Source organism: Aegilops tauschii, chromosome 6, assembly GCF_002575655.3.
Source record: "Aegilops tauschii subsp. strangulata cultivar AL8/78 chromosome 6, Aet v6.0, whole genome shotgun sequence".
Classification (NCBI taxonomy): domain Eukaryota; kingdom Viridiplantae; phylum Streptophyta; class Magnoliopsida; order Poales; family Poaceae; genus Aegilops; species Aegilops tauschii.
Window position 1 is genome coordinate 111,607,837 of NC_053040.3, and position 72,089 is coordinate 111,679,925.

At 46.0% G+C, this 72,089-nt stretch overlaps 3 protein-coding genes and 1 non-coding gene across 4 annotated transcripts; all 4 read left to right on the forward strand.

Annotated features, from left to right (window-relative positions):
• Positions 1 to 3,766: 3,766 nt before the first annotated feature.
• On the forward strand, positions 3,767 to 9,644 carry LOC109784431 (L-type lectin-domain containing receptor kinase SIT2). The gene is made up of 2 exons (XM_020343027.4): positions 3,767 to 5,890; positions 7,836 to 9,644. Exons 1-2 carry the CDS (start codon positions 3,930 to 3,932, stop codon positions 9,559 to 9,561), a joined length of 3,687 nt encoding a protein of 1,228 aa, XP_020198616.2. The 5' UTR covers positions 3,767 to 3,929; the 3' UTR covers positions 9,562 to 9,644.
• Positions 9,645 to 11,650: 2,006 nt separating this feature from the next.
• Positions 11,651 to 17,436, forward strand: LOC109784433 (protein PECTIC ARABINOGALACTAN SYNTHESIS-RELATED). The gene is made up of 11 exons (XM_020343030.3): positions 11,651 to 12,065; positions 12,146 to 12,196; positions 12,288 to 12,378; positions 13,057 to 13,133; positions 13,558 to 13,646; positions 14,371 to 14,490; positions 15,462 to 15,578; positions 15,798 to 15,941; positions 16,038 to 16,161; positions 16,279 to 16,470; positions 16,764 to 17,436. Exons 1-11 carry the CDS (start codon positions 11,727 to 11,729, stop codon positions 17,124 to 17,126), a joined length of 1,707 nt encoding a protein of 568 aa, XP_020198619.1. The 5' UTR covers positions 11,651 to 11,726; the 3' UTR covers positions 17,127 to 17,436.
• A 404-nt stretch (positions 17,437 to 17,840) lies between these two features.
• On the forward strand, positions 17,841 to 17,964 carry LOC120967671 (U6atac minor spliceosomal RNA). The gene has a single exon (XR_005761397.1). It is a non-coding gene; the product is annotated as a U6atac minor spliceosomal RNA (small nuclear RNA).
• Positions 17,965 to 38,389: 20,425 nt separating this feature from the next.
• On the forward strand, positions 38,390 to 44,834 carry LOC109784434 (uncharacterized). Its single transcript, XM_020343031.4, has 10 exons — positions 38,390 to 38,624; positions 39,846 to 39,940; positions 41,106 to 41,173; positions 41,322 to 41,365; positions 41,601 to 41,678; positions 42,616 to 42,769; positions 43,164 to 43,334; positions 43,780 to 43,848; positions 43,919 to 44,028; positions 44,530 to 44,834. Exons 1-9 carry the CDS (start codon positions 38,482 to 38,484, stop codon positions 44,000 to 44,002), a joined length of 906 nt encoding a protein of 301 aa, XP_020198620.1. The 5' UTR covers positions 38,390 to 38,481; the 3' UTR covers positions 44,003 to 44,028; positions 44,530 to 44,834.
• Positions 44,835 to 72,089: the final 27,255 nt, after the last annotated feature.

Consider the following 72,089-nt stretch of genomic DNA (forward strand, 5'->3'; position numbering starts at 1 on the left):
TCAAGATTGTTGATAATTTTCAAGAAAATGTTTGGGAAAAAACAGAAAATTTACAAATCTGGATGTTGCGTTGTGTGGTTAAATAATTCCGCGCTTTTAGCTTATCAGTAGGAGCCATCTGTTGGAGTGGTTAGCAGAATTAGTTAAGCAACGCCAGGTCACAAGTATGATTTCCAGCCGTCTCTCTTTTTTTTGTATTTTTCTTGCGTGTCACATGGCTGGTGGGCCGGCCCAGTAGCGTCCAGCGCAACCAACTATCCCGGGTTTTTGTCTCAAAAAAAAACTATCCCGCGTTTACTAGCACATATGCCCGTGCGTTGCAACGGGAGAAAAATTGGACATGTCCTCAAATTAAGTGAAAATTGTATGTGCAAACACAGTTGTTCTTCACTACAAGGAAAGCGTTAATTGTTATGTCCATTATTTAAAAGTGTGCTATCCATTACAAAATGGTATTTGGTATATCTTTTTCAATAAGAACGTGTATTAATTGAATATGTAGTATAAGGTTAGATTACCTCGACCCATATTTACTCAGGCTTGTGCAATACTGAGAAAATTTAGTGTACTGTATGACAATCATGAAACCACACCGAACCAGGACCATGGTCCAAAATGTCACTATCATCTATAATCAATTGAACACCGACACTAAAAAGGATAGTGGTTCTAAAATTCTAAAGAAAATTTAGATCATCTACTAAATCTGTTAAGACTCCCTGAAAATAAACCTCCTCAAAGAAGAAGATGAGAAGGAGAGAAATACACAGTTACAAGCCAAAGCTTGATGACACAGCCAACATTAGATGCTTGCTCAAGGTTTCCAACAGATTTTCCCCAGGAAGAGGAGCTCCCAGAACAAACTCAACAAGCTCGTGTATTAATTGAATATGTAGTATAAGGTTAGATTACCTCGACCCATATTTACTCAGGCTTGTGCAATACTGAGAAAATTTAGTGTACTGTATGACAATCATGAAACCACACCGAACCAGGACCATGGTCCAAAATGTCACTATCATCTATAATCAATTGAACACCGACACTAAAAAGGATAGTGGTTCTAAAATTCTAAAGAAAATTTAGATCATCTACCAAATCTGTCAAGACTCCCTGAAAATAAACCTCCTCAAAGAAGAAGATGAGAAGGAGAGAAATACACAGTTACAAGCCAAAGCTTGATGACACAGCCAACATTAGATGCTTGCTCAAGGTTTCCAACAGATTTTCCCCAGGAAGAGGAGCTCCCAAAACAAACTCAACAAGCTCAAGCAACGACAACAGGTCCCTATCACAGCAAGAGGAAAAAAAGATGAATTGGACAATGAGAAGTAGCAAACAATGTTGTGACACAGTAAGCTTGCAAATAAACCACACTATTTGAAATAATATACCGCAAAGAATGAGAAAATGTGCATGTAGATTCACTAAAGAAAGACTTTTCAAAAGCACATTTACTCGTGGAGCTATGCAAAAAAGAAATTACCTTTCGAAATGCCACTTATGTTGCCAAAAGCTAAAAAAAGCAGCGAGCAACAGCACTATTGTTATCACAGCATCATATATTCTGCAAATATCTCAAAACATATACGTCCTAGAGTGAATAGAAGAAAAAACTACGACTGAATGGACCAATTGTTCCAGCACTCGACTCTATATCCCTTGCTGGGTGTTTGTCTCTTAATTGGGAGTTTATCTAAATGATTGAATTCTAATCAAGGATCAGGACTGGCTCTACTATCTGCAGGCAAGAATATGATGTTGGCTTGCTAATGTTCAGGGAAAGAGAGTAGCACCTAACGCTAGAACTATGATCGGTTAGCTCCCAAACTTGAGAATCATGTGTGCACTGGCAGCAGCAAGAGGATGTTTCAAAGGTATGTTTACTGGGCATGCCTATTGACCATAAGGCAAATAAAGTTCTGCTTCATCGCAGTTTGGACTACACAGTAAGTGCAGAATGCAGCTCTTTAGTGTTTCTACATGTCTTTAATGGCACTGATTATCTTTCTGGTCATTAGTTTACCAAGTAAAATTTATTATTGACTTACTTTGGCTGATATATTTGACACAACTATCTGGAACTTTTCTGTTGTTCTTGAGCCGGCAACATGACCGGCCTCGGCGACTTTGCTGAAGGCACCATTGAACCAGCTTGTTCCAGCAGACACATATCAACAAGTAGAGGAAATAAGGGCGAAGGATCAGCCATACTGATAAAGGACATCATGTGTTACTCCAAAGGTGCAAATATGTTACAAAGGTCTACATTTCATCAAGATACATTAAAACTTGATCACCAGATGATATAAAACACACACACATATTTGAGTAATTCAACTGTAGCAAAAGCTTGTAAAAGAAGAGACCCGTTGGTTTTCACAGCAGAGCCTGTATCATTTAGCTTGCGCTCTACGGCTAGCAAATCAGCCATTGTTTTGTGAGAAACATGGAACCTTTAGATTCAGATCGGATAAGTAACAACGACAGTCAACCAAATAACACTTGTAACTAAATTATGCGGACTAACCTGAAACTGCTTTTTAGATGAGCTAACCTGAAACTTTTAAGCGGACCTGAAACTAACCTGAAAGGCAAGAGATATGGGGTGGAGCTGGTGGCGTGGAGGTTGGGCCTGATCCTGCCTTGGAGGGACAAGACGACCGGACGAGCTCTCCTCACTCCGCCGCAGTCGGCGTCGTGCTTCTGCGACTCCGCTCCACGGGCGCGGCGTGGTGTGGCCGATGTAGGAGAGGAGACAGGATGGAGGTGGGGTGAGCTGATGCTTTTTCGATCCAGCGCTCGATGGGAGAGGACAAAGGAGGACAGAGCTCCGCCTGCCGCGCCCATCCTCGAATCCGCCGCCCTGTCCCTCCGCGGGAACGCCGTGCGTGATCCAGGGCTTCGCTCGACAAAGGCCTCCCGTGCAGGCGCTCTGGCCACCTTCAACCAGGAAAACGGCGGCGGCGCCCAATCCTATTTCGCGAGAGAGAGACGTGGGTCGGGAGAGGGCACAAATCCTCGCCGGCGTCGACCGGCGGCCGGTGCAGCACCGGATCGAGCGTCGCCGGGGTCGGTCGCCTCGTGGCGGCTGAGATCGGGAGGAGAGGGAGAGCCCGTGCTTTTCTACAACAAACACAGCTAGCTCTGGTGGTTGCGCCATTATTTGTTGGGCTGCAAACGGGCATGTGGGCCTGATTTACTGGGCCGAAGCACACGGGCGGGTATTGTTTGGATCGTTTGATGCACACGACGTGGTTCCCCGAATTAGTACCACCTCGCTTATATATTTTAAATTGGTGAAAGCGTAAATTTACAGAAAGAAAGCGTATTGTGACGGTGAACCCGACAAAGTCAATCCGTGCTTTATTATTATTAGGGAAAGAAAATAGACCGGGATCAGCGAATTCGGTGTGCTAATTTCAAGGATTCAAAGATCAGGGTTTGATTTAGCTTTTGTCTACAAGTTTAAGATTTATTTTAGACTTTTCCCTGTCCAAAACCGCGGAGTGAGCATGACACCTATGAAAACGTTTCTAGCTGATCGGGACTGCTATGGTTTCACACCCAAAGAAAACAGCATGCTACGGGTGGCAACTGTACCCATCGACGACTTTGGACATTGCCCGTCAAAGACGGCAGCGAAACTTCCTGCCTTCCCCCCATCAGATGTGTAATCTCTCTCACACATGTTGTTGTCGAGTAGACGACAGTAGTATTGATGAGCACCAAGGACATAAGGACATAGTAAAAGTTAGACTAAGCGACTCCCTTTGACTGATTAAGGTTAAGTTTTCTCTTCTGATGCTCGATGATTTGTGCAGCTCTCGTCTCGGCGAGAGCATCAAGCAGAAAAGCACCACTACTTTTGCTTGGCTCTGCGCAACTACTAGAGAAAAATAGCCTCGACCGTGAGTGAAGTGACAACCATGGCTGCCAAGAAGCTCGTGCTCCTACGCCTCCTACTCGTGGGGTTCATAATAAACCATGTAGCCCGCAGCGCCGGCGCCGGTGACGACGACCACCAGTTCGTCTACTCCGGCTTCGCCGGCAGCAGCAGCCTGCTCCTCGACGGCGCGGCGTCCGTGACGGGGAGCGGCCTCCTGGAGCTCACCAACGGCACGCTCCGCCAGAAAGGCCACGCCATCTACCCGACCCCGCTGCGCCTCCGCGGCCGCTCCTTCTCCTCCTCCTTCGTGTTCGGCATCCTGTCGGCCTACCCCGACGTGAGCGCCAACGGCATCGCGCTCTTCGTCGCCCCGACCGCAGACTTCTCGGGCGCCATGGCGGCGCAGTACCTCGGCCTACTCAACAGCAGCAACAACGGCAACGCGACCAACCGCGTCTTCGCGGTGGAGCTGGACACGATGCAGAACAACGAGTTCAGGGACCTCAGCGACAACCACGTGGGCATCGACATCAACAGCCTCGTGTCGGTCAACTCCACCGACGCCGGCTACTACGACGACGACGGCAGCGGCAGCGGCGAGTTCCGCAACCTGACGCTCATCAGCCACGAGGCGATGCAGGTGTGGGTGGACTACGAGGGCGGGACCGGCAGGATCAACGTCACCCTGGCCCCCCTCAAGACGCGCAGGCCGGCGAGGCCGCTGCTCTCGGTGGTGCAAGACCTCTCGGAGGTGATCCCAGACACGGCGTACATCGGCTTCTCGTCCTCGACGGGCCTGGTCAGCTCCCGGCACTACATCCTTGGGTGGAGCTTCGCCGTGGACGGGCCCGCGCCCGCCATCGACATCGCCAGGCTGCCGAAGCTGCCCCGCGAGTTCCCGAAGCCAAGGTCCAAGGCCATGGAGGTCATCCTGCCGATAGTCACCGCGGCGGTGGTCCTCTTGGTGGGGACGGCCCTCGTCCTGCTCAGGAGAACGCAGCTGAGGTACAGCGAGCTGAGGGAGGAGTGGGAGGTGGAGTTCGGGCCGCACCGCTTCTCCTACAAGGATCTGTTCCGCGCCACGGAAGGGTTCAAGAACAAGAACCTGCTGGGGGTAGGAGGATTCGGGAAAGTGTACCGAGGAGTTCTTCCGGCGTCCAAATGCGAGATCGCCGTGAAGAGGGTGTCGCACAGCTCGAAGCAGGGCATGAAGGAGTTCGTCGCCGAGATCGTCAGCATAGGGCGGATGCAGCACCCCAACCTCGTACAGTTGCTCGGCTACTGCCGCCGGCAAGGTGAGCTGCTTCTGGTGTACGAGTACATGCCAAACGGGAGCCTTGACAGGTACCTGTACTCTCAACCTCAGGAGGCCGACGACAAGCACAATGGTACTCTGAATTGGGTTCAGAGGCTTGGGATCATCAAAGGCATTGCATCGGGGTTAATCTACCTTCATGATGAGTGGGAGAAAGTTGTCGTCCATCGCGACATCAAGGCCAGCAACGTGTTGCTCGACAGTGGCATGAATGGCCGGCTCGGCGACTTCGGGCTCGCGATGCTGTATGACCACACTGCCGACCCGGAGACCTCGCATGTTGTTGGAACCATAGGGTACCTAGCCCCGGAGATCGGCCGCACCAGCAAGGCGACCATCCTGACCGACGTGTTTGCCTTCGGCATATTCGTGCTGGAGGTCACCTGTGGGCAGAAGCCCATCATGCAAGATTCGAAGGATGATCAGCTCATGCTGGCAGACTGGGTGGTGGAGCACTGGAACAGAGGGTCACTGGTTGAGACGGTGGATAGCAAGCTCCAAGGCGACTACGATGCCGATGAGGCGTGTGTGGTGCTGAAGGTGGGGTTGTTGTGCTCTCACCCGTTTCCTGAAGCAAGGCCTACTATGCGGCAAGTCTTGCAGTACCTGAATGGTGATATGCCGGTGCCGGAACTAGTTCCGGCGCACCTGAGCCTCCAGATGCTGGCGTTCATGCAGAATGAAGGGTTTGATTCGTACATCATGTCCTATCCTTCGTCGGTGGAGAGCGTTAACAGCCTCACTAGCCTTGTGCACGAGAGATAGGATAGGGTGTTAACATTGGTTTCTTTGTATGTATTCCTTGTATCTTGTATATGGGCAATTAAGCTCATACTTGTGTATGGTATATTTGCTCATCAATATATATGCCTTGCCTGAATGACCATGTGCACAGCACTGGTGCTAATGCCCGAGATTTTAAGCTCTTTTAGGGGGGAATTGTGCCCTACATATATTTATTTATTTCTTGGCATGATGAGTATAAGAGAAGAAGAGGGAGAATCAGTTTTTCTTCCTTGCGTAAGTTCATTCTTTTTTCTTTTGCGATAGACACAAATCCATTTATAGAGAGGCAATAGTTAATTTCCGATTTTCATGCTTAATCTCTTCTCGCTTGATGTGTTTTAGCAAAACTATAAAATAACAGGGTGCTTGGATACGTTTTAGTCCCATGACTAAAAGTAGTGGGACTAAAACTTTGCTAGCCTCATCCATGCTTGGATCCAAATACTAAAAAGACTAAAATCAAGTTAATGAGCATTTATTATCCTCCAAACCCTCCAATCCAGAACTCGTCTGTGTTAAAGGAGAGGAGTTAAATGAGGAGAGAGAAGACTAATCCACATTTTAGTAGGGGTACCCCTGACTAAAAAAATTTAGTCTCAAAACTAGTTTTAGCCCCTCTTTAGTCAGGGGTGCTTGGAACTTTAGCCTCTTAAAAAGACTATTTTTAGTCAGACTAAAATAAGTTCTTTGGATCCAAGCACCCTCTAAATCAGGCACATTGTATGTCAATGCATCCGAAATAAATCAACCTTTGACTTTTTTTTAAGTGCCGTTGCACATTGTTTTGCGTAGAACACGGCAAGTTGCCAACTGATGCGACACCCTTGTTTGGATCATCGACACTAAATTTTCCTCTGATCCAAAACATCAGTTGCCACTGTGAGCCTGACCTGAGGTGAGCATGCTGGTGTGGCATTAGGCAAACCTTATTCCAGCCAGACGGCATTGTTAATCAATCAATCAACAGCATGCCACTTGTACAAGGCTGGGACCAGCAAGTTTATATTGGAATGCAGTACCTGAGAAAATATGCTGTATATTGGAAATGATAAGATCAAGAAGAGTTGGCGGTACTCATCTTTCAGACCGATCCAAGGTGATCCTTAGACCAGACTTTTATTACACCCACACAGCGACGGGGCTCAGTACACTGTGCGCAGTTGGCGTCGTCATGGTAGCTGCGTCCTTGTTGACTTGGACTGATTGGCTGACTCCATCGGCCGTTTCCTGCATTTTTCTCCCGAGGACAGCAGGCCTGTGGCTCACCTTCATTCTGAGGATTCCTGATCCATGTTCCAAGATACACGTCGCCGTCTTCCTGCGGACTAGCCGCCGCCCGCCGGCCGGCGGTCGGTCATCGGTTCACACTGCTGCGTCCGAGTCAGATAATTAATACTACTGTCCAATGAAATCAGTCCGCCATTGATGATGTGACTTTCATACAACCTCGCTCGCGCAGACGCATTCTACAACTCTTCAGAAAGGCGCCTCGTCACTTCATCAGTTCAGTCCACGAATGGCGATGGTGCACATGTTCTTCCTCCTCCTGATCCCCTTCCTCTCCGCTGGCATCATCCTTCCACTTCCACCCGTCGCTGCCGCCGCCGACGGCGAGCAGTTCGTCTACGCCGGCTTCACCGGCTCGAGCCTCGCCCTCGACGGCGCCGCCACCATCACGGCGGACGGCCTCGTGGAGCTGACCAACGCCACCACCCACCAGAAGGGCCACGCCTTCCACCCGGCCCCGCTGCGCCTCCGCGGGTCCCCGGACGGCGGCGGCGGCACGGTGCGCTCCTTCTCGGTCGCCTTCGTCTGCGCCATCGTCTCCAGCTACACGGACTTCAGCACCCACGGCCTGGCCCTCGTCGTCGCGCCCGGCGTCAGGAGCCTGTCGGCCGGGCTCACGGACCAGTACCTGGGCGTCACCAACGCCCAGAACGACGGCCGCGCGGCCAACCACCTGTTCGCCGTCGAGCTGGACACTGTGCAGAACATCGAGTTCCGCGACATCAGCGCCAACCACGTCGGCATCGACATCAACGGCCTCGCCTCCGTGGCGTCCCACGAGGCTGGCTACTACGACGACGACCGTAACGGCGGCGGATTCCATAACGTAAGCCTTATCAGCCGTGCCGCGATCCAGGTGTGGGTGGACTACGACAGGGTGACCACCCAGATCGATGTCACCATGGCTCCCCTTGGGATGGCGAGACCCAGCAAGCCGCTGGTCAGCGCCACCCAGAACCTGTCGACCGTGCTGACGGAGCCGTCGTACATCGGCTTCTCGTCGTCGACGGGCCCGGTGAACTCCCGGCACTACGTTCTCGGCTGGAGCCTGGGCATAGACAGGCCTGCCCCGGCCATTGACGCCGCCAAGCTGCCAAAGCTGCCGCAGCTGGGGTCCAAGCCTCGCTCAAGAGTTCTGGAGATAACCCTGCCAATAGCAAGCGCGGTCGTCGTCCTCGCCATCGGCGCCGCCCTGGTTCTGCTCGTGAGAAGGCGCCTGAGGTACACCGAGGTGCGGGAAGATTGGGAGATGGAGTTCGGGCCGCACCGGTTCGCGTACAAAGATCTGTTCCATGCCACAGATGGGTTCAAGGACAAGCACCTGCTTGGCGCAGGAGGCTTCGGCATGGTGTACAAGGGGGTGCTTCCGGCGTCCGGGGTAGAGATCGCCGTGAAGAAGGTGTCCCATGGATCCAAGCAAGGGGTGAAGGAGTTCGTCGCGGAGATCGTAAGTATTGGCCGCATCAAACACCGTAATCTTGTGCAGTTACTTGGCTATTGCCGGCGAAAAGACGAGCTCATTTTGGTGTACGATTACATGCCAAACGGTAGCCTGGACAAGTATCTATACGGCCAAGGAGATGGAGATGACCTCACCTTGGACTGGGCTCAGAGGCTGCATGTTATCAAAGGGGTCGCTTGTGGCTTGCACTACCTGCACGAGAGGTGGGAGAAAGTCGTCGTCCACCGAGACGTCAAGACAAGCAACGTGCTCCTCGACAAGGAAATGAATGGACGGCTAGGCGATTTTGGGCTTGCAAAGCTGTATGAGCATGGCACCAACCCACAAACAACACGTGTGGTTGGAACCACGGGGTACCTAGCACCGGAGCTAGTGAGAACGGGGAAAGCCACCCCTCTGACGGACGCTTTCGCCTTCGGAACTTTCATGCTCGAGGTTGCTTGCGGGCGACGACCAATCAAGCAAGACGAGCAAGGCAACCAAATCTTGTTGGCGGACTGGGTACTCGAGCACTTGCATAGAGAGTCACTCGTCGAGGCAGCGGATCCAAGGCTGCAACACGAGTACAACTCCGATGAGGTGTGCCTAATTCTCAAGATTGGACTGCTCTGCTCACACCCGTCTCCCTCTGCAAGGCCCACGATGCAGCAAGTTTTGCACTATCTTGATGGAGAATTGCCACTCCCGGAGATGACACGCGCAACCTTGAACTTCAATTTGTTAGCTCTTAAGGAGAGAAAGGAGTTGCATTCCATGTCAAGCCCATTCTCATCGACCACGATGACCGTTGGCACCATATCTGACCTCTCTGGCGGAAGATGACACACATGATGTTTGATTTTAATACTGTATCATGTACTTGCTCGAATTCTTAACACCTTTAAATAATATTACGATACTTAAAATATTAGGTGACATATGACATGATAAGTGGATCTTGTTATACTTAAAATATTAGGTGACATATGACATGATAAGTGGATCTTGTTAACCGTATGTAGGGCACCTTAACAAACATATTCTGGTTTTGATATTATGTAAATTCATTTTCATTTTTACTATCACACCATAGTTCAGATTTCAATGATTGCTTGGAAATAAGAGGTGGGTAAATATTGGCAAATAGATTACGTGCATTCTTTCTTGCATAAGGTTTCGAGTTTACATGACAACTATTCTTGTCGGACATGGTTTAGAATGAAACCAATTGGATTTGTATGGAATGTATTTTAGACAAACAAGAAGTTGCTACAACTTAGACCACTACACTCTTGGTCTACTTTCAAGTTAATCAGCCACACGCACACTCAAAGCTCTTAGAGCATCTACACCCAGACTCGTCGAACGCTCCCTATATGTCTGGGCAGATGGCTCGGTTAGTGATCGGTCACAAAAACATGACCCAGTCGGGAGTCTCAAACCAGCCATATATGTTTGGGTTGACCGGCACCCCTCATATCTAGCCTAAATGTGTGTCGGATATGAGGAGATCGGGACGCTCCCGAGCAAGTCTGTCACGTAGGATCTGTTCCACGCCGCCCCACTCGACCCCAGATATATTCGTCACCATCCGCATCCCGGCCCAAACCCCAGCCACTCCACTCCACCCCACCCCCAAGCTCCATTTCAACGATCTCCGACATGTTAGGCAGCGGATCCGACTCCGAGATCTCCTGATTAGTCGACTGGGGCATCGTCCCATGTGGGGACGAGGAGGCGATGGTCGTTCGCATGGCCCTCCGCCACTCCCAGGAGGAGTGAGCCCGCTCACAATTAGAGATTGATCCCGCTGGAATCCATTGCACCGATGCAAAATGGCGCTCGAATCTGTCGGGGCTGGTGGCTCGAGATGTGTGCCCTCTGCCTCGCCAGATGTGGTGAGGTTCGTCTCTCGCCCCAACTCCGGTGTGGATGCACATGAGGGTTATAGGGAGGGGTGTGCCCATCATGCGAGGCAATGGGCGCGGGAGGCCGATGCCTGCCTTGCTGCCGACATGGCCTTGAACGAGGAAGTCATCTGTGTCCACGACTCCACATCCTCTAGAAGTGAAAAAGGAGGAGGATGCGGGCCCTCGCACGAGAGCAGAACCGGACGGTCCGTGGCATGGCCGGACTACCCTCCAAAGAGAAGGAGGAGGATAAGGACGGATAGACAACTCCGACGATGGGCTGGGCAGATCCGGCTCGATCGATTTTGCGTCTTCGAGCTCTACTTCCGCAACTAAGGGGGTGTTTGGTTCCAGGGACTTTTTTGTGTTGGGACTAAAAAAAGTCCCTAGCAAACCAAACAGGTAGGGACTATTTTGGGACTTTTTGCTAAAAGTCCTTAGAAGCACCTCCTTGAGAGTCTTTTTCAAAAAGTCCTAGGGACTAGAAAAAGTCCTAGGACTAGAGAACCAAACACCACCTAAGATGTCAAGGGCACTGCCAAGGGCAAGGACAACTGATGGTTCTATATTTTATGCATTTTTAGAGCTCTTTGTTATATGTTCTCTCCATGTAACATGTCCCATTGAACCAAACATATGTTTATTATGCATGATTACCTTTTTTTAACTCCTTTTCACTGTGAGCATTGCATAATTAGCTCTTGCAAATGATGTAAGGCTATTTGACGATTAATAAAATGCCACGAAAGCTCCTCCCATCTTAGTGACTGAAACTTAACAAAGTCTCGATCAAGTGACAGAACACAAAGAAAATTTACACAGATCTCCACGTTGATCTAACTAATATAGTATCATTCGACTGAGATTGAGCAATCGAGACCTCCATAGCCAAGTGGAAGGCACGGTTTCCACGATTTACTGTGCCCAAGTCAGGGATGACTTGTCCACTCACAACCGTCGGATCGAGAATCGAAGCACGAGATCGACTCAGGTGCGCTCCCACTACCGTCACGCACCGAAAGCGAAGTCCCGAGACTGCACGCTGAAACAGGCACTACACTCCCACTCCCGACGCGCACCGCGCCGCCGGCGGAAGCGATGGCGGAGCTTCGGCACTCGACGGCGGCGGCGGCCGCCCGCGCATCCAACTCTCCGGCAAAGCGCGACTCCGACGCGTCCTCCGCCTCCTCCCCATTCGCTTCCACCTCCGCCGCCCGCGGCCGCGACGACGACGGCAAGGACGCCCATCGCTCCTCACCTCTCCTCCCGCACCACCATCACCACAAGCAGCTCCTTCCGTCCCCCCTCCGCTCCCTCCTCGCCCTTGAGGACCCGAGGCCCCCGACCGCCTCCCTCTCCTACCGGATCTTGCTCGCCGTCCTCGCGCTCCTCCTGCTCGCGGCCCTCTTCTCCGCGCCCTCCCTCTGGTCCAGCTTCGTGAGTTCCCGTTCCTCCCTCTGCGCTCGGTTTCATCAGAATCCCAACCTAGCACTTACATTTTTGTTTGTTTATCCTAGAACGCGCCCTACTTGTGCCAGAAGGAGGGGATCACGCTGCATTGCCCTCAGGTGAAGTGCTCCTGATCTCGGCAACCATTCTGGCGATTCGTGTTCACGTGAGAAACTTCTGTTCTGATGAATTCAATTGTGTTGGGCGCAGACGAAGGAGCCTCTCTCACTGTGGGAGAACCCACGTGCTGCCACCGCGTCCTGGAAGCCCTGCGCAGAGCGTCGAAGCGATGAGCCCTCAGGCAAGTTCAGCATTGACATTACTTGAAAGACAAAAAATGTAGCATATGCTGCACCATTCACTTTTAGCCTTGCTGTACTCAGTCACTGTGAGGTCGCTTATTGCTTAACCACACAACCTAGACTTATGGCAATTCTTTTAACTCTTGGTATGTTTAGTGATTACTGTGATGTGTGAAATTTGTTAGGGTGGCTAAAACCTGAACTACGGTGTTCTTCGAGAGTCGAATTGTGACCCATAGTTCCATACTTCCATACTTCCATTTCCATGTAAGGTTGCAGATTTATGACGCAGCATATGGGAACTGAATCCATCTTATTGCTATGAAATACTGCCAACATTAATGTGGGGTTAAAATTGTAATGCACTTCTCATTCATAGACTTCTGTTAGCAATGCGAGTCAGAGCATAGAATACTTTCTATGTAAAGCACAATGCCAGTTCTGATGAAAACATTTTCTAGCCATGTTTTTGTGATATTTCCCCATAGAACCATAGTGTTTCCCTGCAAGAAAGGATACCTCAGTCAGTGGAGAGATGTGCACCCTCTTTTATATTTACCAACTTTTCGGTCCAAAAAAAAACAACATCAACTTCTGCCTTTTACATCAAACATTTGTTTCCTTTCATGATTGGGCCCTGATAAGTGATAATAATTATATCATTGTATATGACGCAGATGTCCCACCTGAGAACGAAACCTCTGGGTATATTTTTATTCATGCCGAGGGTGGACTGAACCAGCAAAGAATAGCTGTATGTATGCACTCCTGTTTTTCTCAGCCTTCCTCACCTTATTTTGTGTGATTGTTAAATATTTGTTTCAATGGTGCAATGCTTTTTCCTGCTTAAGCATAGTTCTGAGTCTCTGAATCTCGCTGTTACATGAGAATTGTTTTTCCTATGATGGTGGTTGTTGCTTAAGTGTCATCAGCTTACACCTTCAATATATTTATGCTAATTCCTTTTTATAGCATGTTTTTTCAATGATCTTCTGTTGCTTATTTAAGAAATAAAATTATATTCTCCTGTCGTTTAATACTTATTTATGTACCTGCCTAAGAAGATCATGCCAATTTCTTAAGCAGTGGGTAGTCGTAACGAGTTTCCTAAGCTGACATTGAGTTTCAGTTACAACATAGGCCCGCCTATTACTTTCTAACCTTTGGTGTTTCTGCAGATATGTAATGCTGTTGCAATTGCTAAGATAATGGAAGCAACACTTATTTTGCCAGTTCTGAAGCAGGACCAAATATGGAAAGACCAGACGTAAGTGCTATTTTCTCTTGTTACTTCTTCTACTTGTCTATTCCCCTGCTGGTATATTGTTCTTTAATTGATAGTCCTATTATACAAAATTCGCTTCACAGATATTCTAATGAAATTGTCAGTTAAACTGAGGATATTGTCCTACTAGATTTAAAAAAAATGAACTATGGTTATTCTAGCCGAATCAGTCAGTTTTTCTGCAGGCATGTGACACCAATATGCTTCTGGTCTGAGTATCGGGTTCATCTTAAGGATAATTTTCCCTTGTACTACTCCTGGAATGATCAAAATACCTGCTCGCGAAAGTCACTGTTCTTCTTCATGCTTTACTATGACTGTATTGTTGTTATAGGATATCCTAATCAGGGGCAAATCCTCCTTGATGCTACACTGGTGAATTAGTGACTACATTGTACATTGACATTGAAGTGGAGTTTCAATATGAATTTTATAAAGTGGAAAATTTACAACATCGCGTTTGCAGGTTTAAAGTTTTCTTACTCCCATACTGGGTTTTGAATAATGAACTAATTGATACTCCCTCCGTTTCTTTTTACTCCGCATATTAAGATTTATTTAAAGTCAAACTACGCAAAGTTTGACCAAAATTATATTAAAAAATATCAACATCTACAATAGTAATGTTATATAATATGAAAGTTAATTTCATGGTGCATCTAATGATATTGACTTCGTATTATGAATGTTGATGGTTTTTCTGCAGTAAATTTGAAGATATCTTTGATGTGGATCATTTTATAAACTATCTGAAGGACGACGTACGAATTGTCCGAGACATCCCTGACTGGTTCACAGAAAAAGATGAACTCTTCACCAGTATAAAGTAGGTTATGCATTTTCTTTTACTCCCTGCCTTAAGTCTTAGGGCATATTTGCTTCGAAGGATTTTTGTATGAATTTTGGAGGATTGCAATCTTTTAGATTCTTTCTATATGGGTTGTTTGATTTTAGGACTGTAATCCATATGAATTTTTTCCTTTAAACTCATCGCGGACTCTATTTCATAGGAATATTTCCTTGAGTAGTACTTCTTCCAAAAAAATATGGTTTCCTTTGGTGCAATCAATCCTAGAGGATTTGAGGTGTGACATTGCAATCCTACAGTTTTACTATCCGTGTGTGTTCTGGAATCTTGTGAATCGAAGTGGCCACTACCGCTACCTTTCTGAAATTGACATTCCAGCAACCCGCAAATACTAGTGGCACTGAACTTTTTCGTATTTTCTGTCATCAGTGGCTTTCTTTTTATAATTCAATTGAATTTATCTTATGGCGAAGTCCAAAATTACATCCATCTTGATGTACTGTAAATCTTGTGTGTTATCTATCATAGCTATACTTTTTTGTTAGAAAGTAGGCTGACTAGACTGAGGTCCACCATCGTAGGTATACTGCTGATCTGATGCAGTTTATTCTGAAGGTCATCCTTGTTTCTGTCTCAAAATTAATACAACTGGACTGAGAGATTAAATGCTCAAATTAACCACTATTCGCTTAAAATGGGAGTTTTGAAGCCTAGTAAATCAAATCAGGTGTACATACATTTCCATTTTTACTCGCTGAGAGATATTTGAAATACACTATTTTCTGGTTTCCTTCTTATGAAGTTGAATGTAGATTCAGGAATTGCTGGAACTGTTACTTCTTTTCACTACCATGGTAAACCTGTCTTTTTGTTTTCTTACTTGTCTCAATGTAATATCTGTTCTGCTTATAGCGGGTGTTAGGGATCAAATGACTACATTGTGTTGATATGTTCTGCATATAACAGTATTGCAATGTGGTCTATGACAGGCGTACTGTGAAGAACATCCCAAAGTATGCATCTGCACAGTTTTACATTGATAATGTACTTCCAAGGATCAAAGAGAAAACAATAATGTCTATTAAGCCATTTGTCGACAGGTTGGGGTAAGTCAACAGTTGAATGCTACTATATTGTGGTAATTATTCATACATTTGTTGTCTTAACCCAAAATGCCCAATCTGCTTCCATGCTACGGTAATGAGAACATTGTTGTTTCTTTATTTATTTATTTTGTTTATTTTGTGCTGTAAAAGTTGCATTGTACGAAATCTCTAATGTGATGTAGCAGTAGAAATAAATATGATGCAAATCTTCAATTTCAGGTATGACAATGTTCCGATGGAGATTAACCGACTAAGATGCAGAGTTAATTATCACGCCTTAAAGTTCCTACCTGATATTGAAGAAATGGCGGATAAGCTGGCAACAAAGATGAGGAACCGAACTAGTAGCGGGAATCCGTACATGTAAGCTACAGCAAATCTCTTCTGTTCAATCTCTTTGGAGTTCATTGCTTAGGGAATGCTTAATGGATGATCAAGTAATTGTCGCTTCTTCTAAAGGGCCCTTCATCTGAGATATGAGAAAGGAATGGTGGGCCTGTCCTTTTGTGATTTTGCTGGAACACGTGAGGAGAAAGTGATGATGGCAGCCTATAGACAGAAAGAATGGCCACGGCGCTTTAAGGTCATCTCAAATTTCGGTTTTTTAGCAGTTCTGAAATTGCAGTTATCTCATCGAACTTCAAAGTGATGCCCACAACATAGCTTTCTAATGGTTTTTTATGTTATTATCCGCACGCAGAATGGATCTCACCTGTGGCCATTAGCATTACAAAAGAGAAAAGAAGGGCGTTGCCCCCTTGAGCCTGGTGAGATAGCTGTGATCCTGCGAGCACTGGGATACACAAGGGAGACGCAGATATACGTTGCATCAGGGCAAGTGTACGGCGGCAAAAACAGGATGGCTCCCCTCAGGAACATGTTCCCCAACTTGGTGAGTACTACTTGCACAGCTCAACCGAAGTGCTTCTTCACTGCCCTTGCAGACACATTACCACGTTCCATCAAGTTCTTTTTATTCTGGAATAAGTCCATTAAACCCCACAACTATTGCTTAAATCTAAAAATCACGAGTCGAGGAGCTTTAAATGCCCGGTTTCGAAGCAGTGATCGTCTTCCAGACTTGCAAAATAGTTGAGGGGCGAAACAGACTTATTCATTTCCTGCTCTTCTCCCTGAATGCATTTGCCATGACAGACGTAAATTTTGCATATATGCGGTATGCAGGTGACCAAGGAGGAGCTGGCGAGCACGGCGGAGATGGAGCACTTCCGGAAGCACGTGACGAGCCTGGCGGCGCTGGACTTCCTGGTGTGCCTCAAGTCGGACGTGTTCGTGATGACGCATGGCGGCAACTTCGCCAAGCTCATCATGGGGGCGCGGCGCTACAGCGGGCGCCACCGGCTCAAGTCCATCAAGCCCGACAAGGGGCTCATGTCCAAGTCCCTCGGTGACCCGTACCTGGCCTGGGCCTCCTTTGCTGAGGACGTCGTCATCTCGCACCAGGCCCGGGCCGGCCTCCCCGAGCCCACCTTCCCCGGCTACGACCTCTGGGAGAACCCCCTCACCCCCTGCATGTGCAGAGCATGAGACCGACCGAGTAGCGGCAGACGAGTGACAGCCACTGCTAAGCTAGCTATAGTGCTTTCATTGATGTCCTCCTGATTTTGTTCATATAACACTACTACTAGCAGTAAGTGCTCCTGCAGCCTTGGCTATCTAAGTTTTTGTGTTGTGTAGATTATCAGAATTCAGTAGTGGTTCACCGGCTAGATTGGTGCATCCATGCACGGCGCAGAGGCACGGTTTCTCGAAACAGATATTGCGTTCTTGGCTGATTAATCGTGCGATAAAACCCCACGAGAGGCAAAAAGGAAATGCCAATTGTTCAGATATTGCATTCTTGAGCTAGCCAGTTCTCAGTTTCTTTTAACCCCTTTTGATTCTGTTCATGTGACACCACTAGCAGCAAGCCAGTAAGTACTCTTGTGCTCCTGGCCATCTTAGGCTACTGCCTCGCCAAGATCGGTATGCTTCTGTGTACACTCTGCAAAGCACGGTCTCTTGATCCAGATATTGTATTCTTGGCACGGGCCAGCCACGTAGAAAGTTACTGCATTTTTAATCGACGAGTGTGTGTGCCAGCGGTGTCTTTTCGTTCAGGCACGGCCCTCAGCTTCAGTCTCGAGGGAAGGGAATCGCAGAGCAGTGGAAGACACGCAGCCTGGGCTGCCGTTTAGTCCCACCTCGCTACCTGAGCAGCGTGTTGCGTGGTTTATAACGGGAAGCGCTGCCCCACGTATCGTGTTCGTAAAAAGGAGAGACGGTTGGCATCTCCCCTGACAGGGACGGGAACGGTCTTCGGACTTTCCTCTAGCACACTGCGGTTAAGGCTACCCGCTTCGGCGGATCTTACCCAAATTTTTTTACCATTTCCTGCGCTTTTGCACCCAATTTTTTTTACCATTTCCTGCGCTTTTGCACCCAATTTTTTTACCATTTCCTGCGCTTTTGCACCTATACTTGTCACGTATTAAAAAAATACTCCTGTCACATGCCTTTTTCATTGTATTCGTCAATTATTTTTGCCATTTCCTGCGCTTTTACACCAATACTTGTCACGTATTAAAAAAAATACTCCTATCACATGCCTTTTTCACTGTACTCGTCAAATGTTAAGCTGTTTGATTGTTTTGTATCCGCAGCGCCTTAATACTAATCACATTCTGATTTGCTTATCATATTTGCTGTGTTTTACAAAAGAATTTAGCATTTCCGTATTGCACCTATACTTGTCATGCATTAAAAAAATCCATGCTTTTTGTTACACTATTTTTCTTAACACAGTACAGACGCAAGCACTCATACATACGCGTATACACCCACCCCTATGAACGCACACCCTATCCCTATGAGCACCTTCGAGAGACTGAGCCGGCATATCATCTTGAGATTTACGAAGTCACCGAGGGCGCTTCATCGTCGACGGGAACGCCTCCTCCTACTGAAAGCGCATCGCTGAAAAAATCCAGAAATAATGCGAGCACCGGGACTTGAACCCTGGTGGGCTAGGGATATCGCTGTTCCTCTAACCATCCAAACATAGATGTCATATCCAACCTCGATGACGACAGGTGAAATGGGATGAAGACGAGGTCACCGGACTGTCACACTGCCGTGCCTAGACAAGAAGTCGACTCGTCACGTATACATGCGTCCCATCCATAGCATTCACCATCGACATGGTGGGGCTCAAAATCATGATATAAACACTAAAAACGGCAAATTTATACCTATGATATGAAAATGTTGTCAGTCCCCGTATGTAAGAACTTTGTAATGCAATATTTAGCTTAAATTAGTGTTTTCAACCCTTTAATTGAGTGGGTAAGTATTGAGTTGATGAAAAAGATTTTAAAAAGAGAGATATGGAGACAATCAATATGACGACTTGAAGTTTGCGCGTCGCCTGACCAACTTACGTATAAAACGCATTCCATATAAATTATATCTTTTATGGCATCTTTAGAGTTTCTCTAACAATCCATGATCGAGCTGGTAACCAGTGAATCGGCTGATTGCTGGCGGGATCAACCCGTTGACGACTACTTTGAAAAATCAGGATTCCTATAAATTGCCTTGAAATAACTGAGAAAAGAAGTTGATGACTCGTAGGCCTTCCACCTCCATGCGGCATTGCTCCATCAGGCTTTCGCCCATTGCGGAAAATTCTCCACTATTGCCTCCCGTAGGAGTCTAGGTCGTGTCTCAGTGTTGATCCAATCTATCACACTAACCAAAAAACCGCTGAATACACCAGCTACACCTAACATGTGGCATGGACCCCCTATGGGGAATCGCTCGAGTTTTAGCATCGACCCCATTTCCTTTTGATCGTATTACACTTGACTCGCTACAAAACATTTTACTTTCTACACCATGTTACGGATCCTATAACAGATGGGTTTACAACTTTCAAGGTCGAAACTTGCCATTCGACTAGTTTATCAGAGTATCCTACGAAGTCAGGTCCAGTAGGCGCAGGATGCGCTAAGCCATCCGATCTCCCCAGGCCTCCGTCATTCTCTTCCCAAAAAAAGAGAGATGCCAACACGGTCGAGGATTTCAGGCCAATCATTATCATCTCGAGATTCATGAAATGTCAATTTTTGAAATGAGACAAAGAAAAGAGTTTAAAGACGATTCAATTTTTTCGAAGGATTTTGCCCTTAATGGTTATTCGTTCGCCGGAACCAGAAGTCCCTCAAAGAAAAGGAAAATATTAAAGGACACGAATATCTGATGAATATTCGCTGGGAGCAAAATTGAACCGCCAAGTTGTCATGCCAAAACAACTAAAAATGCAAGTGTTTGTTTTTTCATGTACAGAAGGGAAACCTGCCATGTATATAGAAGGACTAGTGGACGGGGCGCGCCCTGGGCGCGCCTCCTGATGCAGTCAGGTGCGTACCCAGGTAGGATACCGTCTATTCAACTTTTTTTTGTTCGGCTCTTGTTCGCACATGCAGATGTCAGTGATCAGGTTGTTGATGAACATATTATATTGCCATGCATATCATAAAGGAATTGAAATCAATTAGATGGTTAATTACAAGCAGAAACATGTGCAGTAGAAGATGGTCATTGCACTCATAGGTCATAGGTGCATGGGAGATCAAGAGGCGCCACCTGATACGGCTTTTCAGTTGCCTTTTTCAATCTGGATAGCACATGTACATACACTACAAGTCTTGATAGCGTAAAAAAACTTCCCGAAGAGCCCCGTGTTGCTCCCCCGCGGGGCGACCCGGGCGCGAAACCCTAGCCGCCGCAGGGCGCACTCCCCCCACCACACCTCCCTCCGCCGCCGCCGGCGAGGGCCGGCAGGCAAAGCCCGCGCGGCGTCGGCGGCGGCGGGCCTTCTCTTCCCTCCTGCTTGGACTTGGAGCTGCGCGGGGCTGCTCCCCTGGGCGGAGGAGGCGCTCGGCGGCGCGGGTGCGGAGTGCGTGCGCGGCCTGGCGCGCGCTAGAGGCGGGGCGACGCGGCCTTGCTAGCTGGAGATTAGGCGGCGCGTGCGTGGGCTGAGGGGCCGCTGCTGTGCGGGCGCGCGTGGATCTGGCGTGCCACAGTAGGCGCGGCGGCGGGTATGGCGGACGGCTGGGCACGGGCTGGAGGTGCGGGGTGACTGCGTCGGGCTGCTATACGCGCCCAGGGGCGCGTGAGACGGTCACCGCGGCCGGTGCGAGATCTACGGGGTTGCGGGGCTCTGGCGGCGGCGATGGGCGCGGGCCAGATCGGGACTCCGCGGGCCTGTGGGTGGGAGGCGCGTCCGTCCTTTCGTCGTGGGCTGCGCGGCAGCTGGCGGGCGTGCTTGGCTCGTGCTTGCGCGATGGGAGATGCCTGCTGATGCGCGCTGGTGGCTCCTCTAGCGCGCTGGTGGCCAGATCTTGTCGCCAGTGGAGGCTGTCAAGGTGGAGTTGGCGGATGTATGGTGGGCTGGCACGAGGAGGCATCAGGCGCCATAGGAGTGCGGCTGCGTTTCGCGCCTGCTCCGGCGACGTTTTGCCGTGTGGTGGCTGTAGCGGTGGTGTCGGGCGAAGCTGTGGGAGATGAATGGCACCTCGGCTGGTGTTGCATCCTCCTGTTTGGTGGTTCGGTGAGCTCGACGCTGCTTCGGGTAGGAGGACGAGATGGTGGTGGCTGGAGGGAGAGGAATGGCCTCGCAGCGGTTTGTTGCATCCTTCGTCGGAAGATGAATGGCCGGCAATCGTTGCATCCTCGAGGAGACGAATGGCGTTGTGCTTGGTTGCATCCTTTCGATGGGAGACGAATGGCACCGCTAGGGGTTGCATCCTCCGTTCAGTGGGGGATGCAGATGCAAGGTTGGAAGCACGTCGAGCTCGCCGGGGAGGTGCGGTTGGCCGTGGAGGCAGGGATAGTGGTTTGATGTGTAGGCTGGTCGGATCTTGGGTCCGGGCTATGCAGGTGAGACTGCCGGCGAAAGCCGTACTCCAGTTGTGGCCGGAGTCATCGATGGCGGCGCTTTCTGGCGTCGCTTCCTCGTTGGAGGCATCGAGGTAGCTGCTCTCACCTTGCCTTTCCCGACGTGCTCCGGGGGAAACCCTTGATCTAGTTTAGATCGGACGATGGCGGCGCTTGTCGGCATCGCGTTCTCTCTTGGGGGCATCGTCCTGGAGGTGGATCCGGTCAGAGGGACCCGTGGCTCGTGAGGATGTGTGTGTTGTTCGCCGAAAGGCGCTGTTTGTATGGTTTTTGGGTCCGGTTTCCCTCATAAACTGGATCAACCTTCTTTCTCCTGATCAATGAATTTGGTAGATCAACTACCAACATTAAAAAAAAAAACAAGTCTTGATAAACGACCGCACGACCCACGACGAGAGAACGCTCGCCTCGTCCGCCATGCGCTTCATCACCCGGTGGTTCACGCGGATCACTCGCTACATCCTTATCAGCCTATACATAGAACACAACAATGTGAAACATTGATCAAACACCTACCGCGGCAGTGTTCTTGGGGATCGATTGAGCACACTATAATAAATACACGCACCTTCGGATGAGCTAAGCGAGCTACGGCCTACGGCAGCAGCTCGTTGTTGCAGACGGTGACAACCCTTCGGGACATTCCAACCCTTCGGGACGGTGACAACCCTTCGGGACATGGCTCCTCAGGTGCATGCACTTCTTGTCGTACCACAGCCAAACGCGCTCTCTGCTTGCAAGTGCATTCCATTTCATATCTTTGCTCGACTAATTCTGAACTTCTAATGATCATACAAATTCTGGGAGAAGCGCGTGTGCTGGATCGAACATACCTTGACTTCCTCGTAGAGCTTCTTGTCCCACTCGTACAGCCTGTCAAGGCTCTCCTTGTGGCTCTGGAAGAGCTGGAATGGCTTCGGCTTCACGAACGCCGACTTGCTCGTCACCATCATCGTCGACAACCCCTCTCCGAGCAAGTAGTTGAACTATTTAAGTGAATATAGGACGAAAAGTCTTGCATGAACATTTTTTGAAACCTGATCCAATTGTTTGCCAACTATGTTGCAGCCATCAGCCAAGCCACCTTGGTCACAAACATCATATCAGAAATTTTTCATCCATGTAAATTAGCAAGTTAGCTTTAGGAGAAGTGCCAATGGTGAACTTCAAATATCAAAGTAGGAACAGGACGACCTCTAGTTGTGACATCAGAGTAGGACGGTGTAATAAGCTTTATATTTAGTAATGTTTTAACATATATGATGTTGGCACCAAGTTGACAGGGAGATAAATGTATACCTTCCATCTATGTATAAATAGCCAATGGTTCCAACAACAATAGAAGTTAAACCATAAGCACCAGCGCCTGCAAAAGAATGATTTCGCTTCAGTAGGTATAAAAAATACTGGTACCAATTCAATTCCTTTCAAGTTAAATAAATTAAACTGACAAACAGGACAAACAAAGTCTATTCTCGGATATTTGGGTTCACATAGGCAGAGGCAACAGGGCACATCACATAGAACTTGTACAGTGTCATCTATTCTACAAAGTTTGGAAATAATCATCTCTATCTATATGTAACTTTGTAGTGCTCCCATCCGATCCACTGAACTATGTCCTGGATTTGGTATATATAGTTGTCAGAGTAGTCTTATAAACCTGAAAAAAATCTATCACCACAAACAGATAAATATTCACATTTTGTGTCACTAGTAGAAAAAGGGCCTATTGTCCCGGTTCGTGAGGGCCTTCTGTCCCGGTTTGTGAACCGGGACTAAAAGGTCGTTACTAATGCCCTTGGCCTTTAGTCCCGGTTCTTACACGAACCGGGACAGAAGGTCCTCCACTGCGGCCAGCCCAGGACGGAGGGCCTTTGGTCCCGGTTGGTGACACCAACCGGGACCAATAGGCATCCACGCGTCAGCATTTCAGGGGCTGGGGTTTTTTTTTTAAGGAGGGGTTTTGGGGGTTAATTTAGGTTGTTATTAGGTAGCTATTAGAGAGAAGTGTCCTCTCTTATATCTCCGTGCTTAGTTTACCAACACTACGTACTGCTATGCCTAAACATGGCTTAGATTGAAGTGAAGGCAACATGTGGTGCATGTCGAAAGTAATACTAATCCTAACTTGATCAAGTTTGGATTTTACTACTTTCGACACGCACCACATGCATGTTGCCTTCACTTCAATCCAATCCATGTTCATTTCACCCGCTGATATATAATAACTCTTCATGCGCGCATCATGCATCATCATATATAATAACAAGTCCTACTAATCATCATCATACAACTTCTACTCGTTATTAATAACAAGTCATACGATCATCATCCTCACAGTCATCGAACCAACCCTACTTAATTGTTCTTAGCACATGATCATCAGTATTAGGTAGGACCAAAATACCCTCTTTAAGGTAAAATAACATAAAACAATATAGACCCTGACTCTCCATTATGGAGAATGGAGATCATCCTGTCTCCAATTCTTGCGCCTTGCTTCCTTTTGCTTCCAAGAACCTCCTTGCGACTGTCCATACATTTTTTTCATTCTTTGATTTGCATGTCTCCACTTCTTTTAGAAATCCGGTATGGACAGTTGAGATTCGTAGGATGACCTGGTTGTATATTCAAAACATCAAGCCTACCATTCTGATACATCAAATGAGGCACACAATCCTCTGGGATTATCTGTTAAAAACATAGTAATAACTTCATAGTTAGCAATGATGTACTAGTTTTAGAACTATGCAAAATATGCACGGATGTCGTAATAGTAAGAAATCTTACCAGGGTATCTCCATAGTAGTTACCGTAGTTCAACACGTGCACTAGTGGCACGTACCGACCATAATGTTGAGGAGTTTGATTGTAGATATTGTAATTCTCAATATCAGTACAAAATCCGACCAGATGAGTTTTCTCCTTATAAGTTAACTCAGAGCCATCGGTGTAGTAGGTTCTGTCTACCATGTTCCGCACATTGTTTGATTAATCAAAATAAGCTGTCAATGAAAATAAGCTGTCAACTATTTTGAAATGAACAATATAAATTAGCTAATAACTATGTTTGAGAAACTCACATAGCGGTAGAATTGGAGGCGTATCAACAAGGACCCAAATGTCCATATTGTCTTGCTCGATGTCAGGATCACCAAGATTCATGGTGACAAGCATACCCTCATCAAAACCATACATCTTGCAAAATGCTTCCCAATTTTTGCAACCAAAATGGGTTACGCTCTCAGAATTATACAGCTTTACTTCAAAATCTATATCATGATGGGTCCTTAGGTGAATTTTCTTTGTTTCCATACTTTCATGATCTTCAAAACCCATCCTCTCCAAGACGTAGCGTCTTGCATGGCATGGGATAAGCTAGCCGAATTGTAAAAGATGAAAAGTACACGTTGAAATAGTTGAAGTCGTGCTTAATTACGAAAAAATAACACTTGTCGTTGTTGCGTACCGTTTCAACATCGAAGGTCTCCTCCAGCTTAATACTGAAGCGCCGATCTTCGTCCAGGTGAGGCCTGTCGCACTGACCTCGGTCGTCGTGGCACCAGTCGCACTCCCCCGGGAGACTTTCGTCGTCCGAGTACGACATTTCCTATGTTCATAATTCAAATATTAAACATCTACAATTAAATATATGTACTAAAAAACCTAAGTTAGATCATTATTATTCATCACGGGTTGACTATCGGTTTGTCGAGTCTTTTCTTGAAAACTCTCAGCTCACGTGGTGTATACATTCGACCGTTGGTGATGGTCGCTCCTCCCTTTGTCCCCGTGTGCATTACACCAAAATGTCTAGCACACGGGAACAAAGGAGAAGCGACCCCCACGACAACAGTCGGGATTCTTCGTCCTCTCATATATATATATGGTGGAACTCTCCCTCACTGATTCCTCTCTGACATTTGCGACCGTCGGTGATGGTAGCTCCTCCTTTCATTCTCGAGTGCATTACACCAAATTGTCTAGCACACGGGAACGAAGGAGAAGCTACCCCCACGACAACAGTCGGGATTCTTCGTCCTCTCATATATGATGGAGACTCGACAGACTTACAGTCAACCCGAAATATCGTTTAATTATCTTTCTAAAAGAGGATTTGGCTGGTCTCACCTCGATGTCGGAGGGGGCGGTGACGGGGACGACGGCGGGGATGATGGAGGGGCCGGGGGCTCCTAGATTTCTGCGAAAACAAAAATCCTATAAGCTATCAACTAATCATAGTGCTCTCCAATTTTAGCATTCAAAGTAGGATCGGAGTAGTTTTCCACTTTGAGCATTCAATAAGCAAAATCAAATCACAAAATAAAGTAGTATTCAAATTAGGATGCATTCAATTATAAGCAAAACTACATCATCTCCATGCGTCCGTACATCGTCGAATATTATCACTAATACACCTCGAATACTATCATACATATAGCATCGCTAGTACAGCTAGAACAGTAGCGCCCGACGGGTATCGGCGCGGGCGGTGGACACCCAAAGGGACGGAACCATCACAGGATCATAGCTCCAGTGAGATCCCTGAAGAACCTGCCAGGTATTGTCGAACCTGCCCTCCAACGCAACCATGTAGCGACGGACGTGCTGGTCCTCCTCGCTGACACGGTGACGTACCACCTCCGCGGTGTCCGGAAGCCTCGGCACCGTCACTGGCCCACGCGAGCGCCACCAAACAAGGATCGGGTCAACGACGGGCTGGTTCCTCACCAACCTACGCCCACCGGAAGGTAGCACCTCCCAAAACCAGCCCGGCGGAGCCCAGTCCCGGACATGGCCCCTCTGATCATGCCGGCCTCCTTCGCCGAGTCGACGACGAGGATGCGGGATAGGCATCGTCGACGTCAATGCGGGAATAATTGCTTTAACTAGAAAACAAACTAGTTCTATTAATTTCCTTGCTAAAAATAAACTACTTCTATAGTAAAATAAACTAGTTTTGTTAAATCAACTAGTTCAACTACTAATTAAGCACTTACTATAAATAAAATAAAGTAGTTTTATTAATTAATCAACTAGTTCAACTACTAAGCACTTACTATAAATAAATAAAATAAAGTAGTTCTTACTAAAAATAAACTACTTCTATATATAGTAAAATTTAATAAAATAGTTCTATTAATTAATCAACTAGTTCAACTACTAAGCACTTACTATAAATATATAAAATAAAGTAGTTCTTACTAAAAATAAACTACTTCTATATATAGTAAAATTTAATAAAATAGTTTTATTAAATCAACTAGCTAGTTCAACTACTAAGCACTAACCTAAAATCATATAGCTACATTATATTCATACATACATAGTTCTATAAAATTGTATGAACATTATATTCATACATACATAGCCACATCCATTCATCATATAGCTACCACATACATATAAATATACATTATATATTTGAAAAAATGCAATGAACAAAAAAATAATACAAATTATATGAAAAAAATAAACAGAGCCGTGGCGTGGCGGCGGCTCACATCGGGCGACGGAGGGCGACGGCGACCGCGGCGGGCCGGGGGCGGAGGGCGACGGTGACGTACGGGCGACGGCTCGGGGGCGCGCGGCGGAGGCCGACGGCGACGGCGGCGGGGGGCGGAGGACGACGGCGACGGGCGATGGCGTGGGCTCGGGGGCACGGGCGACGGCGACGGCGGCGGGGCAGCCTGGCGGCGTAGATCGAGTTCGTGGCGTCGTCGGGCGGGGGGAAACTGGCGATGGAAATCTGAAAATTTCCTAAGTGCTGGCTTATATAGCAAAGGCTTTGGTCCCGGTTCAACGCACAAACCGGAACCAATACCCACCCTTTAGTCCCGGTTGGTGGCACCAACCGGGACCAAAGGCCTCTTTTCACCAGCGCAAAGGGCGGGAAGCAGAGGGCTTTGGTCCCGGTTGGTGGCACCAACCGGGACCAAAGGGGAGCATTGGTTCCGGTTGGACCCACCAACCGGGACTAATGTGCTGGCGCGGTGCGATGGGAAGTTTAGTCCCACCTTGCTAGCTGAGAGAGCTCAGCACCTGTTTATAAGCTGCGTTGCAGATCAGGTGCTGAGCTCCTCTCTAATATGCAGGCATTACATGCCTACCTTTGTCACTGCCATGTTGGGCCTATTGGGCCTGCGGGCCTGCATCCTGGCCCATGTGCAGATGGGTTTCTAGTCGTATGCAGGCCGTGTGGCCCATTAGGCGGCATTTTTTTATTTTTTCCAGTATTTTTTTGTTTTTTGAATTATTTATTTTCTTTTGATTTTTGCTTTATTTTTTTATTCTTTTTGCTTTTAGCTCAGAATAATTATAAACTTTCTGTTACTACATTAGTTTCCAAATTTGAATAGTTTAAATTTTATACGGAAACTCGTCTGTTACAAAGGGATTTCATTTTTTGAAACTTATTTGAACTCCTGACTTTTTGTGTGTTCAAAATGCACCATTCAAAGCCACATCATCATTTTTCAATCCTTTCTGACTTCATTTGTTATTTTTCATGCATTTACTAATTATTTTGAGCTATAAGACCCTAAAATTGAAAAGCATTTCAAATGAACTTTGAAAAGGTTGAAAGTTGGCATGATATCATCATTTCATCCACATAGCATGTGCAAGAAAGTTGAGAGGGTTACGGCAAAAACTGGATGCACTTCGTGTACAAAACGGACAATCTCTTTCAAAGTATCAGGATTTCATCCGGAAACTCGTCTGTTACAAAGGGATTTCATTTTTTTAAACTTATTTGAACTCCTGACTTTTTGTGTGTTCAAAATGCTGTTGGGGAACGTAGCAGAAATTCAAAATTTTCTACGCATCACCAAGATCAATCTATGGAGTAATCTAGCAACGAGGGGAAGGGGAGTGCATCTACATACCATTGTAGATCGCGATGCGGAAGCGTTGCAAGAACGCAGATGAAGGAGTCGTACTCGTAGCGATTCAGATCGCGGTTGATTCCGATCTAAGCGCCGAACCACGGCGCCTCCGCGTTCAACACACGTGCAGCCTGGTGACGTCTCCCACGCCTTGATCCAGCAAGGAGAGAGGGAGAGGTTGGGGAAGACTCCATCCAGCAGCAGCACGACGGTGTGGTGGTGATGGAGGAGCGTGGCAATCCCGCAGGGCTTCGCCAAGCACCGCGGGAGAGGAGGAGGAGGGAGAGGGGTAGGGCTGCGCCGAAAGAGAGACGTTCTCCTGTGTCTTGGGCAGCCCAAACCTCAACTATATATAGGGGGGGAGGGGGCTGCGCCCCCCTCTAGGGTTTCCACCCCAAGGGCTGGCGGCCAGCCCTAGATCCCATCAAGGGGGGCGGCCAAGGGGAGGAGGGGGGGCGCCCCACTAGATGGGCCCTAAGGCCCATCTGGACCTAGGGTTTGCCCCCTTCCACTCTCCCATGCGCCTTGGGCCTTGGTGGGGGGGGCGCACCAGCCCACCTGGGGCTGGTCCCCTCCCACACTTGGCCCATGCAGCCTTCTGGGGCTGGTGGCCCCACTTGGTGGACCCCCGGGACCCTCCCGGTGGTCCCGGTACATTACCGATAACACCCGAAACTTTTCCGGTGACCAAAACAGGACTTCCCATATATAAATCTTTACCTCCGGACCATTCCGGAACTCCTCGTGACGTCCGGGATCTCATCCGGGACTCCGAACAACATTCGGTAACCACGTACATACTTTCCCTATAACCCTAGCGTCATCGAACCTTAAGTGTGTAGACCCTACGGGTTCGGGAACCATGCAGACATGACCGAGACGTTCTCCGGTCAATAACCAACAGCGGGATCTGGATACCCATGTTGGCTCCCACATGTTCCACGATGATCTCATCGGATGAACCACGATGTCGGGGATTCAATCAATCCCGTATGCAATTCCCTTTGTCTATCGATATGTTACTTGCCCGAGATTCGATCGTCGGTATCCCGATACCTTGTTCAATCTCGTTATCGGCAAGTCTCTTTACTCGTTCCGTAACTCACATCATCCCGTGATCAACTCCTTGGTCACATTGTGCACATTATGATGATGTCCTACCGAGTGGGCCCAGAGATACTTCTCCGTTTACACGGAGTGACAAATCCCAGTCTCGATTCGTGCCAACCCAACAGACACTTTCGGAGATACCCGTAGTGCACCTTTACAGCCACCCAGTTACGTTGTGACGTTTGGCACACCCAAAGCATTCCTACGGTATCCGGGAGTTGCACAATCTCATGGTCTAAGGAAATGATACTTGACATTAGAAAAGCTCTGAGCAAACGAACTACACGATCTTGTGCTAGGCTTAGGATTGGGTCTTGTCCATCACATCATTCTCCTAATGATGTGATCCCGTTATCAACGACATCCAATGTCCATGGTCAGGAAACCGTAACCATCTATTGATCAACGAGCTAGTCAACTAGAGGCTTACTAGGGACATGGTGTTGTCTATGTATCCACACATGTATCTGAGTTTCCTATCAATACAATTCTAGCATGGATAATAAACGATTATCATGAACAAGGAAATATAATAATAACCTATTTATTATTGCCTCTAGGGCATATTTCCAACAGTCTCCCACTTGCACTAGAGTCAATAATCTGGTTCACATCGCCATGTGATTAACACTCATAGAGTTCTGGTTTGATCATGTTATGCTTGTGAGAGAGGTTATTAGTCAACGGGTCTGAACCTTTCAGATCCGTGTGCTTTACGAATATCTATGTCATCTTGTGGATACTACCATGCGCTATTTGGAGCCATTTCAAATAATTGCTCTACTATACGAATCCGGTTTACCACTTAGAGTCATCCGGATTAGTGTCAAATTTCGCATCGACGTAACCCTTTACGACGAACTCCTTTTCACCTCCATAATCGAGAAAATTCCTTAGTCCACTAGGTACTAAGGATAAGTTCGACCGCTGTCATGTGATCCTTTCCCGGATCACTATTGTACCCCTTGACCAACTCATGGCAAGGCACACTTCATGTGCGGTACACAGCATAGCATACTGTAGAGCCTACATCTAAAGCATAGGGGACGACCTTCGTCCTTTCTCTCTTCTGCTGTGGTCAGGTCTTGAGTCTTACTCAATACTCACACCTTGTAACATAGCCAAGAACTCCTTCTTTGCTGATCTATTTTGAACTCTTTCAAAATCATGTCAAGGTGTGCATTCTTTGAAAGTATCATCAGGCGTCTTGATCTATCTCTATAGATCTTGATGCCCAATATGTAAGCAGCTTTATCCAGGTCTTCCTTTGAAAAACTCCTTTCAAACAACCCTTTATGCTTTCCAGAAATTTTACATCATTTCGGATCAACAATATGTCATTCACATATACTTATCAGAAATGTTGTAGCGCTCCCACTCACTTTATTGTAAATACAAGTTTCTAACAAACTTTGTATAAACCCAAAAACTTTGATCGCTCCATCAAAGCTTATATTCTGACTCCGAGATGCTTGCTCTAGTCCATGGAAGGATCGCTGGAGCTAGCATACCTTTTAGCATCCTTAGGATCGACAAAACCTTTCTGATTGTATCACATATAACCTTTCCTTACGAAAACTGGTAAGGAAACTTGTTTTGACATCCATCTGCCAAATTTCATAAATGCAGCTAATGCTAACATGATTCCGACGGACTCAAGCATCGCTACGGATGAGAAAATCTCATCGTAGTCAACTCCTTGAACTTGTGAAAATACTCTTTGCCACAAGTCGAGCTTCATAGACGGTAACCTTACCGTCCACGTTCGTCTTCTTCTTAAAGATCCATTTATCTCGGATTTCATGGCTTCTAACCATTTGTCGGAATATGGGCCCACCATCGCTTCTCCATAGCTCATAAGTTCATCGTTGTCCAACAACATGACTTCCAAGACAGGATCACGTACTACTCTGAAGTATTACGCATCCTCGTCGTCCTACGAGGTTTGGTAGTGACTTGATCCGAAGTTTCATGATCACCATCATAAGCTTCCACTTCAATTGGTGTAGGTGCCACAGGAACAACTTCCTGTGCCCTGCTACACACTAGTTGAAGTGATGGTTCAATAACCTTATCAAGTCTCCACCATCCTCCCACTCAGTTCTTTCGAGAGAAACTTTTCCTCAGGAAAGGACTCGTTTCTAGAAGCAATTACTTTTGCTTCCAGATCTGAAATAGGAGGTATACCCAACTGTTTTGGGTTTTCTATGAAGATGCATTTATCCGCTTTGGGTTCGAGCTTATCAGCCTGAAACTTTTTCACATAAGCATAGCAGACCCAAACTTTTAAGAAACGACAACTCAGGTTTCTCTAAATGGTGTCATCTCAACAGAATTGCGTGGTGCCCTATTTAAAGTGAATGCGGTTGTCTCTAATGCCTAACCCATAAACGATAGTGGTAATTAGATAAGAGACATCATGGCATGCACCATATCCAATAGGGTGCAGTTATGATGTTCGGACACACCATCACACTATGGTGTTCCAGGCGGTATTAATTGTGAAACACTTTCCACAATGTCTTAATTGTGTGCCAAACTCGTAACTCAGATACTCATCTCTATGATCATATCACAGACATTTATCCTCTTGTCACGACGATCTTCAACTTCACTCTGAAATTACTTGAACCTTTCAATAATTCAGACTTGTGTTTCATCAAGTAAATACACTCAGCATCTACTCAAACCAGCTGTGAAGTAAGAACATAACGATATCCACTGCATGCCTCAGCACTCATTGGACTGCATACATCAAAATGTATTACTTCCAATAAGTTGCTCTCTTGTTCCATCTTACTGAAAACGAGGCCTTTCAGTCATCTTGCCCATGTGGTATGATTTGCATGTCTCAAGTGATTCAAAATCAAGTGAGTCCAAACTTTCCATCTGCATGGAGTTTCTTCATGCATATATACCAATAGACATGGTTTGCATGTCTCAATCTTTTCAAAAACGAGTGAGTCCAAAGATCCATCCACATGGAGCTTCTTCATGCGTTCTATACCAATATGACTCAAATGGCAGTGCCACAAGTATGTGGAACTATCATTACTATTTTATATCTTTTGGCACGAACATGTGTATCACTACGATCGAGATTCACTTTAGGTGCAAGACCATTGAAGGTATTATTCAAATAAACAGAGTAACCATTATTCTCCTTAAATGAATAACCGTATTGCGATAAACATAATCCAATCATGCTCAACGCAAACACCAAATCTCGATGGTAGAGGGAGCATGCGATGCTTGATCACATCAACCTTGGAAACACTTCCAACACATATCGTCATCTCACCTTTAGCTAGTCTCCGTTTATTCCGCAGCTTTTATTTCGAATTTACTAACACTTAGCAACTGAACCGGTATCTAATACCCTGGTGCCGCTAGGAGTACTAGTAAAGTACACATTCATATAATGTATATCCAATATACTTCTGTCGACCTTGCCTGCCTTCTCATCTACCAAGTATCTAGGGTAGTACTGCTTCAGTGACCGTTCCTCTCATTACAGAAGCACTTAGTCTCAGGTTTGGGTTCAACCTTGGGATTCTTCACTAGAGCAGCAAACGACTTGCTGTTTCATGAAGTATCCCTTTTGCCCTTGCCCTTCTTAAACTAGTGGTTTTACTAACCATCAGCAATTGATGTTCCTTCTTGATTTCTACTCTCGCGGTGTCAAACATCGCGAGTTGCTCAAGGATCATCATGTCTATCCCTGATATGTTATAGTTCATCACGAAGCTCTAATAGCTTGGTGGCAGTGACTAAGGAGAACCATCACTATCTCATCTAGAAGATTAACTCCCACTCGATTCAAGTGATTGTAGTACTCAGACAATCTGAGCACATGCTCAACGATTGAGCTTTTCTCCCTCAGTTTGCAGGCTTAAGAAACTTGTCAGAGGTCTCATACCTCTTGACGTGGGCACTAGTCTGAAATCCCAATTTCAGTCTTCGGAACATCTCATATGTTCTGCGACGTTTCAAAAACCGTCTTTGGTGCCACAATTCTAAACCGTTAGCATTACGCACTGAACTATCACGTAGTTATCAAAACGTGTATGTCAGATGTTCCGCAACATCTACAGACGACGCTGAGGTTCAGCACACCGAGCGGTGCATTAAGGACATAAGCCTTCTGTGCAGCAATGAGGACAATCCTCAGTTTACGGACCCAGTCCGCATAATTGCTACTATCAACTTTCAACTAAATTTTCTCTAGGAACATATCTTAAACAGTAGAACTAAAGCGTATGACATAATTTGCAAAGACCTTTTGACTATGTTCATGATAATGAAGTTCATCTGATTATTTAATGAACTCCCACTCAGATAGACATCCCTCTAGTCATCTAAGTGATACATGATCCGAGTCAAACTAGGCCGTGTCCGATCATCACGTGAGACGGACTAGTCATCATCGGTGAACATCTCCATGTTGATCGTATCTTCTATACGACTCATGTTCGACCTTTCGGTCTCTTGTGTTCCGAGGCCATGTCTGTACATGCTAGGCTCGTCAAGTCAACCTAAGTGTTTCGCATGTGTTCCGAGGCCATGTCTGTACATGCTAGGCTCGTTAACACCCGTTGTATTCGAACGTTAGAATCTATCACACCCGATCATCACGTGGTGCTTCGAAACAACGAACCTTCGCAACGGTGCACAGTTAGGGGGAACACGTCTCTTGAAATTTTAGTGAGGGATCATCTTATTTAAGCTACCGTCGTTCTAAGCAAATAAGATGCATAACATGATAAACATCACATGCAATCAAATAGTGACATGATATGGCCAATATCATTTTGCTCCTTTGATCTCCATCTTCGGGGCACCATGATCATCTTTGTCACCGGCATGACACCATGATCTCCATCATCATGATCTCCATCATTGTGTCTTCATGAAGTTGTCACGCCAACGATTACTTCTACTTCTATGGCTAACGCGCTTAGCAATAAAGTAAAGTAATTTACATGGCGTTATTCAATGACACGCAGGTCATACAAAAAATAAAGACAACTCCTATGGCTCCTGCCGGTTGTCATACTCATCGACATGCAAGTCGTGATTCCTATTACAAGAATATGATCAATCTCATACATCACATATATCATTCATCACATCTTCTGGCCATATCACATCACATAGCACATGCTGCAAAAACAAGTTAGACGTCCTCTAATTGTTGTTGCAAGTTTTTACGTGGCTTGTATAAGTTTCTAGCAAGAACGTTTCTTACCTACGTAAAACCACAACGTGATATGCCAATTTCTATTTACCCTTCATAAGGACCCTTTTCATCGAATCCGTTCCGACTAAAGTGGGAGAGACAGACACCCGCTAGCCACCTTATGCAACTAGTGCATGTCAGTCGGTGGAACCTGTCTCACGTAAGCGTACGTGTAAGGTCGGTCCGGGCCGCTTCATCCCACAATGCCGCCGAAACAAGATAAGACTAGTAGCGGCAAGAAGAATTGGCAACATCGACGCCCACAACTACTTTGTGTTCTACTCGTGCATAGAAACTACGCATAGACCTAGCTCATGATGCCACTGTTGGGGAACGTAGCAGAAATTCAAAATTTTCTACGCATCACCAAGATCAATCTATGGAGTAATCTAGCAACGAGGGGAAGGGGAGTGCATCTACATACCATTGTAGATCGCGATGCGGAAGCGTTGCAAGAACGCAGATGAAGGAGTCGTACTCGTAGCAATTCAGATCGCGGTTGATTCCGATCTAAGCGCCGAACCATGGCGCCTCCGCGTTCAACACACGTGCAGCCCGGTGACGTCTCCCACGCCTTGATCCAGCAAGGAGAGAGGGAGAGGTTGGGGAAGACTCCATCCAGCAGCAGCACGACGGCGTGGTGGTGATGGAGGAGCGTGGCAATCCCGCAGGGCTTCGCCAAGCACCGCGGGAGAGGAGGAGGAGGGAGAGGGGTAGGGCTGCGCCGAAAGAGAGACGTTCTCCTGTGTCTTGGGCAGCCCAAACCTCAACTATATATAGGGGGGGAGGGGGCTGCGCCCCCCTCTAGGGTTTCCACCCCAAGGGCTGGCGGCCAGCCCTAGATCCCATCAAGGGGGGCGGCCAAGGGGAGGAGGGGGGGCGCCCCACTAGATGGGCCCTAAGGCCCATCTGGACCTAGGGTTTGCCCCCTTTCACTCTCCCATGCGCCTTGGAGAGAAAATTCAACACACAAAAAGTCTGTAAAGATCGCCAACCCCAACATAAAAAAATGAGCATAGATGCGCTTATAGAGAAAATTCAACCTAGATTCATAATAAATTTCTATGAATTTCAGAGAAAGTCACTGTGAATTTCGGCCAAATTCCCTGTATAAGGGCATCTACTTTCATTTTTAGAGGAGCTCAACAAGGCAGAGAGGGATGTGTTTTTTTTTCTCTTTTGCTTTATTTGTTTTGTTTTGTTTCTACTTACAACAAAAAACTTATTTATTTTATTTCTAATTACTTATGTATTTTACTTTAATTATTTTATTTTTATTTATTTTACTGCTGCTATTTTTATTTATTTTACTGCTGCTATTTTTACTTAATTTATTAAGGTTTATTTATTGTAGTTACTACAGTTTATTTTATTTTATTTTATTAAGGTTTATTTAGTTTTATTTATTTTATCAAGGTTTATTTATTTTATAAATATAAAAAAATGAACATAGATGCGCTTATAGAGAAAATTAAACCTAAATTCAAATTTACTGTGAATTTAGGTGAAATTCCCTGTATGAGGGCATCTATTTTCACTTTAGGAGAAGCTCAACAAGGCATAGAGGGACGGGCTTATAAACTGGTGTGAGCGCCCTTCGGTTGGCGAGGTGGGACTAAACACTGGCCGCAACTAGGACCAGCCCTTTAGTCCCGGTTTGTGGTATGAACCGGGACTAAAGGGTGGTGGGCCAGGAGCGTGGCCCATTGGTCCCGGTTTGTACCACCAACCGGGACCAAAGGGTCCGTACGAACCGGGACCAATGCCCCACGAGGCCCGGCAGGCCCCTGGCCGCACGAACCAGGAGCAATGCTCACATTAGTCCCGGTTCGTGACTGAACCGGGGCTAATGCGAAAACTGCCCTGTGACCTAAGCCCTGTTTTCTACTAGTGTGTAGAACAACTTGTTCCCTTTCAGATCCCTAGTAATACTGAAATCCTTTGGTGTCTCATGATCAGCATCGAAATCCTTCCAATTTGTAAAACTTGCTATATTACTCACTACAAACGACAACAAATAAAGCCATCCATGTACAACAATTCTCTTTCTACAACCATCCATCCTACTTCCTTTTTTGAAAAGAAAATACCATCCATTTGAGCAATGAAGAAATTAATAAAAATAGATAGATATGTTTTGAATCTATCAAATTATCTCCTATCACAATGAGAAAAGCTCTTCAATTAAAGTACCTACGGAGAATGTAGAGATGAACTGTGGTCAGTGGAAGTGCAATATATTTTGTTTCATGTATAAGCAAAGAGCAACCCAGAGGAGTTCCCAACCCTAGCCTTTCAGGCCGACAATCATTTTGCATGCAGAGTCCAAACTCCCAATCCAACAATCTGGAGCCTTTCCCTTTCACCACTTTCACCATATCTCCCCCACTTAGCACAAACCTGCAACCTGCAACTTCCACAGCACGCCTCCCTGAAGTGACCCGGACAAGCAATGGTGACGCATAAGAAATTATATATGGTTGTTGTTTGTTTTAGTATATGCTAGCATTCCAAATACAATTAGTAGTGCCAAGAATGACTGCTACTGAACTGCAATAATTATAACCCAGCGACGACAGAGAAGCATATACTAGCATTTCAAACAGGAATTACTCGTATCGATCTACCTTCGGTTGTCTCCCAAGCTACGGCCCCAACAAAAAAAATCGTGTACGGAAGCACAGACCAAAGAAAAACAAGCTAACCAAATCCCATCCAGTCCAACGGACTAAACCAAAGCCTAAAAGCAACGAACTTACCCAGACCTATCGCCGTCGGGGGCTCTGCAGGCACGTCTCTGCCTTGCGCGCCACCTGCGTCTCCGCCACCAATGGCTCCCCAACACCTTGTACATCTCACGCCCCCTCAACGGCAGACCTCTCCTGCTCCTCCTCTTCTTCCTCCTCCCCTCCTCGTACCCTGCCATACCGCCTGCCGAGACCACCACCCCGGCACGCAAACGATGCTGAATCGGCGGTGACGACACCGGCCGCTGCTATCTTCGCCACCATGCAGCTAGGGGGACTGGGAGGTCGCCGGTGGGCAGTGAAGGCGAGGGGGCGAGGCCCTTACATGGATGAGAGGAGAGGTGGTGGCGACAGGAAAATAGGGGAGACGAGAGATCCGATCTTCTCCAGCAGCCACACCTACCCCACTCGACCCCTAAGTCCGCCGTCTCTCCATCTTCCCGACCTCCCCACACTATGCGTCCGGCCGATTTGAGCGGACCCAGCGCCTCTCCCGCTGGCCACGCCATGGATGGGGAGGACGTGCCGATCTAGGTGGAGGTAAGGAGAGAAAGGTTGCGTGCGTGGGCTACCTGCCTTGTTGGTGAAGATAAGGAGAAAGAAAGTTACCTGGGGAGATGTTACCTGTGTTTTTCATCTATTTTTTCTCATGCAAGAATAGTACGTGCCCAGCCCCTTGTGCCCACGTGGACACCACCAGCGTGCGCACATTGCGCGAATGTTAATGGGTTTTATTGCCAGCGAACACAGTGTATTTTTTTTTTTAAATGTCATTCGTTTGATTCCGGTCACAGGGCTATGCGGACGTTCGCTGGGGCCTCCTTCCAATAGTAAAACGGGGGCTCCCTCAAAAAAAAAAAAAGTAAAACGGGGGCAGGTAGCCAACACCCAAAACCCCAGCCGCAGAACGGAAACGGAAACTTCTCTACCCGCGCCCGTACACGGCTCTTGCCTCCATGGCCTCCACGGCGGCCGCGGCGGCGGCGCCGGTGGTGATGGTGACGAACGACGACGGCATCGACGCGCCGGGGCTCCGCTTCCTCGTCGACCAGCTCGTCGCCCAGGGGCGCTACCGCGTCCTCGTCTGCGCGCCCGACACGTCAGTCCTCTCCCCTCCCCCCTCCCCCTCGTGATCCCCCCCTTTCCTCGATCCGTCCTGTTTCTCGGTTACTTGTTGCTTTGTGATGATTCTGCTGTGGGAGCACACGGCGATTGACGATGCGCTGGTTCCGAATGGGGATTTCTTGGGTCGAAGGATTAGGAGACACAAAAAAAAATGGAAGAATTTTGGATGGGAAGTGTTAATTTCCATTCTCTTATTTGGCACTCGCACCTGAAAAAGCATCAAAGCATGGGAACGGGAGATATAATTTTTTGTTATGCATTTTTTTCTTTCGTTTATGTTTTTCCTATTGATCATTGATGTCAAACTACAGAAAGAAATGTTACCTTCAAAGAAACAGGTGAATTTCGATGCTGTAAAAGTAAAAGTAAAAGTCGTGATTGAACATTTGAAATAATTTATTCCACTATTCCAGGTGCTAAGTACTGTTTTTCGTATGTGTAAGTTCAGGATAAAATTCCAATGTGGACCATGTACTTGTTAAAAGAACATAGGTTAATTGAGATTTAAAAGCATCATCACATCCCATCTCGTTTAGCAACCAAAAATCCCTCAAAGTGAAAGGTTGAACCATATTCAAATAAGGATTTCGGCTGTCAAATCTGGTGCAATGCGGTGGAAGTTTTTGAAGTCTGGTTCAACCTGAATATCGGTTGCAACAACTAGATTTGTACAGCAGAATTTACTCTTAAATTTACAAGAAAAAATAATTTATGAAGAAAGGAACCCATAACTGAACCTGTTTCGCCACTTGATTAGAGCACTGGGTATAGCTTTAAGCATTATATATACCGGTACCGGAGCATCAGCTTCTGCAAGCTGCTGTGTGGAGAACATGGAATCTGTCCTGGTGCAGAATGTAACTGACTTTAGCTTCGAATACTCATTGAAGTTGCCACGTTGTGTTCAATAAAATATGATGCTGGGCAACTCTGATTTGGAATGTGTGTTATTGGTGCATAACAGTATGTCAGATAATAAGATGCACTTATGGTTCATTTAGGGAATGGTTTTCTTTGCAAAGTACTGATGTTGTCATCGATCTGAAACCTTGGTGCTGTGGAGAATAAAACTGATTTAGTGCGATGTGAAGCAAAAGAAGGCGTGAGTATAAGATTTAACTGATTGCAATCGATCACATCCACTTATGGCACCAATTTTGTAATGTTGTTTATTTATTTTTCTCGTAAAATGCAGAGACAGGTCGGGCGTTAGCCACTGCATTACATGGCGTTCTGCACTTCGCTGTAAACGTGTCAATATCAATGGTGCTACAGCATTTGGAGTTTCAGGTTTGTCTGTTTTAGTTTTATGAGTTTCATCTTTTTATATTACATACATGCCAGGTTTTTTGCCACCCGTGGGCTATACCACTGCATGGGTTGCCGTCCCGTCGCTGCCTCGAGATTTGCTCCACAGTTGTAGAGCCAACTCACACAGCCGTTTAATAAGAAGTTGCCATTAATTAATTAAGACGATTACACCGACAACTATAGTGCAGCATGTCAGCTAGTGGCAGAAGGATATCTGGTTACTAATGCGTGACATTTCTGTTTGTTCATTTATTTTATTTTATTCTGGCATGGTTAAATGAGGACACATGCTAGTGGTAGGTCCAGCTTATTCGCACATACCATTTGTTTTTTTTCATTACCTGCAACCGATGCCGGACTAGGAGAAGACTAGAATTATATATGGTGCCATGATTTCCTAAGAAGCTTTGTCGATGATATTTTTGCCAAATTTGATAGTGTCAATGTGGGGCTGTGGTCTTTATAGACATAAAACAGAACTGTTTACACTTTATTTTACATGAGAAACTTGGAGTCAATGTGATCTTAAGATTTATGTGCAATACTGTCAGCTATCTTCTTCATTGCTCCTCTGCTACTGCTAGTTTTCCTTTTAATATTCCAGTTAAGTTATGCAGTAGTAACAGCGGAAGCACTAGACAATGGCATCCGTCCGTAGTAACAGGGGTTTATCTAAACTCAAGATAAGGTGGTTTTGATAGGTTGGTTGAAACAAAGGAGATAAAGAGGGTGATTTGATTCATCCAATGTAGCCAAGTCATGTGGCGTCTTTGATTCATACATGAAAAAATCACCCCATTGGATGATAGATGTTATATGCCTGTCTGATGTATAACTGTTATGTTTCACTGTACATGTCGGACCTAATTGCTATAGTTAATGACCATATGGCTATCACAATACTCTGAACATATAGCTACATTCAAGAACCGAACATTGCCCGGATCAAGTGAATCCCAAACGGTGGATGGATGCGGGGTTTATAGCCTTGGGGGCGGGGGGGCGGGGGGGTCGATAGAGGTTATTTTCCTTATTACATGATGAATGAGGAATATCTCTTCATAAATATAACAATATTCTTAATTGTATTTGGATTTCAACGAGATTATGTGTTAGATGCTCATTTGTTCTTATTGATTTTAAGGAACTCCCGCTGACTGTGCCTCTTTAGGCATCTCTGGGAAGCTCTTTGATGGTTTGGTTCCTGATTTGGTAAGTTTTGGAGTTTCTTCATGGATCATTATGCTCTTTTATGGTTTTACACAAGTGTGTAAGAAGTGGCTCTCTGTGTACATAACTACCTACCGATAATCTTTTCCGAAATAATTTTGGGTTCCATGTTTCTTCATTTTTAATGCAGGTGCTTAGCGGAATCAACATTGGCAATAATTGTGGATTACATGTGTAAGTATCTTTGCATGTGCATGCCAAAATGACATGTTTGTATTTTTCATCAAAATTACTTCATGTTAACCGATGCCAGAGTATCAATCGAAACCATTCAAGGTCAAAAGCAACAAGAGGAACCACATGCGGTGTTTGGGCAGTCTAACTGTCTATTGGAATTATTACCATCAACTTAATTGCATTGCTTTGATCTTATCAATCAATCGTGAGCACTTGTGTTTTTTGTGTGTAGTGTATATTCTGGAACAGTTGCTGGTGCTAGGGAGGCATTTATATACGGGATTCCTGCATTATCTATGTCATACAATTGGTATGCGATGTTTTTTTTGTATATAATTCTATATATTTACTATCATTTTATTGTGCAAATAGTACATTCATATTTTAACCAAACGTTTCAGGCATCTGTACATTCTAGAACTTGATAACAAATTTGTTATATGTTCATATTATGTTACTTATTCAATGTTTTTTTTCTTCATATTTTGTCATATTGTCATGGTGTATCATTTGAAATACTGGTATCTGCAAAGTACCAACGAACAGGCAGTTTGCTGTACTTCTGATTTGTTCAAAACCTTCAAAAAGTGCAACAAATAAATGATTTTGTCCAACATGTGGAAACAAAGAAGCAGCAGAGTTTGCTCACCTGAAAGGCTAAAACCTCATAATTATCTTTCAGCATCTGAAGTGGCTGTGGCTGATATAAGAAAGCAGGAGTCACCAGTGATTTGCTAAGCAATAGTTTTTTGAAATATTTCCCATTTCCTCTTTGGGAAATTTAGGTAATTCCAGACTTTCAAACCAAATCTCAGATCATTGGAACGTGGATTGTTCTGCATAAGTTTCGTGGCAGGATCCCCATGCACTCCTAGTGCACCACATGAATCCACCAGTGTTCGTCTATAAAAGCTTTATCGCCAGTTTTTGGCTATTTCAGTTTTATTCCAAGCTTGCCCTACCAAATCTCTGGCTAGCCAAAAATTCGTCCACGCAAGAAAAATGAACTAGAGTGGGCAAATAGGCAGGGCATGCCCAAATTGGCAACCATCCAAACATAGACCAATATTTTGGCAATGACCAGAAAATTGGTACGGTGAGTTTTGGCCACCATCCAAACATACCCTTGATTTATATGCTCAAATTTCATTCACACCTTCCATGCCTCAAATTTATGCAAGTGATTGACTAAGTTAATATAAGTGATAGTAGGGTCTACCTGATGATCTCTTAATTGTAACTTTCAGGGTTGCTGGTCAGAGCAGTGTTAATGACCTCAAAGTGGCTGCAGAGGTTTGTATCCCTCTGATAAATGCTGTCATGGTCGAGATCAAGAGTGGAACCTACCCTAAAGGATCATTCCTGAATATAGATGTGCCATCTGATGCTGCACACCACAAGGTATATCTACTGACATTGATTTTGTAGTAAATTATGTACTTCTATTTACAGTTTGTATGTGTAAAGGGAAAACAATCGGACTACAGATCTATACAATTTTGTGGACAAAACTGTGGAGTATGCTAAAGGTAGACCTTGTTGGCATTAAAAGTTTTATTACATGAAAATTGTTGGCATTCAAGATGAAGCAATTTGCTTATTGGTAGACCTTGCCTTACCAGTATGAATTATCTATCTTGAATCGTAACTGCCAAGATTGATATATCTCCCGATTTTCACTTAATGTTAAAACATCATGATTCCTTACCGCACACTTGCCCAAATAAAGTATGTGTGCTCCTGATATTCATTGAGTAGACATCTAGGTATATTTACATTATGTTCTTGTCAGTAGGGATACAAAATTACAAAGCAAGGAAAATATATGGCCAGAATTGGATGGGAGCAAACAGTCTACCAAAAGCCTTCTGTAGAAAGTTACCAGACGGCAAGCATGGATATTGACGGTGAAAAGGACAGAGATATAGACACTTCATCGGCGAATGACCTACTGTTTAAAAGAGTGGTAATTTTCACATATGTTTGATGTTTCATTCTGATTTTCTCCAACCACATTAATCTGAATCTGATAGTTAGCCTTCTAATAAAAATAGTTCAATAAGATATGCAGCATAATTGTTTTCAGGCATTAAAATGTATTTTCATGTCCTGAAGTCCTACTTATTCTGCTTTCCTGGTGTTTGATATTGGTCTACTGTCATACTGTGGACTGCTTATAGCGAATTTCAGTAAGACTACTTGGTATTCCATATAAAGATGGAGCACACTTGGTAGTCCTTGTTTAGACAATGATAATTGCTGTTCATGTTATTGAGGACGTCTGGAGATTTTATCGATATCAAATATGATGTTGTTATTCTTATGCTAACTGAAATTAAACAGATTGTGTTTGGAATTAAAATGATGAGTTCATATTTGTACATTAATTTCGTTGATCGTGCTTTAAACAGATAGTAAAGAGAAGTTATGATGAAGAGGAAGGGGAGGACATGGACTACAAATCCCTTGCAGATGGATATGTAAGAATGACCTAACTACCATACAGTGTCTTTGATGGAATCCATTGATAAGTATCTTGTTTTCCTCCAGATTACTGTTACTCCTTTGGTTGCTCTCTCCCGCGCAGAAGCAGATGTCATACCCTACTACAAGGCTTGCTTGTCTCGCATTTGAAGATGTCATCTTCCTCATCCCTCTATGTTAGTATTTTTATTCTTTATTGTTATTTCTGTATGGCATTACTTCATACTGCAAGCAGCAGAAACGTCAAGTCAATTTGCATTTCAGGAATATAATTGTCCTGCTTGAAAATATTTTTTTCTTCTCATTTTAATCTATGAATTATCTTATTACAATTTCAGATGCAAGAAACGTAATGCACATTGACAGCGTTGTACTTCCTCCATCCATAATATAAGAGTTTTACTAGTGTCAAAAACGCTCTTATATTACAGGACGGAGGGAGTACATTTCAAGGAATGCTGCCAAACTGATTTTCTAGAGCCTGTGTAGAACTGCTATTTACCAAACATACCCAAATTGCATTTTGCTTTTCCTAATCAATTTCACCTCTTTGCCTTGTTCGTTTTCTGTTATATAATGTGAAGAATAGCATCTATGTTTATTTTTCTCAAGCTTTTGAAACCACAAAACCCACACTTCACTATGCGACTGACTTCTTTTTACATGATGGTTTTCAGGCAAGCATGCTATTTGGGAGGCTGGCCAAACTGAACCTACGGATGTCATCGCCTGTAAATTGCGAATAAATCTATCTGTGACATTCTTGTTGACTTATCTTGGCAGTCTCGAACAACTCTAGCTATTCGTAACCGTGGTTTTCCGTAATTAGTGGGAGACTGGTTTTGGCTAAGACGGTGCTTTGCAATCTTTCTGTTACATGATGGCAATGTCCAACTCCCAAGTGGCTTCTCAAGGGCATGATTGGTATGCCAGCATGCAGCCCAGCCAGGATTTGTGGATGCAAATTTGGAATGTTTGATAACTTGTGCTGCATCGATTTTGTGGCACTAAGATTAAAGCACCCCTGGACCTGGCTGAGGAGAACGGCTGAATCGGCCATTTTCGTCGAGCCAGAATCGAGCGGGCGTTGGACTCGACAGTGGGCGAACTGAGGGATCTAATACGATCCTACAACGCCATGAATCTCTTGGCTTGGAACTGTCGAGGACTGGGGTTGGACTCGACAGTGAGCGAACTGAGGGATCTAATACGATCCTACAACCCAGCGGTGATTTTTTTATGTGAAACGAAAAAGACAGCAAGAGCGATGGAAAGGTTGAAATGGAGCTTGGGATTCAGATGTGGAATGGCGGTGGATTGTAAGGGAAGGAGTGGGGGCCTAGCGTTATGGTGGAGAGACAACGTGCAGGTTTCTTTGAGGCCTTGGAGCCAATACTTCATTGATGCTGCGATAACTTGGGAGGGCAAATCATGTAGATTCACTGGATTCTACGGGAGCCAAAAACGGAGCTTCGGAAGAAGTCATGGGATGCTATTAGATATTTGAGGGCTCAGGACAATCTTCCTTGGATTTGTGCAGGAGATTTTAATGAAGCTTTGTTCCAAACGGATCAACTTGGTGGAAATAATCGTAGTTTTGCTCAAATGGAGGAATTTCGGGACTGCTTGGCTGACTGCGGCCTAGTAGATCTCGGATTTTCAGGCTACCCTTATACTTGGGATAACAAGCGAGATGGGGGAGAGAATGTACAGGTCCGTCTGGACAGGGCCACGTGCAACGAGGGTTTCCTTGATCTCTTCCCAGAGACAACAGTGGAGCACGTTATGACAAAGGAATCCGATCACCAGGCGATTCTGATACGGGCTATGGAGACGGCTTCTACCCGTAGACCAGGAGGAGGTAGGCCTTTTCGTTTTGAGGAGGCATGGACACGACATGAAAAATATGATGAGATGGTTGCGGAAGCATGGGAATCATCGGATGGGAATCATCGGACGTGGGGGCTCAAGGGGTTCATGCATGCATGCAGCGGCTGGGCAGGGTTACGAGTTCGATGCAAAGATGGGCTCGTGCGGTCTTTGGATCAATCCGGCGTCAAATCAGTAAACTCAAAACACAGCTTGTTGCAGCAAAAACACGAGCAATGGAAACGGGGTGCTCACTGGACACCCGTGCCATTGAGGAAAGGCTGCGTGAAATCTATGCCAGGGAAGAGCTGTTCTATCGACAATGGTCGCGCGTGGACTGGCTTAAGGCGGGAGATCAGAACACTAAATATTTTCAGAACAGGGCCACGCATAGGAAACGGAAAAACATGATCAGGGCATTGCGTCGTGATGACAGGTCCCGATGTACAGTAGATGAGGACATGAGGGAGTTGGCTTCGTCATTTTATGAACGTCTGTTCACATCTGATGGTTCGGCAGAAGCTAATATTCTGTTAGAAAATATTGTGCCTTAGGTTACGGTGGAGATGAATCAAGGCCTGACAGCAGCGTTCTCAGATGATGAAATAGAGCGAGCTTTGTTCCAAATGGGGCCAACAAAGGCGCCCGGACCAGATGGACTTCCGGCACTCTTCTACCAAAGACACTGGTCTTTGGTTAAGGACGATGTGTGAAGCGCGGTGAAAGATTTTCTGATGGGTGCATCAATGCCTAACGGTTTTAACGATACAGTAATTGTCATGATCCCTAAAGTCAACTCACCGGAGTTGCTTTCCCAGTTCAGACCGATTAGTCTGTGTAATGTGCTTTATAAGATAGCAACAAAGGTGTTGGCAAACAGGTTAAAGAGCTTACTCCCATTGTTGATTTCAGAACAACAAAGTGCTTTTGTTCCGGGGTGTCTGATAACAGATAATGTTTTTGTGGCATATGAGTGTGTGCATGCTATCCGGAATAGAAAGAGGAAGAAACCCCTTTGGTGCGGTTAAGCTCGACATGATGAAGGCCTATGATAGAGTTGAATGGATCTTTCTTGAACAGGTACTGAACCGGGTGGGTTTTGACCGGAGATGGATTGTTATGATCATGAGATGTGTGACATCTACGCGGTTTTCTGTTCGACTGAATGGTGCTTTATCCAGGGGGTTTGTTCCATCCCGTGGACTCAGGCAGGGCGATCCTTTATCGCCCTACTTATTCTTGTTCTGTGTGGAGGGTTTTTCGGCACTCCTTAGGAAAGCACAAGAGGAGAACCGGATTAAAGGAGTCTCTTTTGGAAGCACTGGCCCCAATGTTACTCACTTACTGTTTGTCGATGACAGCACTGTTTTCCTTGAGGGATCTTCAGATAACATGCTGGCGCTGAAGGAAATCCTTAGGCAGTACGAGGAGGCCTCGGGGCAGCGTATAAATTTGCACAAATCGTCTATCTTCTTCGGCGAAGGTACTCGGGATGAAGTGAAGGGTCAGTTGCAAAGCATTTTGGGGGTTCAGAATGAGGCACTTGGTGAACGTTACTTGGGTCTCCCGACACTGGTGGGGAGATCAAAAGATGGCACTTTCAGATATGTAACAGAGTGCACAAAGGGTAAGGTCAATGGGTTGAAAGGCCAGGGTTTATCAAAGGCCGCGAGGGAGGTACTTGTCAAATCTGTACTCCAAGCCACACCAACTTATACTATGAGTTGTTTTCACCTCACAAAGAAAATGTGCCGGAACCTGACTTCTATCTCGTCAAAATTCTGGTGGGGTGCAACAAATGGTGATAAGAAGGTGCATTGGATCTCTTGGGAGAAGATGTGTGACGCCAAGCGGGATGGAGGCCTAGGATTTCAAGACCCAGAAGCCTTCAACCAAGCACTTTTGGCTAAACAGGCTTGGAGGATTCTACAGTACCCAATGTCTTTGTGTGCTCGGGTTCTCAAGGCAAGATACTTCCCGGATACGATGATCATATCGGCCACTTGGCCATCGGGAGGATCATTCACTTTTCGGAGCATTCTTCATGGGCGTGATCTGTTGCGGGAGGGCCTTGTGTGGCGTGTTGGTGATGGTACTAAGATCAATATACATCATGATAATTGGATCCCGAGAAGCGGAAGTATGCGGCCTCTAGGAGCCGTTTTTGTTCAGGGTGTAACCAAGGTGGCCGACCTCTTGGTGAATACTGGAGACGCATGGGATAATGGTATGATTGATGACATGTTCTCTCCGGATGATGCTTCAGATATTAAGAAGATTGCTGTTGGTGGACCACAGATGGAGGACTGCCTCGCATGGAATTACACAAAGAATGGGATCTTTACGGTATGCTCGGCCTACCATCTGAGGATGACGATCAACAAGCTGAAAACCGGACGGTCGGAATCAGCAAGCTCAGTCAATAAACATCAAGGGTACCTTGGTCTATGGGATACTAGCGCTCCAAATAAAGCTAAGATTCATATGTGGAGAGTGATCAGGAATGGTCTAGCTTTTGGTGTGGAGTTGCTGCGTAGAAGAATTAATCCAGGAGTGTTCTGTGCCGTTTGTGGACGGGAGGAGACCGTCATGCATATATTCTGGTCCTGCCAACACTCAGAACAATTTTGGAATCAGTTACGTTCGGAAAAGGGAGCCATGGTGGCAGCCCCAACGAGTTTCACAGGTTCCCAGAGCGAACTGGCTAATTGGTTGCTTGGATGGTTCGCCAAGGCTCCTGCGGATGAACGAGAAGCTATGATCCATGCAGTCTATGCGCTATGGTTGGCTAGGAATGAAACAAGGAATGGAAGGAGAATTGAAGAACCACATGAAATAATAGAGCGGGTGTGCTCTTTTATGAGAGAGTGGCGGGAGGTCCATGTCAAGTCGGCTCAGGCGACCAAACCCATTGTAGTGCAGCGCTGGACGGCGCCGGAAGAGGGCTGGGTCAACGCAAATTCTGACGGCGCTACAGCAAAGTTCGGAGGCAAGAGTGGAGGAGGGGTGGTGCTTCGAGACTATAATGGTGCTTTTCTTGCAGGCGCGTGTCACTTCTTTCCTCATGTCGACGACGCCGAGGCTGCTGAGATTAAAGCATGCAAAAGGGCTCTGTTGGTGGTAATGGAGATCAACGTGCAAAGGGTTCACTTGGAGCTGGACAGCCAAGCTCTAGTGCAAATGATCAAGAGCCCCGAGAGGAATCTGGCGGCAAATGGACCGTGGGTGGAGGAGCTCAAGGCGATGCTTCGAACCTTTCAGGATTTCCGAGTTTCGTGGGTGAGGCGTTCTGCAAATGTTGCCGCGCATAAATTAGCTAAAGTAGGAGTAGGAGAAGAACTTTGTAAGGTTTGGCTTGAATCACCTCCAGACTGCGTTCTGGACGTGATCGCAGACGAGATGCCAGACTTTGTTTGAGTTAATAAATGCGGCGACGTTTACCTAAAAAAAAGAAGAATCGAGCGGGCGTAGCATGGCACGCGGGAAGCACGGAAGACTCCCCAGCCCACTCCCTTAATAACCCCATTGCTCTTGCCACCCTGTTTGTTCTAATCGATGGTCGTCGACGCTCCAACACCGCGCCACTCGACTCCTTCAACCCCCCCCCCCCCCCCCCCCCCCCCCCCCAATCTCTGTTGGAGAGGATGTTGAAGTCCCTTTCCCCCATTTACATGAGGCAGCTCAAAGTATTGAAAGCTCGTCAGCGGTGGGTACGGACTTCCCTAGATTTGGGTTTGGTGATTGTGATGGCCATTGCGGCCTCCTCACAGAGAGCGGCGTCTTCGGCTCAGAGGTAAACAAAAGTTTTTCTTTATGGAGAAAAGTATACTTCCCGTCCCTCAACTCTTGGCATAGTCTAGATTTGGTCCTTCAACTTCAAAACCGGACAACTTGCACCCCCAACTATCGAAACCGGACAAGGTTAGTCCCTGAACTCGATTTTGACCGGTTTTGGTGCTGACTCACCCCGGTTTTGACCGTGCTGACTCAAATTCATGTACTTTTTTTTAAATCAGGATATTTTTTCAAGTACGCGTATTTTTTCAAATTCACATACTTTTTCCAAATCCGTGTAGTTATTTGGGAAAAAATTCATCAATTAGAAAAAGTACGCAAACTAGAATAAAAGTATGTGGATTTGAAAAAAAATGCGAACTTAAAAAATGTACACCTTTTTGTAAAAAAATACGTGAATTATAAAAATTATGAAATAATTACAGAAACAGTATGCAAACAGTACATGAATTATAAAATTTATAAATGTGCGTTAGACAGTATGCTAACTTGAAAACAGTACGCAAATTTGAAAAAAAATTACACAAACTCGGAAATGTACGCGGATCATAAATAAGTACAGAAATTTTAAAAGAGTTCAGGGATTTGAAACATTACGCCAATTTGAAAAAATTACGTGAATTTGAAACAATTACACGAACTTGAAAAAGTACGCGAATTTCAAAAAAGTTCACGGATCTGAAAAAGTAGGCGCTTGTAAATAAAGTACGTGTATTTGGGAAAATAAATGGATATTAAAAGGTACATGAATTTCAAAAAGTTCACGGATTTAAAAAATTACGTCAATTTGAGTCAGCACCGGTCAAAACCGAGATGAGTCAGTGTTGGGGATCGTAGCAGAAATTAAAAAATTTCTACGCATCACCAAGATCAATCTATGGAGTCATCTAGCAACGAGAGAGAGGAGTGAATCTACATGCCCTTGTAGATCGCGAGCGGAAGCGTTCAAGTGAACGGGGTTGATGGAGTCGTACTCGTCGTGATCCAAATCACCGATGACCGAGCGCCGAACGGACGGCACCTCCGCGTTCAACACACGTACGGTTGGGGAAGACGTCACCTCCTTCTTGATCCAGCAAGGGGGAAGGAGAGGTTGATGGAGATCCAGCAGCACGACGGCGTGGTGGTGGAAGTAGCGGGGATCTCGGCAGGGCTTCGCCAAGCTCAGCGAGAGGGAGAGGTGTCACGGGAGGGAGAGGGAGGCGCCAGGGGCTTGGGTGCTGCTGCCCTCCCTCCCCCTCTTTATATAGGGGTCCAGGGGGGCGCCGGCCCCCAGAGATCCCATCTCAAGGGGGGGGGGGGGGCGGCCAAGGGGGGGAACTTGCCCCCCAAGTCAAGTGGGGCGGCCCCCCCACCCCTAGGGTTTCCAACCCTAGGCGCAGGGGAGGCCCAAGGGGGCGCACCAGCCCACCAGGGGCTGGTTCCCTTCCCCACTTCAGCCCATGGGGCCCTCCGGGATAGGTGGCCCCATCCGGTGGACCCCCTGGACCCTTCCGGTGGTCCCGGTACAATACCGGTGACCCCCGAAACTTTCCCGGTGGCCGAAACTGGAGTTCCTATATATAATTCTTCACCTCCGGACCATTCCGGAACTCCTCGTGACGTCCGGGATCTCATACGGGACTCCGAACAACTTTCGGGTTACCGCATACTAGTATCTCTACAACCCTAGCGTTATCGAACCTTAAGTGTGTAGACCCTACGGGTTCGGGAGACATGCAGACATGACCGAGACGACTCTCCGGCCAATAACCAACAGCGGGATCTGGATACCCATGTTGGCTCCCACATGTTCCACGATGATCTCATCGGATGAACCACGATGTCGAGGATTCAATCAATCCCGTATACAATTCCCTTTGTCAATCGGTACGTTACTTGCCCGAGATTCGATCGTCGGCATCCCAATACCTTGTTCAATCTCGTTACCGGCAAGTCACTTTACTCGTACCGTAATGCATGATCCCGTGACCAAACACTTGGTCACATTGAGCTCATTATGATGATGCATTACCGAGTGGGCCTAGAGATACCTCTCCGTTATACGGAGTGACAAATCCCAGTCTCGATTCGTGCCAACCTAACAGACACTTTCGGAGATACCCGTAGTGCACCTTTATAGCCACCCAGTTACGTTGTGACGTTTGGCACATCCAAAGCACTCCTATGGTATCCGGGAGTTGCACAATCTCATGGTCTAAGGAAATGATACTTGACATTTGGAAAAGCTCTAGCAAACGAACTACACGATCTTTGTGCTATGCTTAGGATTGGGTCTTGTCCATCACATCATTCTCCTAATGATGTGATCCCGTTATCAATGACATCCAATCTCCATAGTCAGGAAACCATGACTATCTGTTGATCAACGAGCTAGTCAACTAGAGGCTCACTAGGGACATGTTGTGGTCTATGTATTCACACATGTATTACGATTTTCGGATAACACAATTATAGCATGAACAATAGACAATTATCATGAACAAGGAAATATAATAATAACCATTTTATTATTGCCTCTAGGGCATATTTCCAACAGTTTCCCACTTGCACTAGAGTCAATAATCTAGTTACATTGTGATGAATCGAACACCCATAGAGTTCTGGTGTTGATCATGTTTTGCTCTAGGGAGAGGTTTAGTCAACGGATCTACTACATTCAGGTCCGTATGTACTTTACAAATATCTATGTCTCCATTTTGAACACTTTCACGAATGGAGTTGAAGCGACGCTTGATATGCCTGGTCTTCCTGTGAAACCTGGGCTCCTTGGCAAGGGCAATAGCTCCAGTGTTGTCACTGAAGAGAGTCATCGGGCCCGACGCATTGGGAATAACTCCTAGGTCGGTAATGAACTCCTTTACCCAGATTGCTTCTTGTGCTGCCTCTGAGGCCGCCATGTATTCCGCTTCACATGTAGATCCCGCCACAACGCTTTGCTTGCAACTGCACCAGCTTACTGCCCCACCATTCAAAATATACACGTAGCCGGTTTGTGACTTAGAGTCATCCAGATCTGTGTCGAAGCTAGCATCGACGTAACCCTTTACGACGAGCTCTTCGTCACCTCCATAAACGAGAAACATATCCTTAGTCCTCTTCAGGTACTTCAGGATATTCTTGACCGCTGTCAAGTGTTCCATGCCGGGATTACTTTGGTACCTTCCTACCAAACTTACGGCAAGGTTTACATCAGGTCTGGTACACAGCATGGCATACATAATAGACCCTATGGCCGAGGCATAGGGGATGACACTCATCTTTTCTCTATCTTCTGCCGTGGTCGGGCATTGAGCCGTGCTCAATTGCACACCTTGCAATACAGGCAAGAACCCCTTCTTGGACTGATCCATATTGAACTTCTTCAATATCTTGTCAAGGTACGTACTTTGTGAAAGACCAATGAGGCGTCTTGATCTATCTCTATAGATCTTGATGCCTAATATATAAGTAGCTTCTCCAAGGTCCTTCATTGAAAAACACTTGTTCAAGTAGGCCTTTATGCTTCCCAAGAATTCTATATCATTTCCCATCAATAGTATGTCATCCACATATAATATGAGAAATGCTACAGAGCTCCCACTCACTTTCTTGTAAACACAGGCTTCTCCATAAGTCTGTGTAAACCCAAACGCTTTGATCATCTCATCAAATCGAATGTTCCAACTCCGAGATGCTTGCACCAGCCCATAGGTGGAGCACTGGAGCTTGCATACCTTGTTAGCATTCTTAGGATCGACAAAACCTTCCGGCTGCATCATATACAATTCTTCCTTAAGAAAGCCGTTAAGGAATGCCGTTTTGACATCCATTTTCCATATCTCATAATCATAGTATGCGGCAATTGCTAACATGATTCGGACGGACTTCAGCTTCGCTACGGGTGAGAAAGTCTCATCGTAGTCAACCCCTTGAACTTGTCGATAACCCTTAGCGACAAGTCGAGCTTTATAGATGGTAACATTACCATCCGCGTCCGTCTTCCTCTTAAAGATCCATTTGTTTTCTATCGCTCGCCGATCATCGGGCAAGTCTGTCAAAGTCCACACTTTGTTTTCATACATGGATCCTATCTCGGATTGCATGGCTTCAAGCCATTTGTTGGAATCTGGGCCCGCCATTGCTTCTTCATAGTTCGAAGGTTCACCGTTGTCTAACAACATGATTTCCAGGACAGAGTTGCCATACCACTCTGGTGTGGAACGTGTCCTCGTGGACCTACGAAGTTCAGTAGTAACTTGATCTGAAGTACCTTGATCATCATCATTAGCTTCCTCTCTAGTCAGTGCAGGCACCACAGGAACATCTTCGTGAGCTGCGCTACTTTCCGGTTCAAGAGGTAGTACTTCATCAAGTTCCACTTTCCTCCCACTTACTTCTTTCGAGAGAAACTCTTTCTCCAGAAAGGACCCGTTCTTGGCAACAAAGATCTTGCCTTCGGATCTGAGGTAGAAGGTATACCCAATGGTTTCCTTAGGATATCCTATGAAGACGCATTTTTCTGACTTGGGTTCGAGCTTTTCAGGTTGAAGTTTCTTGACATAAGCATCGCATCCCCAAACTTTTAGAAACGACAGCTTAGGTTTCTTCCCAAACCATAATTCATACGGTGTCGTCTCAACGGATTTCGAAGGAGCCCTATTTAAAGTGAATGCGGCAGTCTCTAAAGCATAGCCCCAAAATGAGAGCGGTAGATCGGTAAGAGACATCATAGATCGCACCATATCCAATAGAGTGCGATTACGACGTTCGGACACACCATTTCGCTGAGGTGTTCCAGGCGGCGTGAGTTGTGAAACTATTCCACATTTACTTAAGTGTGTGCTAAATTCGTGACTCAAATATTCCCCTCCACGATCTGATCATAAGAATTTTATTTTCCTGTCACGTTGATTCTCAACCTCACTCTGAAATTCCTTGAACTTTTCAAAGGTCTGAGACTTGTGTTTCATTAGGTAGACATACCCATATCTACTCAAGTCATCAGTGAGAGTGAGAACATAACGATAGCCACCGCGAGCCTCAACACTCATTGGACCGCACACATCAGTATGTATGATTTCCAATAAGTTGGTTGCTCGCTCCATTGTTCCGGAGAACGGAGTCTTGGTCATCTTACCCATGAGGCATGGTTCGCACGTGTCAAATGGTTCGTAATCAAGAGACTCTAAAAGTCCATCAACATGGAGCTTCTTCATGCGCTTGACACCAATGTGACCAAGACGGCAGTGCCACAAGTATGTGGGACTATCATTATCAACCTTACATCTTTTGGTATTCACACTATGAATATGTGTAACACTACATTCGAGATTCATTAAGAATAAACCATTAACCAGCGGGGCATGACCATAAAACATATCTCTCATATAAATAGAACAACCATTATTCTCGGATTTAAATGAGTAGCCATCTCAAATTAAACGAGATCCTGATACAATGTTCATGCTCAAAGCTGGCACTAAATAACAATTATTGAAGTTTAAAATAAATCCCGTAGGTAAATGTAGAGGTAGCGTGCCGACGGCGATCACATCGACCTTGGAACCATTCCCGACGCGCATCGTCACCTCGTCCTTTGCCAGTCTCCGTTTATTCCGCAGCTCCTGCTTTGAGTTACAAATATGAGCAACCGCACCAGTATCAAATACCCAGGAGCTACTACGAGTGCTGGTAAGGTACACATCAATAACATGTATATCACATATACCTTTGGTGTTGCCGGCCTTCTTGTCCGCTAAGTACTTGGGGCAGTTCCGCTTCCAGTGACCACTTCCCTTGCAATAAAAGCACTCAGTCTCAGGCTTGGGTCCATTCTTTGGCTTCTTCCCGGCAACTGGCTTACCGGGCGCGGCAACTCCCTTGCCGTCCTTCTTGAAGTTCTTCTTACCCTTGCCTTTCTTGAACTTAGTGGTTTTATTCACCATCAACACTTGATGTTCCTTTTTGATCTCCACCTCCGCTGATTTCAGCATTGAATATACCTCAGGAATGGTCTTTTCCATCCCCTGCATATTGAAGTTCATCACAAAGCTCTTGTAGCTCGGTGGAAGCGACTGAAGGATTCTGTCAATGACCGCGTCATCCAGGAGATTAACTCCCAGCTGAGTCAAGCGGTTGTGTAACCCAGACATTTTGAGTATGTGCTCACTGGCAGAACTATTTTCCTCCATCTTACAACTGAAGAACTTGTCGGAGACTTCATATCTCTCGACCCGGGCATGAGTTTGGAAAACCATTTTCAGCTCTTCGAACATCTCATATGCTCCGTGTTGCTCAAAACGCTTTTGGTGCCCCGGTTCTAAGCTGTAAAGCATGCCGCACTGAACGAGGGAGTAATCATCAGCACGCTGCTGCCAAGCGTTCATAACGTCTTGGTTCTCTGGGATGGGTGCGTCACCTAGCGGTGCTTCTAGGACATAATCTTTCTTGGTAGCTATGAGGATGATCCTCAGGTTCCGGACCCAGTCCGTATAGTTGCTACCATCATCTTTCAGCTTGGTTTTCTCTAGGAACGCGTTGACGTTGAGGGCAACGTGGGCCATTTGATCTACAAGACATATTGTAAAGATTTTAGACTAAGTTCATGATAATTAAGTTCATCTAATCAAATTATTCAATGAACTCCCACTCAGATAGACATCCCTCTAGTCATCTAAGTGAAACATGATCCGAGTCAACTAGGCCGTGTCCGATCATCACGTGAGACGGACTAGTCAACATCGGTGAACATCTTCATGTTGATCGTATCTTCTATACGACTCATGCTCGACTTTTCGGTCTTCCGTGTTCCGAGGCCATGTCTGTACATGCTAGGCTCGTCAAGTCAACCTAAGTGTATTGCGTGTGTAAATCTGGCTTACACCCGTTGTATTCGAACATTAGAATCTATCACACCCGATCATCACGTGGTGCTTCGAAACAACGAACCTTCGCAACGGTGCACAGTTAGGGGGGACACTTTCTTGAAATTATTGTGAGGGATCATCTTATTTAAGCTACCGTCGTTCTAAGCAAATAAGATGTAAAACATGATAAACATCACATGCAATCAAATAGTGACATGATATGGCCAATATCATTTTGCTCCTTTTGATCTCCATCTTCGGGGCGCCATGATCATCTTCGTCACCGGCATGACACCATGATCTCCATCATCGTGTCTTCATGAAGTTGTCACGCCAACGATTACTTCTACTTCTATGGCTAACGTGTTTAGCAATAACGTAAAGTAATTTACATGGCGTTATTCAATGACTCGCAGGTCATACAAAAATAAAGACAACTCCTATGGCTCCTGCCGGTTGTCATACTCATCGACATGCAAGTCGTGATTCCTATTACAAGAACATGATCAATCTCATACATCACATATATCTCATTCATATCTCATTCATCACATCCTTTTGGCCATATCACATCACAAGGCATATGCTGCAAAAACAAGTTAGACGTCCTCTAATTGTTGTTGCATGTTTTTACGTGGCTTCTATAGGTTTCTAGCAAGAACGTTTCTTACCTACGTAAAACCACAACGTGATATGCCAATTTCTATTTACCCTTCATAAGGACCCTTTTCATCGAATCCGATCCGACTAAAGTGGGAGAGACAGACACCCGCTAGCCACCTTATGCAACTAGTGCATGTCAGTCGGTGGAACCTGTCTCACGTAAGCGTACGTGTAAGGTCGGTTCGGGCCGCTTCATCCCACGATGCCGCCGAATCAAGATATGACTAGTAGTGGCAAGAAAATTGACAACATCTACGCCCACAACAAGTTTGTGTTCTACTCGTGCATAGAAACTACGCATAGTCCTAGCTCATGATGCCACTGTTGGGGATCGTAGCAGAAATTAAAAATTTTCTACGCATCACCAAGATCAATCTATGGAGTCATCTAGCAACGAGAGAGAGGAGTGCATCTACATACCCTTGTAGATCACGAGCGGAAGCGTTCAAGTGAACGGGGTTGATGGAGTCGTACTCGTCGTGATCCAAATCACCGATGACCGAGCGCCGAACGGACGGCACCTCCGTGTTCAACACACGTACGGTTGGGGAAGACGTCTCCTCCTTCTTGATCCAGCAAGGGGGAAGGAGAGGTTGATGGAGATCCAGCAGCACGACGGCGTGGTGGGGGAAGTAGCGGGGATCTCGGCAGGGCTTCGCCAAGCTCAGCGAGAGGGAGAGGTGTCACGGGAGGGAGAGGGAGGCGCCAGGGGCTTGGGTGCTGCTGCCCTCCCTCCCCCCTCTTTATATAGGGGTCCAGGGGGCGCCGGCCCCCAGAGATCCCATCTCAAGGGGGGGGGGCGCCCAAGGGGGGGAACTTGCCCCCCAAGTCAAGTAGGCGCCCCCCCACCCCTAGGGTTTCCAACCCTAGGCGCAGGGGAGGCCCAAGGGGGGCGCACCAGCCCACCAGGGGCTGGTTCCCTTCCCCACTTCAGCCCATGGGGCCCTCCGGGATAGGTGGCCCCACCCGGTGGACCCCTAGACCCTTCCGGTGGTCCCGGTACAATACCGGTGACCCCCCGAAACTTTCCCGGTGGCCGAAACTGGACTTCCTATATATAATTCTTCACCTCCGGACCATTCCGGAACTCCTCGTGACGTCCGGGATCTCATCCGGGACTCCGAACAACTTTCGGGTTACCGCATACTAGTATCTCTACAAACCTAGCGTCACCGAACCTTAAGTGTGTAGACCCTACGGGTTCGGGAGACATGCAGACATGACCGAGACGACTCTCCGGCCAATAACCAACAACGGGATCTGGATACCCATGTTGGCTCCCACATGTTCCACGATGATCTCATCGGATGAACCACGATGTCGAGGATTCAATCAATCCCGTATACAATTCCCTTTGTCAATCGGTACGTTACTTGCCCGAGATTCGATCGTCGGTATCCCAATACCTTGTTCAATCTCGTTACCGGCAAGTCACTTTACTCGTACCGTAATGCATGATCCCGTGACCAAACACTTGGTCACATTGAGCTCATTATGATGATGCATTACCGAGTGGGCCCAGAGATACCTCTCCGTCATACGGAGTGACAAATCCCAGTCTCGATTCGTGCCAACCCAACAGACACTTTCGGAGATACCCGTAGTGCACCTTTATAGCCACCCAGTTACGTTGTGACGTTTGGCACACCCAAAGCACTCCTATGGTATCCGGGAGTTGCACAATCTCATGGTCTAAGGAAATGATACTTGACATTTGGAAAAGCTCTAGCAAACGAACTACACGATCTTTATGCTATGCTTAGGATTGGGTCTTGTCCATCACATCATTCTCCTAATGATGTGATCCCGTTATCAATGACATCCAATCTCCATAGTCAGGAAACCATGACTATCTGTTGATCAACGAGCTAGTCAACTAGAGGCTCACTAGGGACATGTTGTGGTCTATGTATTCACACATGTATTACGATTTCCGGATAACACAATTATAGCATGAACAATAGACAATTATCATGAACAAGGAAATATAATAATAACCATTTTATTATTGCCTCTAGGGCATATTTCCAACAGTCAGCACCAAAACCGGTCAAAACCGAGACCAGGGACGAAACTTGTCCGGTTTTAATAGTTGGAGGTGCAAGTTGCCTGGTTTTAAAGTTGAGGGACCAAATCTAGACCCGCCCATGAGTTGAGGGGCAAAATGTATACTTTTCTCTTTTTTATCCGTACACGCTTCTTAAATGTAGATTGCACGGCGAAGGTGGAGATTGCATAGGAGGTTAGGTTTTTTTAGGACGGTTCGCGGCGATTTCTTCTCCATCTCCAGTAACACTGGTAAGATCCAAGGGGATTGTATAAGCGGGTACGGTATTTCAGATTTGTAGATTACATTTATTTACATATTAGATTAGATTTAACATGCCAAATTTCTAGGTTCTTCACTTCCATGGATTAGATCATGCCAAGGTTGTTCACAGTCATAAATTAGATCGTGTCAATGTGCACTATGCATGTCTTTGTAGTTACATATTTTTGCAGTGCTTTGTTATTGTGCTTGCAGACTACTTTGTTTATGTGCTTTAGTGTGCTCCAATGTAGGATCATAGCAGTGGAGGAACATAGCAATGTAGGATCATAGTTATGCTTCATTGTGTTGGTACACTGCTTTGTTTATGTACTTCAATGTAGGGTCATAGATATATTGGATCATAGCAATGTAGCATCATAGATATGCTTCCTTGTGCTTGTGCATTGTTTTGTTCATGTGCTTCATTGTAGGATCATGTATATGATCAATTGTGCTTGTGCACTTCCTTTGGTTGATTCTACTATGATACTCACCTATGTCTATGTGACAAGGCGATAAAGATTGAATGGAATGTCGTGGGGGTGGCTACCATTCACTGGGCAACTTCGACGATGTGCTCCCTCGCAACCAGATGGCACTGGGTGACAGGAGGCGGTGACGTTGCCTCTACCAAGCATGGCCACAAACCCAATCTTGGGCACAAGGTGGAGGCGGCAAGGGTGGCACACCATTTCTATGTATAGATGGACGAGAACGATGTTGACATGCTTGTCCCCCCAAAAATATTCTAGAAGACACTCAGAGAGTAGATCCACACCCCTCCTTCCTCGTTCCATGTCGGTGACTGCCTACCGATATTGTGAGCAACGGATGTTGGTCATCGAGTTCGTCAACCATGTGGCATTGGGGCGGCACTGGAGTGAGTTCAGCCGCAAGCACCAAAGGTTACCCGGTGACATCGTCATGTTGAAGCTGATAGGTTGGGCTTCGAGGTCAAATTCTTCGATCGCATAAACTTGAATGTCAAGCGGTAGAGCTCCATTAAGCACACCTAGGTGGTGGAATGTTGTCAAGGTCTGAAGTAAGTAGGACAGTAGTAGTAGTGTCATGGTGAATTGTACATTTTGGTGTTGGTTAGTGATACGTCTCCGTCGTATCTATAATTTTTGATTGTTCCATGCCAATATTCTACAACTTTCATATACTTTTGGCAACTTTTTATATTATTTTTGGGACTAACATATTAATCCAGTGCCCAGTGCTAGTTCCTGTTTGTTGCATGTATTATGTTTCGCAGAAACCCCATATCAAACGGAGTCCAAACGGGATAAAAACGGACGGGGAATATTTTTGGAATATTTGTGACATGTGGGAAGAAGAATCAACGCGAGACGGTGCTCGAGGGGGCCACGAGGCAGGGGGCGTGCCCCAAGGGGGCAGGCGCTCCCCTGACCCTCGTGGGCACCCCGTAAGGCGGTTGACGCTCTTCTTTTGCCGCAAGAAAGCTAATTTTCGGAGAAAAATCTGGGCGAAGATTTCAACCCAATCGGAGTTACGGATCTCCGGATATAAAAGAAACGGTGAAACAGAAGGCAGAAAGAACACAGAAACAGAGAGAGACAGAGAGACAGATCCAATCTCGGAGGGGCTCTCGCCCCTCCCATGCCATGGGAGCCAAGGACCAGAGGGGAAACCCTTCTCCCATCTAGGGAGAAGGTCAAGGAAGAAGAAGAAGAAGGGGGGCTCTCTCCCCCTTGCTTCCGGTGGCGCCGGAACGCCGCCGGGGGCCATCATCATCACCGCGATCTACACCAACACCTCCATCATCTTCACCAACGTCTCCATCACCTTCCCCCATCTATATTCAGCGGTCCAGTCGCCCGCAACCTGTTGTACCCGCTACTTGAACATGGTGCTTTATGCTTCATATTATTACCCAATGATGTGTTGCCATCCTATGATGTCTGAGTAGATTTTCGTTGTCCTATCGGTGATTGATGAATTGCTATGATTGGTTTAATTTGCTTGTGGTTATGTTGCTGTCCTATTGTGCCCTTCGTGTGGCGCAAGCATGAGGGATTCCCGCTATAGGGTGTTGCAATATGTTCATGATTCGCTTATAGTGGGTTGCTTGAGTGACAGAAGCATAAACCCGAGTAAGGGGGTTGTGGCGTATGGGATAAAGGGGACTTGATGCTTTAATGCTATGGTTGGTTTTTACCTTAATGATCTTTAGTAGTTGCGGATGCTTGCTAGAGTTCCAATCATAAGTGCATATGATCCAAGAAGAGAAAGTATGTTACCTTATGCCTCTCCCAGATAAAACTTGCTATCGGTCTAGTAAAGTAGTCAATTGCTTAGGGACAATTCCACAACTCCTACCATCACTTTTCTACACTCGTTATATTTACTTTATTGCATTTTTATCTAAACAGCCCCTACTTTTTATTTACGTGCTCTTTATTATCTTGCAAGCCTATCCAACAACACCAGAAAGTACTTCTAGTTTCATACTTGTTCTAGATAAAGCGAACACTAAGCGTGCGTAGAGTTGTATCAGTGACAGATAGGACTTGAGAGAATATTTGTTCTACCTTTAGCTCCTCATTGGGTTCGACACTCTTACTTATCGAAAGAGGCTATAATTATCCCCTACACTTGTGGGTTATCAAGACCTTTTTCTGGCGCCGTTGCCGGGGAGCAATAGCGTGGGGTGAATATTCTCGTGTGTGCTTGTTTGCTTTATCACTAAGTAGATTTTATTTGCTGTTCTTAGTTGTTTTCTATCTTTAGTTATGGATATGGAACACGAAATACCAAAAAAAATTAGGTGTACTTGCTACTAAAACCCTCGATGCTCATTATGTGAAAGAAATTATGTACTACTTTGATAATCCTAAGAAAACCCCATTCAATTATGTTATGGGAGACACGTTGGATCAACGTGAATACTTTAGGGATTATCGCTTGACAGAAAAAGGGAAACTATTATGGGATCAAATTCATATGTTGCATTGGTATGCTCGTCAACTATGCTTGAGATATGATTATAGTTGTTGCTCTAGGATGAAGGCTCCACACCTTTCCTTTTCATGCAAATTTAATGATAATAAAACCTTGGCTTCTTATGCTAATGGTATATATGATTACTATGATGTGGGACAATTAGAAGAATTCGTTGCTTTTATGGGTGTTTATGAGATTGAATCTTTGTTTAAAACGTGTGAAAATCTTGATGATACTGTTTACAGATCTGAAAATTTTGCTATACTTAAATATTTCTATGAAAATTATGAATTCAATTCCGATATTGATGCATTTATTAAGTCTCCGCTGTCCAAGAAGAGACTAATATTTAGCAGGAATCTATGGAAGAAGAAGTTGATGAAACTGTGAGCCCATTGGATGAAAAAGATGAGGAGGAGAGCGAAGAACAAAAGGAGGAAGAGCGGATTGATCACCCGTGCCCACCTTCTAATGAGAGTAACTCTTCAACTCATACATTGTTTAATTTCCCTTCGTGCTTACCGAAGGATGATTGCTATGATGACTGTTATGATCCCGTTGATTCTCTTGAAATATCCCTTTTTGATGATGCTTGCTATGCTTGTGGCCAAGATGCCAATATGAATTATGCTTATGAAGATGAACTTGCTATAGTTCCTTTTGTTGCTATTGCACCCATGCATGATAGTCCTATTATCTTTTTGAATTCTCCCTACTACACTATATCGGAGAAGTTTGTGCTTATTAAGGATTATATTGATGGGTTGCATTTTACTACTACACATGATGATTTTGATAGACATAATATGCATGTGCTTGCTGCTCCTACTTGCAATTATTATGAGAGAGGAACTATATCTCCACCTCTCTATGTTTCCAATATGATAAAATTGCAAGAAACTGTTTATACTATGCATTGGCCTTTACTTGGTGTGCATGAATTGTTCTTTTATGACATGCCGATGCATAGGAAGAGGGTTATTGCTTGACATATGTTACTTTGTGCTCACTACTAAATCACAAATCATTGTTAATTAAAATTGGCTTTGATATACCTTGGAATCCGGGTGGATCCATTACTTGAGCACTATATGCCTAGCTTAATGGCTTTAAAGAAAGCGCTGCCAGGGAGACAACCCGGAAGTTTTAGAGAGTCATTTATTTCTGTTGAGTGCTTTTATTTAGTTTAAAAACAAAAAAATAAAGAGGGGAACCCAAAACTTTTCAAAAAGGAAAGTGGAAGTGAGAAAGACAAGCATTGTTGAAGTGGGAGAGCTCCTTGAACTTTGTTCATGCTCACGGAAACTTTGGGAATCTTGATTACAGAAACTTTTCATCAAAATTAATTATTCCCTTGTACAATTCCATTGTATTATAAAAATAATGTGCCAAGGTTTGCCTTTAGGATGTTTACAATGCTTGTTGGTTTATACGGTGCAGGACAAAAACTTTGGCTGTAGTGCGCGATTTTATATTTTTTGCTGGAACATCAAACGGTTCTGATTCTTTTTGCACTGTCTTGCGGTACAAATTTTTTATTTTTCCTAATTTTGGTAGAAGTTTTGGAGTACCAGAAGTATGGTGAATGTTCAGATTGCTACAGACTGTTCTGTTTTTGACAGATTTTGTTTTTAATGCATAGTTTGCTTGTTTTGATGAAACTATCAATTTCTATCAGTGGATTAAGCCATGGAAAAGCTATATTACAGTAGACACAATGCAAAAACAAAATATGAATTGGTTTGCAACAGTACTTAGAGTAGTGATTTGCTTTACTATACTAAGGGTCTTACCGAGTTTTCTGTTGAAGTTTTGTGTGGATGAAGTGTTTGATCGAGGAGGTCTCGATATGAGGAAAAGGAAGAGAGGCAAGAGCTCAAGCTTGGGGATGCCCAAGGCACCCCAAGTAAATATTCAAGGAGACTCAAGCGTCTAAGCTTGGGGATGCCCCGGAAGGCATTCCCTCTTTCTTCAACAAGTATTGGTATGTTTTCGGATTCGTTTCGTTCATGCGATATGTGCAAGTCTTGGAGCGTCTTTTGCATTTAGTTTTCACTTTTATTTTATGCACCATGCTGGTATGAGATAGCCCTTGGTTGATTTATAGAATGCTCACTGCACTTCACTTAAATCTTTTGAGTATGGCTTTATAGAATGCTTCATGTGCTTCGCTTATATCATTTGAAGTTTGGATTGCCTGTTTCTCTTCACATAGAAAACCGCCATTTGTAGAATGCTCTTTTGCTTCACTTATATTTGTTAGAGCGTGGGCATATCTTTTGTAAAAGAATTAAACTCTCTTGCTTCACTTATATCTATTTAGAGAGATGACAGGAATTGGTCATTCACATGGTTAGTCATAAAATCCTACATAAAACTTGTAGATCACTGAATATGATATGTTTGATTCCTTGTAATAGTTTTGCGATGTAAAGATGGTGATATTAGAGTCATGCTAGTGGGTAGTTGTGGATTTTAGAAATACTTGTGTTGGAGTTTGTGATTCCTGTAGCATGCATGTATTTTTTTTGGAAATGGAGGTATACCCCCGGCCTGTGCATCATAATGATGCATGCTGCCCTTTTATTAAAAATTCAGAAAGTATCACCACAAAGGTCTTACAGCTCGCAAACGGAGCAAAGCACAGGACATAAAACTGAAAAGTACAATCGGACAAAGACAACCGGTACGGTGATAATGAGGACAATCTCTCTAGACTCCTATCCTGTTATGCGACCGCCATCTGAACCGGTTGAATATAGCCCGAGCCACCATCTCCCATTGGTTGCACCCAGTAACCAAAGGCTCCCTGGAGTCCATAGGAGTGAGTAAGGACCACGTACGGATCCAAGCTGTAGCTCTGAAGATAACCTGCAAAAAAGTTAAGTTGTGTTGTCTGGTGAATATCATATCGTTTCTGCAGTTCCATATAGCCCATAATAACGCACATATTCCAATCCGAATACGAGCTGCCGTGAACTGTTCAACCCCAGCTAACCACGTCCCAAACAAAGATGCAATATCTACGGGGGGATTGATATTAAAAGCTATATGAATCGTTATCCAAAGTAACTTGGCAAGTGGGCATTCAATAAATAAATGTTGTATTGTCTCGTCTTGAGCACAAAAACAACACCGCGAGTTACCTACCCATCGCCTCTTAAGTAAGTTGTCCTTTGTGAGTATTACTTGCTTGTGAACAAACCACATGAAAATTTTAATCCGCAAAGGAACCTTAATCTTCCATATATGAAGTGACCTTGAGATGGGGCCAGAATTAATCAAATCCGTATAAAATGATTTCACCGTAAACATCCCATTTTTAGTTAACGTCCAGTGTGTGGAGTCTAGCACGTTGGAGAGTCGAACTTCAATCAATCTCCGAACCAGGTGCATCCAGGCTGTCCATCTCTCACCCACTAACGTACGTCGGAACTGGATGTTCAAGGGAATATTTTGAAAGACAATACCTACGTAATCTTCCTTACGTTGCACAATATTGTAAAGGGTAGGATATTGTAAGGCCAGAGGTGTCTCTCCTAGCCACGTGTCCTCCCAAAATCTTGTTGACATCCCGTTGCCAATCACGAATTTGACCCTACGAAAGAACAAATCCTTCGTTCTCATAAGTCCCTTCCAGAACGGTGAATCAGTCGGTCTGATGGTAACCTGGGCTAGCGTTTTCGAGTGCAAATACTTATTGCGCAGGATTTGAGACCACATGCCCTCCGGCTCTGTCTCTAACCTATACAACCATTTGCTCATAAGGCATTTATTCTTAATTTCCAAGTTCTCAATACCGAGGCCCCCTTGGTCTTTAGGTCGACAAAGGATATCCCATCGTGCGAGACGGTACTTCCTCTTGGACTCATCAGATTGCCAAAAGAAACGAGATCTAAAGAAATCAAGCCGCTTTCGGACCCCTTTCGGAATTTCGAAGAACGAAAGTAAAAACATTGGCATGCTAGTCAATACGGAGTTAATCAAAACTAGTCGACCTCCATATGACATCAGCTTGCCCTTCCAACAACTGAGTTTTTTTTTCAATTCGTTCTTCAATACATTTCCATTCCTTATTGGATAGTTTACGGTGGTGAATCGGAATACCCAAGTAACTAAATGGTAAAGCACCTAATTCGCATCCAAACAATTGTCTGTAAGTATGTTCCTCGTCTTTGGCCTTCCCAAAACAGAACACCTCGCTCTTATGAAAATTGATTTTTAATCCAGACAATTGTTCGAATAGACATAAGATAAGTTTCATGTTACGTGCCTTAGCCATGTCATGTTCCATGAAAAGGATAGTGTCATCAGCATATTGTAGAATGGACACCCCTCCATCAATCAGATGAGGAACTAGACCTTCTACATGGCCATGTTGCTTGGCCCTGCCAATAATGACGGCCAACATATCTGCCACAATATTGAACAGAAGAGGTGACATGGAATCCCCTTGTCTCAACCCCTTATGCGTCTGGAAGTAGTGACCGATGTCATCGTTCACCTTAATTCCGACACTACCTTTCTGGACTTGAGTATCCACCTGGTGCCTCCAGGTTTCACTAAAACCCTTCATACGCATTGCCTGCTGAAGAAAAGGCCATTTTACTTTATCATAAGCCTTCTCGAAATCCACTTTTAAGATAACCCCGTCTAGTTTCTTTGAGTGAATCTCATGGAGTGTTTCATGTAAGACAACCGCTCCTTCGAGTATGTGTCGTCCAGACATGAAAGCTGTCTGACTAGGTTGAACCACCGAGTGAGCAATTTGTGTCAATCTATTGGTTCCTACCTTTGTGAAAATTTTAAAACTCACATTCAGCAGGCAAATGGGTCGGAATTGTTCTATTCGGACCGCCTCATTCTTCTTCGGTAATAACGTTATAATACCAAAGTTGAGGTGAAACAACTCCAAATGGCCATTGAAAAAATCGTGAAACATAGGCATAAGATCATCTTTAATGATATGCCAACATTTCTTATAGAATTCAGCTGGGAACCCATCTGGTCCCGGTGCTTTATTCGGCTTCATTTGAGTTATGGCCAGATGAACTTCTTTTTCAGTAAATGGTGCAGAGAGAACATCGTTCTCCGCTGCCTGTAATTGAGGTATATCATCAATCACCGACTCATCAAGAGACACAGTGGAAGTAATCGGGGGTCCAAAAAGGCTTTTATAATAGTTGGAAATATACGCTTTCAGATTTTCATGCCCCACGATTGTTCCTTCTCCTGTTCAAGCTGTATGATCTTCTTCTTCCTATGTTTACCATTTGCAACCATATGGAAGAATTGTGTGTTGTTGTCCCCTTCGACAACCTTAAGCGTTTTCGCACGCAACGCCCACTTGAGTTCCTCCTCTCTCAAGAGAGCACGTAGGCCTTGCTCAGCCTCAGACTTGGTGCGATGCTCATTAACAGAAAGAAGAGTGGTTTCAGCCTTTACATCTAGTGCCTCAATGAGTTGAGTTAGACTTTCTTTTTTCTTCTTATAGATCCCACTCTCATTCCTGGCCCATCCTCTCAGAAATTGTCGGAGGTGTCTAATCTTATTCTGCCATCTCTCGACATGTGTCCTACCCGTAACTGGTTTATCCCATTCGCGTGCAATCATCTCCATAAATCCTTCTCGCTCAAACCAACTTTGCTCGAAGGAGAAGATGTTTTTGTTTGCAACATGGGTAGCCTCTCCCGAATCTAAAAAGAGTGGTGTATGGTCCGAGATCGCTCTTTGCATCGCATGAACCGACACCATCGGATATTTTTGTTCCCACTCCACACTAGCAAGTACCCTATCCAACTTCTCATAAGTCGGAATAGGTAGCGAGTTGGCCCATGTAAACTGTCTATCGGTGAGCTCAATTTCTCTCAAATTGAGGCTCTCGATAATCATGTTAAACATCATAGACCAACATCCATCGAAATTGTCATTATTCTTTTCTTCTCTTCTCCGAATGATATTAAAATCTCCCCCCACTAGTAATGGCAGATTTTGATCTCCACAAATCCGCACTAAATCGGCAAGAAAATCGGGTTTAAATTCAGGTTGCGCTGCCCCATATACTGCAACTAGCGACCATCGGAACCCATCCAATTTTGATCTCACCCTGAATTTAACCGAAAAATCTCCCTGCACCACATTAAGCACCTCTAACGTCTCACACCGTACTCCTAGTAAAATCCCACCGGATCTTCCTCTAGGAGGTAAAATGTGCCAGTCAAAGTCGATACCACTGGAAAGGGTTTGGAGGAATTGGGATGTGAAATTATCTCGTCCAGTTTCTAAAAGTGCAATGAAATCTAAGTGATGCTCTAAAGTTGTCTCTGCTAAGAATCTTTGTTTAGCCAAGTCTGCTAGACCTCTGCTATTCCAAAAGAGTCCTTTCATAAGTCATCATGGAATTTTTTCTTAAGTTTTACTCTAGCACTTCTGCGTACTGCCGAAGTAGGATAAATTTTCCGCTTCCAGGGTCTTTTGGGCTTCTCCTCAACACCCTGCGGTACGAAGGAATCATCTATGACAGACACTGCCTCCTCCATCAAGAGAGGCTCCACTGTATCTGTGTTCTCAACATCCTCCTCATCTTCAACCTCGACACTAGGTAAGAGATTATTACAAATATTTGTAAGATCATTAATTCCTAAATTGTTCATGTCATTTTCATTCAAAGGTTGGATAGAGGCAAGATTATGAATGATCTCAGAAGCCCTCTCCGCTTCCATGTCTAAAAGATCGTTAACGGATTTGACGACCTCGGTTTCATTTGACCCCAAAGAAATGCCTAAGTCGTTTGCCTTATCAACAATTTCATTCTCAGAGAAGTGTAAAATGGAACAACTTATATCAAAGGACGTACCTGCAGTGATCTCAGCATGACGAAGCATGGCGGCCCTCTTGGCACGCGCTAGCTGCAGGTCGTCCGCATCCGGCTGTCCCTGGATCCGGTTGCTGACACGCCCGCCAGCCGACACCGGATCCGCAATCCCGCCAAAGGCGATGAGCTCCTCCGTGGTCCTCCCGCAAAGGGTGTGGTCAGGACTCCCACGCCCTCCCTTATCGTCGGTGAAGGAGGGTAGGGCGTGGTGGAGTGGACCTCCGCCGCGAGTGCCACGGGGGAGGAGGACCGTGGAGACGCCTGCTCACTGATCCCGTCCCCCTTGTCACCCGCGGAAACCGTCGTCCCTCGACCACCCTGCTTGATGCAACATAGTGGAGGGGTTGCGACACGGGACTCCTTCCCGCATCTCACCCCCGGCACGCCACTGTGTAAGATAAGATCCTGTGGGGGGCTTATAGCATGGGACTCCTTCCCGCACCTCACCCCCAACTCGACCGGAGACGTCGAAGTAGGAAGAACGCCACAGACCTCCTGTCCAGGCGCCCCTCCCGTGGCCAACCTATCAGGATCGACCCGCGCCCCGGGTGTAGACTCCGCAATCGTCACATCACCGACTAGAGTCGGCACTGGTGGCAGCTCAAGCTCTGCCGGGTCGTCTGCCTCAACCCTGGTGCTCCATAACCGGCTAGGAGCCGACCCCGGTGCAAATGAACCAAAGCGAAGCGTGTTCATCGGAGTAGTGGATGAGGGCGCCTGTTTGGTAGAACTGGCTACCTTATCTGGCGCAGGCCCCTTATCCGACTCCAACAGTGTATCATCGGCCCCCTTCTCCTGGTTCCCGGGCGCGCCACCACCCTCAGTCGTATCCATGTCATGTGGCCCATCCCCCTCCTCGGAGACTGCAGTATCCTCGATCTCGAGCTCTAAGACATAAGTGATTCTAGCATGTGTCCAGCTGACCACATCTGGTATATGCTCAACACTCACCAACAGCCTCGCAGCATTTTGTGCGCGAGTGAAAGGCATGTGAACCTTTTCTGTCTTACCAATCAGACCACCCAAACTCCAAGCAATCAGAAAATGTTTTACATATTTAGGTGGCACCCCATAAAAATGAACCCATACCTTCTGTAGAGGTGTACCCTCAGGTTCCTCCTGCTTCCACTCGTCGAAAGCGATAACAATGTTTGTGCTCGTAACTCTGCATAAACCCCACTTAAGAAAATGCATCTGATCCTCTTTAGTGGGACAATCAACCTTATAAGACTGACCATCTAACTGCTCCAGATGCCACTGATAATTACCCGGCACTAACTCACGTAACTGTCTGACGATCTGAGCCTCGGTCAACTGCCCATTAGTAACTCTGATAGCTACCGGGAAAGAACTCTCAACCATCTGTGGTAGAGGATCTACCTCCGGTGTCTCAAAAAACATCAACTCCTTACAGCAGACCCCAAAAATATTAATGCCAGGCTTGGGACCGGAGAGGAGAGGGCATTCCCCGGTCACATGCTGGGAGCGGAGACAATACTCGCAAAGCTCATTCGTACACTCTGCCACAAAGTGACCCGGCTCACCACATCTATAGCAAGGCAACTTCTTCTTCTTAATCGCCCACTTAGAGAGTTTTTCTCCCTCCGCTTTATCCGACCCTTTGTCAGACGTGCCCTCCCGATGTTTGGTCCCTCCCGAAGTCACCGGAACCTGCACTGCTGCCAAAGCCCTAACCGCGTCAACTGCCGCTGCGGGTAGCGTGGATGGGTTTCCCACCTTAGCTGCTCCGTGCTCGAGCTCCTCGCCCGCAGCCATATCTATAGCTGGCAGTGGTGGCGGTGGGTAATGCCGTGGCGGTGGTGGCCGTTTCCCTCTCCCACCGCGACGATATCCACCTCGGAAACGATCCCTGGGTCCGGCAACACCTTCAACAAAATTACCGGGCGGACCATGAAAATGTCCTGCGTCCTCATCAGAATATCGGTTATATCCCCGGCCGCCACCGGACGAAGATCCACGGTGCAGTCCCTCACCATATGCATCATATCCATCATCTCCCCACTGCCCGTAGCGAGTTGAAATTCTGTCCATCTCTACTGTAACCACTATATCCACCACGCCCTTGCGCACCGCGACCCCTTCCTAGGGCCAGTGCCTTGGCTGCCGGTGGCTGAGGTGGTTCCTCCGGCTGGCGCATGTTAGTCTGAGCAGCATGTGTCAATGTCTGAGAACTGGCAGAATCGACCACCGAAACCTGCCGCGGGGCAGTCTGAGCACCCCGGCCGGCCCCGGCTCTGGGCTGCGTCCCCGCAGCCAACGGCCTCTGAGGAGGCAGGCCGCCGCGTCCGACACTGCCTTTCGCACCTGCAAGCGGGGCACCGCGGCCGGCACCACCAGCGCCAGCGATCAGCGGAGCGCCACGACCGACGCCGCCCGCAGCGGCAGCACCAAGGGCCGGCGGAGCACCACGACCAGGACCACCATAGGAGAGGCGCCAACAGCGGACGATGGCCCTCGTCCTGTCATGTCGCATGCGCAGGAAACTTTCCTCGCCCGTCCCGAGCCCAGCGATGGAAACCCCGAAACCATAACCCTAGACGCGATCGATGGTTTCTCTGGCAGCGGCGATACATGCACGTCCGCATGATTTGGATGCAAGGAGGCTTGGGCCTCTGGCTGGGCCTCGCCCAAGCCTAGAGAACCCACGACCGTCGCTGCATCCCTCGCTGCATCCACCCCAAGCCCAAGGCCCAATAACATATTCAAACGAGCCCGTCTGGCCGCTCGAATATCGCTCGCCGATCTCGCCACCGGCAATCTTGGCGGCGGCGACGGCTGGCCAATCTTTCCTTTCTTCTTCTTCTGCGTGACCATAGTCCAATTTTCCGGCAAAAATTCTGACAAAGTTACAGGTTCACGGATTACCTTAGGGATCGATCCGATCCATGG

Excerpts from the sequence above, each read along its gene's own strand:
- LOC109784431 (XM_020343027.4), top strand. The coding sequence starts at position 3,930 with ATGGCTGCCAAGAAGCTCGTGCTCCTACGCCTCCTACTCGTGGGGTTC. Across the intron at positions 5,891-7,835 it reads GCGTTCATGCAGAATGAAGG|CACCCACGGCCTGGCCCTCG; the intron begins GTTTGATTCGTA and ends CACGGACTTCAG.
- LOC109784433 (XM_020343030.3), top strand. The coding sequence starts at position 11,727 with ATGGCGGAGCTTCGGCACTCGACGGCGGCGGCGGCCGCCCGCGCATCC. Across the intron at positions 12,197-12,287 it reads TCACGCTGCATTGCCCTCAG|ACGAAGGAGCCTCTCTCACT; the intron begins GTGAAGTGCTCC and ends TGTTGGGCGCAG. Across the intron at positions 14,491-15,461 it reads GAACTCTTCACCAGTATAAA|GCGTACTGTGAAGAACATCC; the intron begins GTAGGTTATGCA and ends GGTCTATGACAG.
- LOC109784434 (XM_020343031.4), top strand. The coding sequence starts at position 38,482 with ATGGCCTCCACGGCGGCCGCGGCGGCGGCGCCGGTGGTGATGGTGACG. Across the intron at positions 41,366-41,600 it reads AATAATTGTGGATTACATGT|TGTATATTCTGGAACAGTTG; the intron begins GTAAGTATCTTT and ends TTTTGTGTGTAG. Across the intron at positions 42,770-43,163 it reads CTGATGCTGCACACCACAAG|GGATACAAAATTACAAAGCA; the intron begins GTATATCTACTG and ends TCTTGTCAGTAG.